Source organism: Osmerus eperlanus, chromosome 13, assembly GCF_963692335.1.
Source record: "Osmerus eperlanus chromosome 13, fOsmEpe2.1, whole genome shotgun sequence".
NCBI lineage: Eukaryota > Metazoa > Chordata > Actinopteri > Osmeriformes > Osmeridae > Osmerus > Osmerus eperlanus.
Window position 1 is genome coordinate 4,089,104 of NC_085030.1, and position 67,687 is coordinate 4,156,790.

Consider the following 67,687-nt stretch of genomic DNA (forward strand, 5'->3'; position numbering starts at 1 on the left):
GGGTATGGGTGTGGGTGTGTTTGTATTGTGTAGGTAGAGTGGTAGAATTTCACACAGGCTACTCATTGTGAGCTGTAGGCTACTGTGAGTGGTAGTACTTTTGACCTTGTGGTTGCAGAGGGAAGCCAAATGTATTTTTTGGGGTTGATAATTATTCAATTCCAACTCACAAGGGACTATTAGGTTTTGGTGAGATTATTGTTTTCCTTCACATTTTTAGTCATGCATTCATTAACAGCACTGCAGGGGGTAAGTATGTTAAGATGTCCCAGTTGTCCTGAGAGAAAGAGAGAGGGAGAGATAAAGAAAGAAAGAGAGAGAGAGGGGGGGGTTCTATATGAGATTCGCGCCATTCAGAGAGACCTCTTGAGGCCATGCCCCTGTGTTGCCATGACCACGGTCCAAGGGGACCCGCGCTGCACCAATGAGCAACACTCGACCGTGTTGGGCGACAACGACAGCGACACCGCCAAACAGCCCTGGGGGAGCCGAATATTACACCTTTGTAGCTGCCACTACACCCATCCTGCGTGGACAGGACAGGCGTAAGCCACTGCAGGACTGCGCCGTCATGGGAGTGACAAAGACGAGCTTTCATGATTTGTTGATGTGGAAAAACACTTTTCATTCGTCTGAAAAGCATTAGTTGTGCGGAAAGAGCTGACTCAAGATGCCAGCGACATAAATACGGAACTCATCCTACAGGCAAGTCTCCCTTAATGTGACTATAGCATATAGTAGCCTTCTAGCTCAGTGTTTTGACGCTTCATTGATAGACGCTCAAAACAGGTGCATGTTGAGTGTGCACACACCCTATCAATTTAGAAGAATCTTACACCGCATATACACAGTGATGATTTGCTGAAATGTATTGTTAGAACAAGGCTTTATTACGCTTCTGTAAAACCTGCGTGACGTAATGTAAAGATCATTTGTTCCCATGCGTTGTTATTGTATAGGACTGCGCGCCGATGGTATATGTTCTGAACGTAGTTGCAGTAACAGTGGTTTGAACGTGTCTCGCGGCATGTGTCCCTATTTTAGCAAAATTAAGGATTTTTTAAAAGTACAATTATGTCCCTTTAGTCATAACGGAGGAAAATCTGGCGCATGCCACCACCTAGGAGCCATATGCACCTGCTAAGCATCATGTGAAGCAGGCTAATTGTTAAAGTAATGTACATTATGTCACCCAGGCTATGGCTACATATTCTATAGTTGGTAAATGACAGACATGGCTTGCGGGCAACATTATTATAAAGAGGTACAGGTCATCTCTGCTACTGACTATGGGTAATGAAATATTGAGAGAATGAATAGATGACTGAGTGAGTGCACCGCTGCTTTCATCTTTGGCTAGTGAATTTTGTCCTGCGCCTTGCTACAACCCCCCCCCCCCCCCCCCCCACAGACACACACCCCAACCCCCATCTCAAGGAGGCAGACTCTCTGGCTCTGGTTAAGGCATGACAGGGTATTTTTAACTTTGTCTGAAGTCATCCCTTCTCAGGGTTTCCTCTGGCATGTTCCCTGAAATTGAAGGGTGGTGGGGGACTTAGGGGCTTAGAGGTGGGTAGGCTGGTGTGGGGAGTGAGGAGGAGAGAGAGAGTGTGGAGAAAGGTGGTGGTGGTGGGGGGGCTGTCTTCTTTTTATGATGTAACATTCCACAACGCGGCCTTAACATGGCTTTACTGTCATGTTCATGTTCACGGCTCCACATGTAAGCCTACCAAACCAAGTGAAGCGTTAAGGGTGGAGTCAGGGATGAAGTTCTTGTCTTCCCTGCCCTCCGCACTTCTAAAATGTGTTTAAGTCATGAAATGGCTCTGTTGTGCAGTAGTTATTAGGCACTTTTTCAATCACCAGTGCGAGCAGAGAAAAAAAGGTGCTGCCACTTTTGGTTGAATGATGTTTTCTGTATGTGGCCAGGTTAAACCTTTACACAACAGATTGGAGAATCATGGCTTATTGTTAATGAATGCTGATGAAATTATGCCATGCCAACACTGGAAGCACCTCATTGAGCTCACTGCAGACTTGCTTGAGCACACATTCTTATCCAGAAACATTGTCTACATAAATAGCAGGTCTTGGAATCCGTTCTTAACTTAACTCCTCAGGGAGGCTAGGAGAGTCTGACTGTCAAGCTGCTGTTTCACCTCAGAGCCTGTGGGCAACAGAGGCTAACCAGCAGCGTCTGGGTGTGTCAGTGCTTCGCTGATCTGTCATTCTTAGTTAGCCCTGCTAGCTGTCATTTCATCATTAGTCAGCCTTGTCGGCCATGGCTAGGCTATCAGTTAGACATGTTTGCTGTCATTATCTGTTAGCCTTAAAAGCTGTGGTTATCAGGTTAGTCCAATTGGCAAATGATAGCCATAATTAGTATTTGACATACTATATGTAGTCTCTTGGGGTCTACTTGCTGTTCTGCTAAAACCTGGGCAGCCCAGACAGCTGCTCTGCTGTCTGGCAGGTGTGTTTCTCCTAGAGGGAGGAGATACTCGGCTCTTTTCTGTGGTTATTACACATGAACATGATTCCTCTACTGGGTGGAAATGGGGGATCGGGGGGCTGTGAGGGTCTGCTCTGTAGATTGCGAGATGGATGTTGTCTGTCTGTTAGGTGTGTGTCCAGATTGTTTTTGTGTCTAGGTGGTGTAAATGTGTCGGTGGTGTGTGTGATTCTACATGGTGGGTGTGTCTAGATAGTGTGTGTGTCTAGATGGTGTGTATGTGTGTCTAGATGGTGTGTGTGTGTGTGTGTCTAGATGGTGTGTGCGTGTCTCGGTGGTGTATGTGTGTCTCGGTGGTGTGTGTCTGTCTAGGTTGTGTGTGTGTGTGTCTAGATGGTGTGTGTGTGTCTAGATGGTGTGTATGTGTCTAGATGGTGTGTGTGTGTCTAGATGGTGTGTGTGTGTGTGTCTAGATGGTGTGTATGTGTCTAGATGGTGTGTGTGTGTCTAGATGGTGTGTGTGTATGTGTCTAGATGGTGTGTGTGTGTCTAGATGGTGTGTGTGTGTCTAGATGGTGTGTGTGTGTCTAGATGGTGTGTGTGTGTCTAGATGGTGTGTGTGTGTCTAGATGGTGTGTGTGTGTCTAGATGGTGTGTGTGTGTCTAGATGGTGTGTGTGTGTCTAGATGGTGTGTGTGTGTCTAGATGGTGTGTGTATGTCTCAGCTGCTCTGTGTCGCCAGCAGTCTGCTGTCCTGTAATCTAATATGATGTTGCGTGACGCTAACACGCCCCAAGGGGGTGGTTTGTGTGTGTGCTGGGGGGGAGGGGGTGGGGGGTGGGGGGTGGGGGGGCACAGGGTGATTAAGGTTAGGGTTATAAAGGGGGTTACACAGCAGTCAGTGATGTGTGTGTGTGTTTGCTGAATCATGGTGAAAGCAAAGTGTCATAGTCAAGTGTTTTATTTCAGGACAGGCTGAAGTCCAGAAACAAAGAGAGATCACCATGGATACAGGTGTGTACACTGTCCTGCCCGCTCAACAACCAACCCTATGACTCCATTCACAGATACACGGAAACACCATAACACACGCACACTTTACCAGCCATGTGCCAGATTGCGGCTGTGGTTATAGTGCAGTTCAGATAAACAATAGCATAATCTAACTTAATCCTCTTAATGTGTCTATGCTTTTGTTTTCACTATGCCTCATTCTAAACCCAAGATGTGTCCCAATTTGCATTGATCAGGAGGTACATGAGTACACACACATGAACACCCCCCCCCACACACACACACACATGAACACACATTCTCATCTCTGCTCTTTTATTGTCTTCAGATGTCTGCCGTTGCTATGGAGTAGCAGAGAGCTTAAGGAATGGAGACGACATCACTTCCTCCCTAGCTGCCAAAGGCTATAGGAGTGTTCGACCCAACCTACAGAGGCCCTCACTCCTGGTTAGCCTCTCTCTTCTCTCTACATCGTTCACACACTCAGGCAACCTGTGTCCATCTAAAAATGAAGTTTTCCTTATCCCAATAGTGTCATACCGTATCAGTCCAGCATTTTGCATTCCCCAACATCTGACCATAGCTTTTTCCCCTCTCTCTCTCTCGCTCTCTCTTGCTCTCGCTCTCTCTCTCTCTCTCTCTCTCTCTCTCTCTCTCTCTCTCTCTCTCTCTCTCTCTCTCTCTCTCTCTTTTGCTCTCTCATTCTGTCTCTGTCCGTTCCTCAGAGTCAAATGAGGTTGAACAGGACAGGAAAGGCTACAGGAAACTCCTTCAGTCACCAGCCTCTTCTGTCCTTCCCTTCCTCCCCCTCCCTCCCCCAAGCCCTGTCCTCCCCTTCCTCCCCCTCCCTCCCTCAGGACCTGCCCCCCCCACCTGGCTCTAGCTTCTCATCCAGCCCCTCACAACAGGATGTGAGGTCAGGTGGGTCGCCCTCTTTCTTACACGTTCAACGGATATCTCTTTTTCTCCTCTCCCTCCTCCCTTTCCCTTGTGCTCTCTCTCTCTCCTGGTTGTCATGGTGAGTTAGCTTGTCAATTCTGATGAAGCCACTCTCATTAAAGACTGTGTGTGTGTGTGTGTTTTTGCGTGTGTATGCTTGTGTTTGTGGCTGTGGGAATGGCAAATGACATTTTTGTGTGTGTGTGCATGGATGCTGTGGATGTGTTTGAACGTGTGTGGATGCACGTGTGCGTGTATGTCTCTGCATGTGTATGTGAGTGTGTGGTTACAGTGTTCAAGTGTGTGTGTGTTGAGGCTTGGATGGTGTGTGCTCCTCGTTTGTGGTCAGTGATCTCTCTAATCCCTGAGGCCAAGTGATGCGGATTAATGCTGTAATCTCAAGGCCAAGAGAAGGAGCACCAGGGATTAACCTGTCTGTCTGTGTCTATGTCTGTCTGTCTGCTTGCTTGTCTGTCAGATTGGAAGAAAATGTCAATTGATTTTAAAGGTATATTTAATTCAAATGTGTGTTCAAAAAAAGCTTTCAAAATTATGTCTGTGTGCATATGTGTCCTTGTGCATGTGTGTGTGTGTGTGTGTGAGGTAGAGAGAGAGAGTTCTAACTCTGCTTTTCTGTCTCTGTCCTTCCCAGAAGTCAGAGGTCACCGGGGTCATGCCCCGAGCCCGGCCCCCTCAAGCCAAGCCCACAACCACAGAAAACCAATGGCAGCAGAGGAGGCCAGAACTCCTCCCACTCACTTCACTGGCATAGGCCCTGTGGACCAATCAGGCATCCCCATTGCTATTCGAACGGTAAGACATCATCTGACATTGCCTACCCCATGGAAGTTGCCCTCCTTGACACAAAACTCTCAGACGCATCAACAGAATCAGATTTTTTTCTTTAAACAGTCAAACATTCTACATACAACTGATATTAACACGGCTCATTGGTCTTCCAGCTGAGGTTGTAACTCATAAGACCCTAAAGCATATTAAAGCGTTCTGATTGGACGGGGGCCAACCGCTCTGTCTTTGGCAGTTGGGTGGGGGCCAGCCAGATAGGAGGGGGAAACAGAATGTGAGCTGGTAGCGATCAAGCTGCTTTACGAGGGTGGTGGAGCCTCCTCCATGCTAGAATCTCCCTCGATAGGACCGCGTTGCCCAGCCCGCTAGCTCCAGCAAGATCACCCAGTGTCTGCATTACTCTGTAACTGAATCCCTCTCTCTCTGATGTGTGGTTCTACTGTGGTGTGTGTGTACCTGTGACAGGCAGTGGAGCGGCCTAAAGACTGGTACAAGAGCATGTTTAAACAGATCCACATGGCCCATAAGGCAGGTAAGAACCACAGACATGGAGATTTGTATCCATAAAGTACGTACGTAATCGTTCCCTGACTGTGGTGTGTTTATGTGTGTTTGTGTATTGAGAGTGTGTGGGTCTGTTCTTGGACAAGGATTTCCAGTGTGAATAAAAAGATTTGCCAGCTAATTTATTTCCGAAAACCTCCCACAATATTTTTGTCAAAATTTTCATTTACATTTATGCATTTAGCAGACGCTTTTATCCAAAGCGACTTCCAAGAGAGAGCTTTACAAAAGTGCATAGGTCACTGAACATAACAACGAGATAACCCCAAACATTGTGGGTAACCAAACATGAAGCATACATTGTGAAAACCAAATAAGTTCATCCTACCATTCAAGATAGGGTAGCGAGTCTAGCAAAGTCATACATCACTCTTTCTCAGAAAGTAAAAGGCTAAATCAGTTTGGCCTGTTCTGACCAGGTTGGTACTGGCGTGACTCAGCAATACCATTCAATCAACAGACTGCAAATGCAAACTGACTGGTGTGCCTCTTCCCCGGACTATTTATCTAATGTCAATATGTATCCACAGCCAGGGAGCCCTTCCTCTGTTGGTGTTAGTGGCATTGAAACATCCAATAAAACAGACAAAGGTCACATATATTTCCCAGCTGCATAAGGCCTTGTTAAGGCCGTTGTTTTTTAAGCGGAAGATGATGGATGGATGGATAAGGCCTTGTTAGCCTACAGATGTCTTGCTGGAGTCTGAATATCTGTGTGGAGGTGTATGCGTGTATGTGTGTGTAAGTGTGTGTGTGTGTGTGTGTGTGTGTGTGTGGGTGTGTGTGTGTGTGTGTGTGTGTGTGTGAGGCAGTTATGTGTGTAGAAGTGTGTCTGACTATGTGTGTGGTGGAAGGTGTTTTCTCACCTTGTTGGTTTGTTCTAACAGAAGCTGAGCCTGAGTTACACAGAGCTGCAGACAACCCTGGTGAGTCACCTCTCTCCTCTTTCTCTCCTCTCTTTCTCTCCTCTTTCTCTCCTGTTTCTCTCCTCTCACTCCTCTCTTCCTCCTGTTTCTTTCCCCTCTCTCTTCTCTCTCTCTTCGCTTTCTCTCCTCTCTTACTCTCCTCTCTTTCACCCTTATTCCCACTCACACTTCATCTCTTCTCTCACTCAGACTCCCCCTTTCATCCTTACCCTTTCACCCCTACTCCATCACTCTCGCTCTCTCTCTTTCTCCGCTTTCCCTCACACTTACAACGATAAGTGCAACGATACTTCTTGTTTTTTGTCGTGTAGATTATTGTTGTTGTTGTTGTAGATGATCATTCTCCGGAAGAACACCCCGCTCCAAGGAGTCATGCCTACCAGCCAATCACCAAGACTGTCTCCGAAAACGACACCACGCGCCCCCTCCGTAAAGCGAATGCCTCTCCCTCCCCCACCCCTTCGCTCAGGTCGATTGCGGGGCGTAGCAGGGCCAGTGAGCCGGAGAGAGACATGTACGACAGCCTCTTCTATTATGGGATAGTTTCTCGGTAGCAGGACATTCCTCTCATGAGTTCTCATTATCTCAGTTCCAACCCTTGACCGTTCTCTGTGCTTGTGTGCTGTGAACAGGAAGTGGGATGCCCCAGAGAGGAAGGTGGACACTCGGCGGTACCGTGCGGAGCCTCGCAGCATTTTTGATTACGAGCCCGGGAGGTCGTCCATCTTGGAGCAAGAGAGACAGGTAGGAGAACTTGACAAGCTGGAGGGAACCTTTTCCTGTGACAACATGGCAGGATGGGTCCAGTTACTACAGACTACAGTGCCCTCTGCTGGTGGAGGTGGAGACCTGCTGGAGTCTTGAGTCCCACACTGAATTCTCAGGGCTCCTCTTTCTCTACATCTGTGTCTTAGTCAGCCCCATCTCACTTGTCTATGTGTCATTGGGCTGCGACTCCTCCCCTCCATTCTTTCTCCTCATCCCTCGCCTCCTGCCCTTCATCTTTCCAGACTAGCCTGGCCCACCCAGTGATAGCTGTTGAGGACGAGCCGTGGTTTAAGTTCTTTGCAGAGCTGGAGTTTGGACGGCCGGTAAGATCAGGCCCACCAAGCTGCTCCTGGTCAGGGGAGGGTCAGAGGCCTCCAGCTACCTCCTCCTCTCCCCTCTCATCTCCTCCCCTCCCCTCCCCTCCCCTCTCCTCTCCTCTCCTCTCCTCTCCTCTCCACTCCTCTGCTTTACTCTACTCTACTCTACTCTACTCTACTCTACTCTATTCTCATGTATGTCGTGTAGATGAGGTAGCATGTTTGTGAGTGAGCATGTATTCATCTTCTGCCTTTTCGGCTTACCAATTCGTCAGCATATCTCTATCCCACATCGCCTTCATCTCTCATTTGCTCGGTTTGGTGTGTGTGTGCAACTAGGCTGAACTGGTTGAACTTCCTTGTCAGTAAAACACTCACCTGCAACATTGAATGGCTGGCTAAGGCAGTGTTTATGGAAAGTAGTTGGTTCGTCGGAGGATCCAAAATCAAACCCTTGAAAGGGAACATGAGGATGGAAGCAATGCTGATTAGTGATGCAGTGACACTTGCAGCATGTGTGTGTCTGTGTGCGTGTGTGTGTGTGTGTGTGCGCACCTGAACGCCTCTTTTTCATTGTGGTTTTGTAATCCACCCCTCTCCCCCTCTCCTTTATCATGTCCTCCTCCATCTCCCTCACCTTTCCTCCCCTTCCTCTACTCTCCTCTTCTCTCCTCTTCCCTCCTCCTCACCTCCTCTCCTAAGCCACCTAAAAAACGCCTGGATTGTCATCCAGAGAGCTCTCCTAGAGGCCACGCCCAGGTAAACAGCTCTGCCCCTCCCACCCTGTTACACCCAATCAAAATACTAAACATAGAATTGAAAACAAACTGAGCTGTGAGTTATGGTTTGTGAAAAGCCCCCCCATATTTACAGATGCACAAACAAGGTGTTTCCCGATGTAGGGGATGTCTGGAGGACAGCACTAGAACAGGTGGACGCTGTGTGAACAAGCCTCGGTACCGCCGCATCCTTGTCATACGTCAATGTTTACGACTCTCAGGCTAGGTCTTTGTTCACTGCCCCTCCTGCCTTTTCTTCCGTCTCTCTCCCCTCCCCTCTTCTCTCCTCCTCCATCCCCCCTCTTAGTATGCGCTCTGCCAGCCCCTTCCAAGGCCTGTCCTATCTTCCTATCAACTGCCGTGTCATGGCACAGGCCGTCGCCGTAGCACATAGCTGACGAAGTGTTGCCATCTGTCCTTGGCAATCGTGGTTTGATGTTCATTTGTTTCCAGTGGGATCATAGATATCATTATTTATTTATTTTGACTTCAGTCCGAAAACTAAGGTTGTCTCTGTCTTCCAAGTTTAAAGGAATAGCGTGTCGTGGTGTGTCGGCTCGAAGACATCAGTGTTTCTGTCTGTGTAAAGAGGACCTCCACAGCCTGTGTGAGGAGCAACATTAGTACTCTCTGTGGGTTATATTTGGAGGCGGTGACAATAGCAGAGTGAAGCCTTTGACTGACACCAGCAGTTACGACCAGTGGGGTGTGGGCTATCTTTATGAACGTCCTGTGAGGTCTTGGTCTTCGCAGGCCAATCATGTGTGTGTTTGCGTGTTGGTGTGTCCTTGTGCATGTATGTGTGCCTGTTTGTGTGTGTGTTCGTGTGTGAATGTGTGTGTCGGTGAGCTAGCCAGGCCAGTATTTATGTTAGCAGGGCACCAGTCCATACCCGGAGAATTTGAGACACTAGCAGCAGAAGAAGCAGCATAGCTCCTTCTACAGGATCCTCCAGTCAGTATAGCCTGGAAAGAACTAGAAGATTCTGTCGAACTAACTTGCACAGAGAGACAGACAGACAGAGCGCAGAGGAACTAGATTCAAAATGATGAGGACCTACTCCAGCCAGGCCTTCAAGGACTTCCCTGCCTTGTTTGACATTGAGACTCTCGTAAGTGGAACGCCCTGCTGAAAGCACACCTGACCAGCAGGATGGTTGGCAGTCTGCAGCAGACCTGGATGGGAGACTGGAACCTTTGTCTTACCAGATGAAAGCGTGAGGTGTGCAGGTGAAGCACAAACATGCTCCCTATGATGTGAGACAGTGGATTCTGCAGGTCTGAGGTCTAGGTTAGGACTATGTTATGGCGGAGGAGTGGTTAGGGTCAAGGTAGGAGTCTGGTTTCCAGACTAGGGTAACATTTTGATTCTCTGGTTGTCCAGAGTGTTGCGCTGTCTTTGTGTGTGTAAGCTGGATACTCAGACGGTGTGTGTTGGGTGTCTTTCAGAATTCTCTTCACCACAGCAAGGCAGACAGACCTACGGACAGGCCCTCAAGGTAATACTCATCTAAGCAGTACATCTCTATGGTTTAGCCATACATCATGAGTTCATCATATTATTATTGTTCATCATTTCTGTTGCCTGACTCAGATGTAATTACTTTGTACTGTCCCTGGTAAATACAAACGGTTCCTACTCTGACCAACAAAATACTGTTTGATAACACACATTAATAAAATGTGTGTGCCCAGCTCCTCTACTGACTACAGGAAGAGGAGGAAGTCTGAGCCTACCTCGGCCTCCCCCCAGCCTGCCGGCAGCCTGACCACCAGTCACAGCTCAGCCAGCAGCATCTCCTCCAATCAGGGCCCTGACACCAGCCTGTTATCCAATCGGGGCCCGGCATGGGTCCCCGACCCTTGCCTGAGTGTCGGCATGAGCAGTCGACCCTCAGCGACAACCCCACGCAGCCCCTCCCCTCTCAAAGCTGTGGTCAGCTCCTCCCCCACCTTACCCACCAGAGCAAGAGGTATGCTTTAGACACACACACACACATCTGTCTTTCTGTCCTTTTGTCCCTTTGTCCTTTTGTGACATCACTCTGTCCAGGCTGAAGCGTGCTTTTGTCATTTCAATCCAAAGATAATTCACTGTTGAGCCGGATTGGCCTAAATGTCATTTCTCTCACTAACAAGCTCTCTTAACTAGCAAAATATTTCTAAAGCTTGTCTCTAATTCCTGTAAGATGGTGTGTGTGTGTGTGTGTGACAGCCTGTCTAAGTCCTGTCCTCTCTCTCTCTGACCATGCTGCTGTGCTGGCTGGATATCTCTCAGGTGGGGAAGGTAGTAACATTGCCTCAGACCATCTCAAATGCTCCACCTCACTCTCACATAACTCACTCTCCCCTTGTCCAAGTGATCAACCTCTGGGATCTGACAGTGCTGTCTCTCTCGACCCCACTGCAACTCTGAGACCCGTAGATTCTATCTGTTTGAATGGCTGGGCAGCTCAGGGCCAGAGTGGGGGTGTATGTGACAAAGGAGAGGGGGAGAACGGGGTAGAGTGTAACAGAGAGGAGGGGGAGAACGGGGTTGTGTGTAGCAGAGAGGAAGGAGAGAACGGGGTTGAGTGTGAGAGAGAGGAGGGGGAGAACGGGGTTGTGTGTGAGAGAGAGGAGGGGGAGAACGGGGTTGAGCATGAGAGAGAGGAGGGGGAGAACGGGGTTGTGTGTAGCAGAGAGGAGGGGGAGAACGGGGTTTTGTGTAACAGAGAGGAGGGGGAGAACGGGGTTGAGTGTGACATTGGGAAGGGAAATAGCAGCCGTGCATCTAGCATAGAGTGTGTGGGGGACGAGCCAATTTCTCCCAAACGAAAGTCCTGGAGCTGTGACAACCTGCTGACGGAGGAAGGGGCGGGACCTCACACCCCCCGGCTGCGCTCCAAGAGCACAAACTTCCTGTCATGTGACTCGAGGGTCGAAGGTGAAGGGGAGGGACGGCAAGGCTCGCCCCACAATGCACCTGGCTTCCTGCGTCTGTATAAGCAGATGCACCACATCAGCCGACAGGCGCTAGTCGGAGGCCACACCCCCACTGTGCGTTTACGAGTTTTGGAATACGAGAGCGAGCTGCAGGCAGAAAGACTACAGACAGAGAGACTGAAGACAGAGAGACTGCAGACAGAGAGACTGCAGAGAGAGGAGATGCAGGACGAGGATCTCCAGAGGGAGAAGCTGCATGGGGATGTGCCTAAAGACGTGGTGACCAATAGGATCACACAGTTTGAGAGCCTCATCCAGAAGTCGCGGTCCATGCCTGACCTGGGGCCCCGCGGGACACGAGGCGGGAGCATCCTCCACAGACGAAACTCCACAGAGTCCAGCCTGGACGACAACCCCCCTGCTAACCCCCCCACCAGGAACCCCCCCGAGGGCCGTCCCTTCTACCCCGGCAGGAACTCCTCCCAGCCCACCTACTATAGCCATTGCCCCCAGCCCCCCTGCCATGCCAATGCCATCCCCTCCCATCTCCCTTTCTCCTCAACCCACCAGCCCCCCCACCAAAGGCCCCCACCTCCTCTCTACTCATCCCCCCAGCCCCCTGTTCAGTGTCCCCCCCTTCCTCCCTCCACCCTCCAGCAGGAATTCTGGGACAGCGAGCCGGAGGGTGTGGCCTCGGACCTCAGTGACATCATCCACCTGGGAGGGTCCTCCCCCTGCAGCGAGAGCGACTTTGATCGCAGATCTCACACCTCCTCCGACAGCCCCCGCAGCCCTGCCCATCCTCATCTTCATCACCATTTTCATCAGTGGCAGCTGGTTGGCAAATGTAAGGGCCCCTGTCCCGCCTCTTCCACCCGCTTTACCACCCTGCGCAGACATGACAGATCCAGACCTCCCCCAGCCCCAAAACCCCCTGCCCATTACCCAGCTCCAGCCCACCCAGCCCCAACCCTCTGCCCAGCCCCTGCCCCCTCCCGGCTGGCCTCCTTGGTAAGCCCTGTCCCCTTCAACCGGAGGCGGAGCAACTCAGTGTACCAAGCTCTGGACGAGGCACTGACTGACATCTACCTCTACCTACTGGAGGAGAGGAGCGGGGAGGAGTATGAGAGGAGGACCAGGGACGACGAGAGGAGGAGGAGCATGGAGGAGGAGAGTTGGAGGAACAACTTGTCTGGTAGCAGCCTCCTCCATAGGCTGATTGCAGAGCTTCTTCCAGACACGCCCCAGAGAAGTTCCTCCCTGCAGGCTGTGGGCCACCCTAGGCAGGGAGATGGGATGGGGTACAGACCCCGCCGCCTGCACCAGATATACCCCCCACTGCCAGATGGAATGGCCAGCCCCGTGTGCCACCAGCTTCTCTCCCCCAGCCCCGCCCAGAAACAAACCAGCCACCAGGACTGGAATGAACTCTGCCAAGGTGGAGGGCCGCATCCTTCCCAAAGTACCTCACCACCCCCCACCCCCTAGCTTTCTTCTTCTTTCCTTCTCTCTCTCTCTCCCTCTTCCCTCTCTCCCTCTTGTTCCTAATTTCTTTCTCTCTCTATGTTCATCCTCTTTCCTGCATGTTCTGTATGTGTCTGTCGTCTACTGTAGTGTGCATGTGTACGTTTTCAGTGACGTGGGGTCAATGAGTTCATGTGCTTCATGTTGTAGTTGTTTTCTGTGATGTTTGATTTACCGTAGTAGAATACCTACATCATGTACACGGTGTGTGTGCATATGATTGTTGTGTTTATGCACACACATATCTTTTTGTATGTTAGTTTGTTCACCCATAGTATTGTGTTAGTTGCCCCAATTTATTCCAGTTTCTTTTTCAGGTTCCAGTTTCTTTTTGCTCTACCACGTGCAAACTCTTATAGCTTTTCTTTTAAGATGCCTAAGTCTGGTCCATTAGATAAATTTGGTTTTGTCTAGTACCTGTGCCAACGACCCTTCCCTTGCATGTGAACTATCTCTACTTGCTGTCTCTCTGTGATTGTGGCTCTTTGTCCCTCCCCTTCAGACCAGGACTTCAGTAGGAACCAATCGTATGTTGACATTGGCCGCCATGCAACTCCCGTCCAATCTTATGCTGACCTGGGTCGCACTGCCCCTCCCAGCAGGAAGCACATCCCTGATATTCAGGAAGTAAGTGAGCCACAGTCATCTACTGTCCAATACCCAACTGTATTGATGGCACGCAGGGATGATTGTCTATATTGAGGAAATGGTACATTATTTTGTTCCCAACAGAAACAGGCAGCCAGAGCAGTATACAACTTCAAAGCTCAGACCGTCAAGTAAGCATCCCTCCAACGCTAAACATCTGTCTTACTGAACCAAAACTATTGTGTTGTGTAATACCATTGAGTAGACAGCATGTTATGTCTAACATGTTAACTGTGGTATTGCATGCTAACTGTAGTGTTGTGTGGTCCCAAGTAACTGACATCATGCTAACATGCTAACTTGGTGTTGTGTCATCCCAGGGAGCTGGCTCTGAGGAAAGGGGAGATTGTTTACATCCTCAAGCAGATTGATAATAACTGGTATGAGGGAGAGAGCCATGGACAGGTGGGGATCTTCCCCATCTCTTATGTGGAGGTAAGTCCTCTCCTCTCCTTCTTTTCTCCCCTCTTCTCTTCTCTCCTCTCCTCTCCATCTTTTCTTCCTCTCCTGTCTTTTCTACACTCCTGTGTGCCTCTAGCTGTCTTTTCTTCCCTCCTTAATTCACCTCCCTTCTCTCTCTTCTCCATTAACACTGATTCCAGTAAGCTTATCCGTGACCTTATCTGTCTCTCTTCATCTGTCTCTCTCTTTGTAGAAGATAAGTCCCTCTCAGAAGCCCCAGCCAATCAGACCCCCACCCCCGGTCCAGGCCAGAGAGCTGGGGCAGGCTGTGGCTCGCTACAACTTCACAGCTGACACCTCTGTCGAGCTGTCTCTGAAGAAGGCAAGACCCTCCTATCCACCACCACCGTCTCTCTGTCCATCCTTCCCTCAAGCTCTTCATTCCTCCAGCCCTGCCTCTTCTCAAGCTCTAATCCTCCAATTCTCCTATCACTTCATCTCTCTCTCTTTCCCTCCACCTCTGTCTCCATGCCTCGGTTTCTCTATCCCTCCATCTAACACAGCCCTGTGTGCTTTAGGGGGAGCCTGTGCTGCTGTTGAGACAGGTGGATCAGAACTGGTTTGAGGGGAAACTTCCGGAGTCTGGACGTCAGGGCATTTTCCCGGTCTCCTACGTGGACGTGACCCAGAAGACCCACTACCCACAATCCTCACTGCCACAGAATGTCCCCAATGACAGACTCCACCCCTTGGGCTCAGCTAAGGTATGCGATGGCATTGTCACCTTTTCTCTCTCTATGTCATTTGGGTGACAGTAGTGACAGTAGTGTCGGCTTTCATATCTTCTCGTGTCTCCTGCCATTTTCTCTTGGTTTTTCAGTTCTCTCTCTTACTTTCTTTCTCTCCATCCTTCAGCCTTCATCCACACTCCCTAGCTACAGCTCCTCCCCCTCCCCTAGGCCAGGCCCATCCCCCCAGAAAGCCAAACTGCAGGCCATCACAAACGATTGGCTATCCCTCACCCTGGGGCTCTCCCCCTCCCTCATCCCTGCCATTATGCCTCCCCCTTACCCCTCCCTCACCCCTGCCCCAACCCCTCCCCCTTACCCCTCCTTTACCCCTCCTGCCCAGCCCCGCAGAACCCCCTCGCTCACCCCTTCTCTCACCCCCTCCCTCACCCCCGGCCCCACCCCTCCCCCCTATCCCCATGGCCTGCTGGCCGACCTGGAGGAGCTGGACTCTCTGGTGTCCTCCTCACCCGTCTCCCGCCAAGGCTCTTCCTACTCCTACTCCCCCTCCCTCTCCCTAACTCCGTCCTTCAGACAGGGGCACTTCATCCCTATAACCTCCCCTAGGACCTTCCCCTCCTCCCCTGAGCCCAGCCCCTCCCCCCTCCCCTCTCTCCCCACGACGGGAACCTCCATCACTTCCTCCCCTATTTCCCCCTCCTTTGACACCCACCCTCAGTATGGCAGTGTGGTTGACCTGTCACAGGCCAGTGCTAGATCCTTCATGGATTGTCCAGCTGAGTCAGAGGCTAGTTCCAGTCCTGTGGACCTTGTTGTGTATGAACCCAGCGACCAACCAGCTTTCAGCCTGGCTGACAACCAACCAGTTTTCAGCCTGGCTGACAACCAACCAGTTTTCAGCCTGGCTGACAACCAACCAGCTTTCAGCCTGGCTGACAACCAACCAGCTTTCAGCCTGGCTGACAACCAACTAGCTTTCAGCCTGGCTGACAACCAACCAGCTTTCAACCTGGCTGACAACCAAACAGCTTTCAGCCTGGCCAGAAACCAACCATCTCACACCTTGACCAGCAAACAATCAGCTCCTAGAGAGGACTCGCCGTCCAGAGAGCAGGAAGACGACTTGTGTGAGGAGCTGGTGTCCATCATACAGCGCAGCAAATCACAGAGCTTGTTTTCCCAGGGGGAGGGGTTTCACAGGCAGGCAGCAGATGAAGGCAAAGGGCTTCCCAAGCTGTTCATAGATGAAGACGAGCTTGATGAAGTCAGGCCTCTCCCTGACAAACAAACATCTGTCACACCTGTGGAGGAGAGACCCGAGTACCAACGAGAACATCTTGTGGAACATCTGATCAAATGTGAGGTAGAACATGAGGTGGAGCATCTAATGGAACGTCAAGCAGAACTTCAGTTAGAAATCAAGATGGAGTGTCCAGTGGAACATCTAGTGGAACTCCAACCAGAGAATCCAGGCGAGCGTCAGGTAGAGAGGGGTGTGCTGTGTGTTTTTCCTACCGTTGCCGTGGATACGTGCCTGCAGACTAACCCTTGATCAAGCTATAAACTTGTAACTTCTCCATCTTTCCGACACAGGCTGGTCAATCCCAGGGTGCACCAGTGTGCCAGCCCTCTCCTCCTCTCGAACATTCGATTCTTTCTTCCCCTCCCTTGCATCTTTCTCCCTGTGCCACTCCTCCCCACTCCCCCCTTCCCTACCCCAAACCTTCCTCCACCCCGCCTCACTCCCCCCCTCCCTACCCCAAGCCCTCCTCCACCCCCCCTCCCTACCCCAAGCCCTCCTCCACCCCGCCTCACTCCCCCCCTCCCTACCCCAAGCCCTCCTCCCCCTCTTCCTTCTCCACCCCTCCCCCTTCCCCTCCTCCCTACACAAAGTCCCGACCAGAAATGCGCTCCCCTAAGCCCAAGGTAACCATGGCAGCTGTGTGAAAATGGTGTGACCTCTAACCTCAGAAACAGGACTTAGAAGATTAACATTTTTATTTTAGCTTACCAATCGTGGTTGGTGATATTTGTTTACTGTTCTGCATGGAAGGAGTTCACCCAAAACAAACATTGATATAGCTGCCTGTCTTTTAGTTTAAATGAACACTGTCAGGGCTGTCTAAATATACCATCGCCTTAGGCCCTAAACATAGCCAGCTGGATGTTACAAATACCAGGTCAGATAGATATAGATATAAATATGGGCTCTATGGGCTCTCAGTCTAGTTCACAGACTAGATGCCTGCTGTTTTTTAGGTTGTGTGTGTGTCTCTACTCTGACTGTGTGTCCTGGTCCCTGCAGCCATTAAAGCGTGAGGTAGTGGTTGTGGGTAAGCCCCCTCGTAGTCCTGTGATGTCACGGCGTTCCTGCGGCTCACCCAGTAGAGGCCACACCCACTCACCAGCTCCTAGGGTACGCACATCTCCCACAGTGCACCTTGAGCTGCATCAGTGAGAGGTGACCAGTCCTAGAGACCCTCCAGGCAGACCATGTTTGTCAGAGTGTGCTGCCCACATAGCATGGTCTGCGAGGGTAGTTCTGCATGGTGAAAATGGTCTCTGTCCAGCCTGTCTTGCCGGGCCGAGACAGAACCAGGGTCTGCTGGTGACCTGCTTGACTGGAGTTCGGGTAGTTGTTTTTGAGTCTCCTTGTGTTTATTTGCCACAGGGATTTTGGAGTATGTCGTTATGCTGGTCTAGAACAGTTGTATGGAGTCTGAAACTGTTGTGGAAGGTTTGACTTGAGGATTGTGTGGATTGATGGTGTTGTCTCGGCAATTTATACTGTGGGAAGGTTCACTGCGCTTCGTAGGCTCTTTAGCATAAAGATTTAGACATGGCTGACATCTCTTTTCTCCTTCTCTCCTTTTCTCTCCAGCGCCCAGCCTTCACCCAGGAAGGACTGCAGTGTGGTGGAGAGCCGTGAGTAGCTCCCATGTCCCAAATCTTCTACTCCTCTACTCCATCTCCCATGTTCCAAATCTTTTCCTCGACTCCATCTCCCATGTTCCAAATCTTCTCTACTCCACCTTTTCTGCTTATCCCCTCATTCCTGAGTCTTATTTAGCTGGCTGTCATTCAAGCTGTGTGTGTATGTTCTAGAACTTAGAATCTGGGTCTGAACAGTAAATGTGAGTCTGATGCGACAACCTGTCCCAAACTGATGATGTCATGCAGGTTCCAGGTGCTGTATAACTACGCCCCTCGCAACGAGGATGAGCTGGAGCTGAGGGAGGGTGAGGTGGTCGATGTCATGGAGAGATGTGACGACGGGTGGTTCGTAGGTGAATCCAACCTCTACATCCACCCATCTATCCATGACCTGCAGCATGTAGATATCAAGATACCACCTCAAGCTAGTTCTTACGCTGGTGTGTTTTTCTCAATGTCCAGGCACATCCAGAAGAAGCAAATTCTTTGGAACGTTTCCTGGGAACTATGTGAAGAGGCTTTAATCTGGTCTGACAGTACTGAAGTTGTGCCAGGATAGTGGCTGAACTGGTCCAAACTGCTCATTTTACACGGAACAATGACTTCGCATGTGAACAGCTACAACTAGCCATCCTCATGTCAGACAGATCCAGAGATGGCCCCGCCAGAGCAGTAGGCTCTTCCTTTTCTGAGGAAATTACATCGTCATCCCCATGGTGACCAGAAGGAAGTAAAAAGGAAAAATAGTTGTTTGATTGAACAATGAAGGGCTGTGATTCTGAAGATGGGAATACTCCCAGTGAAGACTGCCTTGTACACTTATAGATCTCACAATAACAAAGTAACCAAGTGCCCTATTTACCATATATTTATTTTATTCATATATACAGTATACATAATTCTTTAAGATTGATTTTTGCTATTTTACACTAGGAATGTACTTGAATGTGTGGAGAGGGGCTGTCCTATTTTGATAGAACCATCAGACAGTTCTAAAACCAGCTCTGGGCTCTAGAAACATCACACAGTTCAAGAACCATCTGGAAGGTCTAGAACTGAGTTCTATTCGAGAACACTCCAGCAGACAGGTCTAGATTGTGGTTGTGTCTGACTCTGTAGGCTGAGTATTATGGTAGTCAGCCTAGTGGACTCTCATCCTTCAGCTGCTCTACACACATTCCTACAGACTTAATAAAGGAAAGATGACAATTTTCAGATTTGCAGCGTTCTCTCTGTCCAGTGAGGGACCCACAGCTGCCCACTGCTGGCGAGGACACTGCATGACAGCTCGTTATCCAACACCAGGCCAGTCTGTGGACTATTCTTAAGCACAGGACTCCTGAGATAATGCTGTAAACTGTTCTTAGACTACCATTCTAACACATATGGTATATATGCTCATGCATGGTTTATTAGAAGGTCCTGTACTTCAAGGATGCTGTCAGGTGACTTGAGGTATAGTTTACACGTAATTATTGTAAAACGCTAAGTCCGGCGAAAGTATTTCTCTTTTACTGATGTGATGTGTGACAGATGTCCTTAATAATGAGTTTTGGGTCTTCCAGACACCACATGAGTCTGCACAAAGATGTTTGTTTGCCGAATACTTCTCTACTTGTTGCAGCTGAGGTTAACCAATGCCTCTTCTACTATTATGTGTTTTGTATTTCTTTAATGATAATAACCCGTTGTACAAATTGTATAAGCCATCGTCATTGATTGTGCATCATCTGTTCGTCTGTCCATTTCGCTGTCTGTTTATGTCCAATAAACTGCCTGATATGCAGTTTTTGCACTGAACTGCCCTTATGTCCCAAAGGAAACGTTTCTGGTTGTTATCGTCTAAAGACAGTCCATAATGAATAGTACATATACAGTAAAGACAATACTTCACGTGGAATGATCTCCTTAGCAATGACGCTAAGGAATTCATAGTGTATGAATGGCTTGTGGGCAAAAAAAATGTAAAATTATTTGCTGGAAGATGGAGGCAACACAGTCCTCGTGAAATGTAGTCTAGACATCCTAGTTGGAACTACAACATCCAGGGTCACCATTGGAGCTTGTACAATTAGAAGGCCATAACAGAGGGAATGGATGATGTGTAGTTGGCTGAGTGCACCGCCCTGTGAAAAAAGAGGCACAAACATGCCGCTCATGGATTAGAGAGCAGCACATTGCTGGTCTCACCTGTAGTGTTCTCACAGTTTCTCAGGAATTCCCAGTAGTGATCTGACTGTATCTCTCTAGGACATACTGTAGGCATCTAACTGTCTGGGCTTAACTGTTTTGTTCTGACCGTCTCTCTCTGGTCTTACTTGTTGACGTTGAGGCTGATGATGCTCTTGACAGGGGTGCTCTTGGGTCCCGGTGTGGGGTGGAAGATCTTGCCCTCCTTATTTGTTGAGACAGACTTGGAGCGGCGTGTGACATAGGGGTCGGCAGAGTGGGTGGGGTAGGTGTCAAACGTACCTGCTTTCATCCCGCCAATCTGCCTCACAAAAGACCACACCCCTTAGACCGAACCCCCACAGACAACATCCTGTCTCGCACCTCTAAGGACAATTGTCAGGGGTCTGACTCACCTGCTTGTTAGGGGAGGAGGGTTTGAAGGGAACTGGGAAACGTTCCCTCTCCTCTGACCTCTTAGGCGGGGGCAGGGGCCTGTCCAGACGAAATGGGTTGCCATAGAAATAGTCTTTGGGATGAAGGTTGAGTTTGAATGGGCCTCCCTTCAGTCTGGATCTGTGGTTGACTAGTTCCCTCTGGAACACAGACACACATATACACAGCTTAGGGGCAGCATCAAACATTTTACCACTCAGCGTACAAACTGGATGCTGGTCTGACCTTGAGGACGTCCTTGGCACGGTCAAATGGGTCAGACGAGAATGGCTCCAACTTAGACAGCGTGACGTTAGGGTAGCTGTCACAAAATGACATATATGGTCACTCAATATATGGAACTGCAGATAGACACACACATTTACATCACAAAAGCTGTGCATTCCTGCAGTTACTGTATGTATGTATGTCTGTCTGTGTGTCTACCTGTAGCCACTGCCCCTCTTGGGCGGGCTGGTGAGAATGTTCCTGCCAGGAGAAGGGTGCTGCTTCCTGGGTAGTCTCTGAGCGCTCATGGCCTGGACAGGACCAGCCAGAGTCCCATAATAGCTGCCTGACCCTGACCTGAAATGCCCATACACAAACATCTAGAAACTTCCTTCAGTGTGAACCACAATACATTTAGTAGCAGCATTCTTCCTTACGGCTTCTTCTCCCCGTTGCTAGGGAGGAAGGCCTTGCCGATGTTTCTCTTGGCTTGTTGGTTGCGGTACTGCCGGGCCAGCTTCGCTGGGTCCGACAGGGCCTCCCGCTCAAAAATCCTCTTGAAATGAGAATCGAAATAGCCTGCCTGCAGGCTGGACCGGCTCTTAGGACCTCCTGTCATCATCTGCTTGTTCTTCTGGGCAGACTCATTAAAAGGACCTGACAGGATCGATGGAAGTATAAGACCGGATCATGGGAACCTTCTTACTCTGTTGTAGGGTTAATGTCAGGGTTAGCATTTTTTCTAAAAAGCTAAAACTTCAAACTTCTAGCTGAAAGGTTTTAAGAACCTTTAAAGGGTAACCAAAACTCGCCAATTTCACCCTTGTCCTGCCCCTTCATATAAAAAAGAAAAGAAGAAATGACATGTCCAGTTAGGCTTACGTTAATAATGCTTCAATGTAAGAAAGCATTTAGGCCCAATAGTTATCAATGCACTCGAGTCCCCTGTATGTATAGGTTAGCCTAGAGGTCTTGCCACATTTCAGGGAAGGATCCTTCAGACAATTAGCCGTCCCGGATATGTTATCCGAGTACCAAGAAAAGGCCCTACAGTACGGTATATCACATAATTACTTCAAGAGATTCTTCAAAATGTAACCACTAGGGGCAAAAGTCCAGTCGTCGGAATCAAGAGCAGAGTTGATGATTAAACATACGACTTTTTTGTTTAGAAAAGCACATATTCAAACGAGTTATCTAAAATAAACCCGTAGAAATAGTAGATTAGTAAACTCTAACTCCTGATCATTTAATAGCCTATTTAATCATTTCTGTGGACTCACGGTATGTGAACGGGGTGTACTTGTCTCCGATGGAAATGTAGCCCATCTCCTTGAAGAGACCGACCCGGTCCATGTCCGACTTCCCCTCACCGGCTGGCATCTTCACTTTGGTCAGGTTCAGCGCGCACTGGTCAAGTCAGCCTACCTGCTATTAACATTTTAGACGATCAAAATAAGGCCTCTCTGGCCTATATATTTGTCTCAACACAGCCTTATTGTAAATGGGTAGGGTTGGATTTTAAAATAATTTACAGAGATGGCATATTGCTGAGTAAAGATGCAATTAGTAATATGGTCAATATTACTAAAATACAAGTTGTATGCCTATATTAAACCCGTAGACGTAGCCTTTGCAAAAATCTAAACAAACAAACATAGGTCTAACTCTATAACTCACTGTCAAGCAAATGACTGAAGTTTGGTAGTTTTAAGAATTTGTATTAATTTATTAAAACCTACCGCTCTGGCCAGTGATCTCAGTCAGAAATATTTAACCGGCTCCTGTGTCTGTGTACACGGTATGTTACCTTGGAGCCCGCACGCTGCTCCGCTAAGAGGAGGGAGGTTGTTGCTTAACCCTTGTGTTATCTTCGGGTCATTCTGACCCATCAGTCATTGTGACCCACCGTCGTATTGCGATAGATTTACCGCATACAAAGACAAAGTGAAGCATTTTCTTTTAACAGCTAGGCTGTCTCAGACCCCCCACATTGCAAAGGTTAAAAGAAAATTATTTTAATTTGTTTTTGTATTGGGTAAAATTGGGTAAACACAACGATGGTTCGTTATGAACCTTTGGGTCATGTGACCCGAAGGCAGCACGAGGGTTAATCTGTCAGGTTAACAACCTTCTCCATTCACTGCGCAGTTGAAGAATGTCGATTTTAGACATTTCTGCCCATCCACATGGATTGAAAAGAACATTTGAATAAAGGCCTCGATTTTTAATTCAAATTTTTTGTTCGTCTATTCGGGATTTTTATGCCTTTATCTGCCATGACATAGATACACACACACACTCAGGTACTTCGCACAAGGTACTTCCGTACCTTTATGGTTTTAATAATTTATTGAAATGTGTTTATGGTTCTAATTAAATAGGCTCGTTCATACCAGCAACAGCAAACATATAATAATTCTGATTCTAATCAATCCTAGCACAGTTAGGTAATTTACAAAGTTTATGATATCAATTAAACAATACTGCGCTCTACCGGGCCTTGGGGGACGTGGGACACACGTAATCACCACGATACCAGAGAATGTGTAATATGGGGAGAACCATAGAACTGCAACGGTTAGGCTCTCCCTGTCAATACACATGCTAGAAAGAGTTTTGGCTTGCTAATGTTGTTGCTAATGTTGCTAATGCTCTGACATTATGGTTCCGCTTCGGATACCATCAAGCGGGATCTCTGGTCGTAGTCAGTCCTTCACTTACCAATCAGCATTCATTAGCAGAATGCTAGCGTGTTATGGGCAACAACGACTCGCCCTGTAAGAGATCGAAAGGAAATAAGTACTCGTTCATTCAACTTTCGACCTATAATCCATGTTGAACATGCAAAAAGTACAATCAAATCTGAGATTTCTCAACGACAATCAGGCGAAAGAGCCAAATGTAGCCGTTTAGCTCCATAGACTCCCATTCATTTTGCACTGGACCGCGATCACTCCCAGTGGAACTCTGGTGTAACTGCAACAAAATTCGGTACAATGGGGCTTGGGGAGTGAACAGGCTCTCCTTTAGACAGGCTCTGACGATACCCGCACTGTCACTTACTGACCTCTATTGGCTAGAAATCCACCAATAGGCAACTGACAAGGCTTAGCAGGGAAGTAGTGACAGTCAGTAGGGAAGTACAGTAGGATGGAAATGTTTACAAAACTTTTGTATTCTCTTTTTCTGGTGCTAATATGCAATGGCGTGCCTTCAGTTGGACAGAAGAAAAGGGAGGTATGTTATCCTGCCAGGGTTTGTTAATCTTACCGGATGAAAATTGCACAATGAAGGTTTTCAATCGGTGTGTTCCAAGCTAAGCTAATGTTAGTGAATGTAGCTTGCTAGCTCAGTGGCTATCTACAGTACTAGCTAAGGTACTTCCACGAATGAGATGCCATAAAATATATAAATATATTGACATCATTAATATACACTGTAAAACGCCATCCTGCACAGTGTCTGTGTAACCTCACTGACGGTGGCACATACTGTATTTTCCCCAACGTGGTGGTTTTAGCTTAGTGTGATAAGGACGCAGCTTGTAAACTAAGATGTAAGCTAGCTAGCCAATGCCGAGTTAGCTACTAAACCACGTTACACTATGATCTCTGCTTTGCTTTAGATTTACCAAACTTAGCAGCGAATACACTGTAACTGTAAGGAGTTAACCCATGCACTGTCCTATAACTTCTGCCCTTCGCCCAGACCCTGCTCTCTGAGAAGGTGAGCCAGATGATGGACTGGGCCAGTAAACGTTCTGTCATTCGGATGAACGGGGACAAGTTCCGTCGGTTTGTCAAAGCTCCTCCTCGAAACTACTCCGTCATCATTATGTTCACAGCCCTGCAGCCACAGAGGCAGTGTGGAGTCTGCAAGTGAGTGTGTGTTTATGTGTGTTTGATTTACATTTACATTTATTCATTTAGCAGACGCTTTTATCCAAAGCGACTTCCAAGAGAGAGCTTTACAAAGTGCATAGGTCACTGATCATAACAACAAGATAGCCACAAAAGCATTGCGAGTAGCCAAAACATGAAGCACACATTGTGAACAACCAAAGTAAGTGCCAAAGGGAAGAACCACAAGAGCATGTAGTTAAACAAGTTACAATTAAACAACATGAACCGCTATAAGTGCAAGTGTACCCGTGGAAAAAACAATATATCACAGCGAGTACAAAACCACAAGAGCAACAAGTTTCTAAGCAAGAGTCATTGTGATCCTTGAGGAAACTAACATCGGGTCAAGCGAACCATTCCTAAGTACCGTTGTACTCCCGGAACAAGTGCGTCTTGAGCCTTTTTAGTTACAGCGCATGTGTAAGTGTTTGTGTGTTTGCAGGCAGGCCGATGAAGAGTACCAGGTTCTTGCTAACTCCTGGCGTTACTCCAATGCCTTCACCAACAAGGTCTTCTTTGCAACGGTGGATTTTGATGAAGGTTCCGACGTCTTCCAGATGGTAAATAGCTGAAGTTTTACCTCCTACTGCCCTGAAGTAACATCCTTATTCAGGATCTAGCTTCAGACCTGGGTCAGTTTGCATTTCAAATACTTGGGAGAACTTGTCTCTTCAACTGCAATACAAACACAGTATGTTAAGTCAAATAGCCTAGCTTGCATGCACAGTACCAGTGATTTTGGTTGGGTTTCAGCTCAACATGAACTCCGCTCCGACCTTCATCAACTTCCCAGCCAAGGGCAAGCCCAAGCGCAGCGACACGTATGAGCTGCAGGTCCGAGGCTTCGCCGCAGAGCAGCTGGCTCGCTGGGTCGCAGACCGCACCGACGTCCACGTAAGATAACTGTTGTTCTGAATATTCAATTTTTGTCTTTTGACGCAGCTGGAACAGTGTCATTCAAATGAAGTGCTACTCTACTCTCTACTCTAAATAATATGATTTGAGTGTATGGTGTGTTGATGCAGTTCTAGAAAGTATGGCGGATCAAAGCAAGAACTGGGGGGAACGGAAATCAGTGTTAGGTTACACTTCTTACCTGTGATTGTGTGTGTTAGGTAAGGGTGATCCGACCTCCTAACTACGCAGGGCCTCTGATGCTGGGATTCCTGCTGGCAGTAATAGGAGGGCTGGCCTACCTCCGACGCAACAACTTAGAGTTCCTGTTCAACAAGAATGTCTGGGCCTTTTCTGCTCTGGTAACCCTCCCCCTCTTGACTCTTGACCCCAACCAATCACTTCTGTGACAATGTTCTAACTTGACCCTTGACCCTAAACCATTATTGCCAGAACAACCCAAAATTATTTTAAAATATTACTTGATGGATTTTTTTTTTTTTTGCCTCTTGATCTCAGTTACAGGTTAGATGAATATATTTTCAGTGTAAGATAAAACTGATTCTGGTTCTGTGTTTTAGTGCTTCGTTCTGATCATGACGTCAGGACAGATGTGGAACCACATCCGTGGCCCCCCTTACGCCCACAAGAACCCCAACACCGGACAAGTGGTGAGCCCTTGTGTGTGTGTGCGTGTGTGTGTTTATGCGTTGTGTGTTTGGGTCCTAAGTCTCTTGTTTCTTGTTCTAGAGCTACATCCATGGAAGCAGCCAGGCCCAGTTTGTGGCTGAAACCCACATCGTTCTTCTGTTCAGTATCCTTTCATAGGCCTCAACACAGACGCACACACACACACGTACACACTAATTTAACACACCTTAACCTTTGCCTCAGACTCTGCAGTAACCATGGGGATGGTGTTGTTGCATGAAGCCGCTACATCTGATCTTGATATCGGCAAGAGGAAGAGTATGTACACAAATCAAATCAAATTAAACTTTATTTGTATAGTCCTTTTAACCCTTGTGTTATCTTCGGGTCATTCTGACCCATCAGCCGTGTGACCCACCGTCGTATTGCGACAAATTTACCTCATACAAAAACAAAGTGAAGCATTTTCTTTTAACCGTTGGGCTGTCTCAGACCCCCCACATTGCAAAGGTTAAAAGAAAATTATTTTTATTAGTTTTTGTATTGGGTAAAACTGGGTAAACACAATGATGGTTCGTTATGAACCTTTGGGTCATGTGACCCGAAGGCAGCACAAGGGTTAACAAGTAATGTCACCAAAGGTCTTTACGTTTTAGATCAACACCGTGCACATTCACTCACACACAGCTGATGACTTTCATGTCCTTACCTCTGGTTGGCTAATGGACTTATTTAAATCCCTTCTCTTGTCCAGTCATGTGTGTCGCAGGGATTGGCCTGGTCATGCTCTTCTTCAGTTGGCTGCTGTCCATCTTCAGAGCCAAGTACCATGGATACCCCTACAGGTAACTATGGATACTGTTAAACAAAGCTGGAGATTCCTCTACAGGCATCCATAACCTCTCCCAAGTAACCACTGATGACTCCTACAGGTAACCATAGAAACTACTCTCAAGTCACCATACCAATCTCTGTCTGTGTTGCAGTTTCCTGATGAGTTAGGAGACATCGGCCAATAGGAGCTGGAGGACATCGGCCAATAGGAGCCGGAGGACCTTGGCCAATAGGAGCTGAAGGAAAACCACCACAGAGGAGTAGTTTGTCCAATCAGGAAGTGCCTTGATGTTCAAACAGTCATGTCTCAGCCCACAAATTGGTAGCTCCCAGTTTTTTTTTTTTTTTTTTTTTTTGCATCTTGACATTAAACCCCTTTTTATAAACTTGCCATTTCCACCAGTCGGGTCAAGCCAGTGTGCCTTTTAGATGTGGTCTGTTGCTCTGTCAGGTGGCGGTGTGGACTCACCACTCACACTCGCTGTTCCAAGCTACTTGTCAACGGCGTGAAGGCGAGGAGAAACTTTACTGGACTGTGATGGGTTCTACCTCAGTAAATATTTCCCTCCCCCTGGCCCACCCGCCCTCCCTCCCTCGTCCATCTCTTCACTTCCACTCAGTACCCACCCCCATGGTGACAAAGCTCTGTTAGTGTCCAGATCAGCACTCACGTGTCATTGCTATGATAGTGTCTGCAGCACCGACATGCTACCGTTATCGGGATGGGATTTCCTTGTACATCAGGCCTGCGTCTCAGGTGATGCGTTCTGTTATTAAAGTGCCTTAACAACTTCCGATGTGGATCGTCACCTCTGTGATTCTGTTGCTGCGCTGCAATTATCCCCGACACCACCAGCTGCCACCAACAGGTGGCAGCATTTTCCAAATACTGCTCATCCTACAGCAGCTTGTTCTGGGTGTGGAGGGAGGGGTTCTAGAGCTGTCGTAAGGTATGGAGAAGGGTTATGAAACTGTATTGAAAAGTTTCAGGGCTGTGTTGGGGTATAAACAGCCTTTAGAGGGGCAGAGAAAAGGTCTAGAAAAGTCAGGATGTGGAGAAGGGTTCTACAATTAGTATTGTGTGGCAATGGGTTGTAGAGAGGTGGGATAGAGCTCAACAGCCTGGAGGTACAAAAAAGGGTTCTAGAGTTAAGGATATGAATGTTCTAGAACTGCCTGAGGGTGTGGATAATGTTAAAGAGCAATGTGCAGAATAATGCCATTAGGAACTAGCCATTAGGCTTTGTTCTGACTGCTACTTTACAAGGGTTTACCATTCACTCCATGGCCACATCACCTGGAGGAAGATCATTGTAAAAGAGTGTGTGTTTGTGTTCCTGTGTGTCATACAGGTTAATGGCATGTTTGTGGTGTATCTGTCTGAACAGGTGTGTGCTGATGGGCAGGGGAGAATCAGAACTCCCCACTCTGAACCCAGCCCAGCCAATCACTCTAAGAGCTGTCTGTATTACCATATAAGGCCATGCAGGCTGAGAGGAAAGGTGTGTCCCGGCTGAGGGACTGCATTGTTTCCCTCAGGAGAGGGTGCCCTCCGGGATTCAGCCAAAGACCACTACCTAGCCCTAGACACACACACATTTCACAATTCATTTTGTGTCTGAAAGGGTCAGTGTACCAGGTATGTTACAGAGAGCTGTGATAACACACACTAGATCATCCATGAAATCCTTCAAAAGATTAGGAAGATGCTCAGTGAGGTATGTCTAAGTTGTATTCATGAAACAGGTCTTGCCGTCCACTGTTGATGTGACCTGATATGAGTAGAATTGTTTCAATCCAGGGTGTTTCTCTGGTGGTCAACACACAACCAAGCTTGAAAACTCCTCCTTTCTCCTGGGCAAGCATACTTCTGTAAGCCTGTATAATGGTGTGTGTGTATGTGAGAGAGAGAAGAGTTCGAGGCATTCAGTTGATTTTGCCAAATGAACATTTATGTGTGAGTATATTGAGTCTGGTTGAGTGTTTGGGGGGGTAAACACGAAGGGCAGTGTGAGTCAGAGGACCATGTGTTTAATGCATTTAACTTATCCTATCGGGTTGCAACAATGGACACACACACACCCACTCTTGACAACCCGCCAACTCTGTTGAAAAGATTTGGTCATCCAGCTGATCACATTCCTTAGCTCTAACCCAGGGTGAAGAAACAGCTGTAGAGAGCAATTCCCATCGTTCCCAACATTTCACAAAAACAGCTAACAAATCAGCTAGTTTTATGTTGCCTGTAGAGACCCATTCCTGTACCGGACAGGATGGGATGTTGGTGAAATGATGAGGGCTGTCGTGTCATATAAGGAAAAGGTATTTATTGTTTGACATGAATGAACACATTGAGGTATGAGGAAGAAAGGAATGCCTGGTGCACAGACATGTGAGGACAGGCAGCAGAATCTACCGTGAGTTCAGAATCATCTCACAAGTTTGTGAGTTGGTGTGGCTATTCAAGAGAGGGAGAAGATATCTAAGTGGAGTACAGTAATGTGGGTGTGCAACAGTCAGCCCACTCTGTCACAAGACGTTTTCATCTGCCTCCCCCCACTCACCACCACCACTACCAACTATAATTTTTCCAGGTAGGTGTATTGACATGACAGTTATATTGAGGTATACATAGGGTATACATACATGTTAGTTTCAGGTAAGGTTAAAGTTACTGATTGTTTTTAGGTTTAGGATAATGGTATATGGTCCAGGTCTAGCATCAGCAGTAAAGTTATGCCAGGTGCATCTCTGGTTTCGGGTGGAGAACCGTAGTTTCTGACGGGGCACAGTAGGGAGGGGTGGGGCGGGGCGTCATCCTGCAGGAGGAGGAATTGGGAATGTGAGGCTCCAGGACACTGGTGGGGCTGAGAACTACAGAATCAAGTCCACAGGATACTACAATTCCTCTACGGATGTTCTGCTATACACGCCACTTGAGCTCGGTAGGACTGTGACAACGCGCTGCAATATTAGCCTACATTAATGGCAATTAATAATTGTTTTCTGGATTTGAGTGTGGTCGTATACATAGACTAAATCAATGTGTGATATCGGAGAGAATAAAACCGTCAGATTATCTAACGATGTGTAATCTAATAACAATGACACCGATATGCGCACTTCCCAGTCGACGTTATTCTGTGTTTGTGTGTACAAAGTATTTTTTCGCTTTTTAAAAATGAGCTGTCTTCCTAGAAAACGATTTAATTTTAAATAAGAAATGTCTAAAAACGTGTTTTTGCACAAATTGTAGCTAATTGAGACAATGAAGTTAGCCCGTTGCGTCTCCCGTGTTCTGTCCTAATATTTCTACTGTCTGGGAATTGACAAGGTTGTGTACTGAACTGAACCGCCTGGGGCTTGTGAGGAACTGAGATGTACCCGAGACTCACAATCACAAGCTGTAATGTGATTTAGTAGAGGCGTTTTTTGTCTTAGCTGCAGCTGCGGGACGGGTTGTGCTGAGGGTGGATGACGTACTGTACAGTACGGTCTGATGTGGACCATGCGGTCCCCTAACCAATCCATCATCGAGTGCGGAACTGCCTGACTTGTAACATCAGTCATGTGATAAGACACGCTACATTAATTGCCATCATGATCAGTGCCGATCCTTCACAGCCAACAGACAGAGGCTACCAGAATCATTTACCACGTTATGCTGTATAATTATGCTGCTGATGGGTGTGGTCGGCGGAGGTTTCGCAGGACGGAGCAGCTTGCTCTTAGTTGATTTTTTTGGTCAAGATGCATAGACACTGCTGTTCTTTGAGATGAGAGGAGATAGCTGGCAGGTGGTTAAATGTCTACTTTCCACGCTCTGCAGGGCTGTTGCATCTAAAGAAAAGAGATGGCAAACAAGATATCTGGAGAAGAGATGGAGGAGTTGAAGGAGGCTTTCCGGAAAGTAGGTGAGTGTGTGTGTGAGAGGCTTGAGTTCAGTTCACATTCCCTATTAGTGCTTTTCACTTACAAAGTATGTCCTATCCTAGAGATGACTAAACGGTAAGCTTGAGTAACTCTAGGCAATACACTTCTAGGTTCTGTTTTGACAAGTCTTCCTTGTTTTTACATTTTTTATTAAGTAGGCCTTTCGATAGGCCTTCAATATCTTTCCAATCTGTGTCCAGCCTTATTACAGGAACTGAGCATATCTTGCCTCTTTGATTTCCCCATCAATCTCTCTCTCTCTCTCTCTCTCTCTCTCTCTCTCTCTCTCTCTCTCTCTCTCTCTCTCTCTCTCTCTCTCTCATCCACATTTACATTTACGCATTTATCCACCCTTCCTCTCTTGTATCCTCTCCACAGATATTGACAATAATGGCTTCATCTGTGACTCTGAGCTCACTGAGCTCTTTAAAGAAGCCAATTTACCGTTGCCAGGTTACAAAGTCCGAGAGATCATCCAGAAGCTTGACCGCAACAAAGACAACCAGATCAACTTTGATGAGTTTATTTCTGTGAGGGGCTTCAACCGGTCTCCAACCACACTCTTATGTTACAGAATCTCCAGTCAACTGACCATGTTGTACTGAGCCCTTCTTAAAATAATCTGACCACACTCTGACCCTAGTAAGTGTGTATTCTTTGCAGATCTTCCATGAGCTTAAGGGTGATAACATTGCGAAGACCTTCCGTAAGGCCATCAACAGGAAAGAAGGCATCCTGGCCATCGGAGGCACCAGCGAGCTGTCCAGTGTGGGGACGCAGCACTCCTTCTCAGGTGTGTGTGCTTGTACAGTATCTGTGTCTGTGGGGGGGGGGGGGGGGGTTACACGGATGCAAAGAAGATTCAAAACTTCCTCCCTGCCTGACCACCTCTCCTCCCTCTCTATCTAAGTGATGACTGTCACGACAACTAAATACAATGAAAATTCAGGGAACTACTGTTAAGTCTTAAGTCTGTCTGCCTCGCTGGCTGCGTGTCAGGGGGGTCAGATGGCTGAGCGGTTAAGGAGTCGGGCTATTAATCAGAAGGTTGTTGGTTCGATTCCCGGCCGTGCCAAATGACGTTGTGTCCTTGGGCAATGCACTTCACCCTACTTGCCCCGGGGAGAATGTCCCTCCCTGTACTTACTGTAAGTCGCTCTGGATAAGAGCGTCTGCTAAATGACTAAATGTAATGTAAGTCAGCAGTGGTGAGGAGTGAGCTGAACAGGTGATGCTAGTATGTTCAGTGTAGGCTACTTAGCAGAGTGCTACACCATATCCACTACGGCTAACATTCCACTTTGTTAAATGGTCACCCTGCTGTCTTGGCTACACTTCCTGTCCTGCAGGAAGTGGCATCACACTTCTTGGTGATGGTGATAATGACTGTTTATTTCTCTATTCTCTTCCTGGCAGACTCCAATTCCTTTCAGAACACGTACAACACACAATGCCATGTGGGGCATTTCGGGGGCACTTACTCGATGGAATTGTTATTAAAACAAATAATGAATTCAACATTTGGAAAAAAAAGGGGGGTATTTTTGTGTTCCTGTGATGAGTATTTGTGTGCCCAAATAAGTGTGCTGTGTGAGACCAACCCTTGTCTCAAGGGGCACATACGTGTGTTAGAGGAGGCATCATCTTCACAGCCCTCAGCTGCAGTCTTGGGGGTGTGTGTTGCTGTATGACGGTGTACAGTATGTTTGTCTCTGTGTTAGATGTTTATGTGTCGTTTGGTGTTGTGTATTCCAGAGGAGGAGCGCTATGCGTTTGCTAACTGGATCAGCTCGGCTCTGGAGAAGGACCCTGACTGCAAACATGTGCTGCCCATCAACCCCAGCACCGGTGCCCTTTTCACAGCTGTGGGCGATGGCATCGTGCTGTGGTGAGGCTCACACCTCCGCCTCCTCCTCGTGCTAAATCTTCCTCCTCTCACTTGTCACCTTTTCCCCCCTTCATTCATCTCCTTCTCCTCTTCCCCTGTCTCCTCCTCCTTCGGGGCTCTCATCTGCACGCTGTTCTGCCCTCTTTAACTGGTCTCGCTTCCTCACACTGTTCACCCCTGTATGACTTGTGTCCCCTCTGAAGTCGATCTCTCCCCTCTTCTCTCTCCTCTGGTTGCTAGTCTCTGACTCTGCGCCCCCCCCCCCCCCCCCCCCGTTGTGTTTTCCTGCAGTAAAATGATCAACCTGTCCGTCCCAGACACCATAGACGAGAGAACCATCAACAAGAAGAAACTGACACCCTTCACCATCCAGGTGCGTTGGTTAGCTTAGCTGCACCACATGGGTTTGTTGGCCACGCGGGTTAGTCAATGGACGAGTTAGCTACTGGTTTGGTGGAAGTGAGCCGCGACGCTGTCATTCCTCTCTGCAGGAGAATCTGAACCTGGCTCTGAACTCTGCGTCGGCCATCGGGTGTCATGTGGTGAACATTGGAGCGCTGGACCTGAAGGAGGGCAAACCTCACCTGGTTCTGGGTCTGCTCTGGCAGATCATCAAGATAGGCCTGTTCGCCGACATAGAGCTCAGCAAGAACGAAGGTAGATACAGTAGAAGCATCTTCACACACACTCACTCACTCACTTTCTCTCTCAAAAAAAGGTGTGACATAGTGTGTGTGTGTGTGTGTGTGTGTGTAGCTCTAGCAGCGTTGCTGAGGGAGGGAGAAAGTCTGGCAGACCTGATGAAACTGTCTCCAGAGGAGCTGCTGCTGCGCTGGGCCAACTTCCACCTGCAGAATGCCGGCCTCAACCCCATCAACAACTTCAGCTCTGACATCAAGGTCTGTCTGCCTCGCTGGCTGCGTGTCTGTCTGTCTGTCTGTCTGTCGTGTCTACTAACCTGTCTCTGTATGTATGTTTGTTTGCCTAGCTGGCTGTGTGCCTGCCTGTCTGTCTGCCTACTTGCCTATCTGAGTTTGTCTGTCTGTCTAGCTGTCTGTCTGTCTACTTGCCTGTCTGACTGAATGTCAATCAACCTAATTGGCTGGCTGGCTGTGTGCCTGTCAGTCAGTCTGTCTGTCTTGGTCTATCTACCTAGCTGTCTGTTTGTTGACTGTCTTCATCCATAGCTCTGTTTGTCTGTCTGTCTGTGTATGTTGTTGATGGTCTGTCTACCATTTCTCTCTTTTTCCCTCCCTCTCTCTGTCTCTTTCTCTCTTTGTCTGTCTTACGTCATGCTTCAGTTAGGAGACTTCTCAAACTCAATCAAGGTACCGGTTCACACTGACTAGGAGCTGTCTTCTGATTGCATGTTTTCCCCTCCCCCTCAGTGTTCCAGTTGTTTGTGTTTGTTCACCAGTGTTTTGTCATGTATGTATAGTTTGGATTAAATTACTTGAGTGCTAATCCCTCTTCCCCAAATGGGTGTGTAGCTCTATTGTTCCTTAAAGAGTAATTGTGTGCGTGTGTGTGTTATCCAGGACTCCAGATCCTACTTCCACCTGCTCAACCAGATCGCTCCTGATGGGAGCAAGGAGGACAGAGCCGCCATCAGCATCAGCCTGGCAGGCCTCAGCGTGAGTATCTGACCTCACCGTCCCTTAAAGACCTGTCTCCCTGATGGAGAAGAATCCGGAGCTGGCTAGAATGATGGGGGATGCCAGGCTGCACAGATGTCTGTAAGACTGTGTGTGGCATCTAGCATCCTGAGGTAGAATTTGACCCAAACTGCATTAGACACAGCATGGCACTGAATGGCCATGATGCTTCGTGATCCTCTCAAACTAATTCATGTCCTTTAAATGACTTTCTCCTAAATGACCTTCTCCTAAATGACCTTCTCCTAAATGACCTTATTCTACTTGATGAAGTAATGGGATAATGGTGACAAAGAAGTCAGTGACTTAGAGGTTAATGGGGCAGGTGACCGTGATGACAGAGAGGTGGATAATGGTAATGACCATGATGATAACGATTGTGTGTCTACAGGAGAAGGACGATCTGAAGAGAGCCGAGAGCATGCTGCAGCAAGCTGATAGGCTGGGCTGCCGCCAGTTTGTCACCCCTGCCGACGTCGTCAGCGGCAACCCCAAACTCAACCTGGCCTTCGTGGCCAACCTGTTTAACAAGCATCCCTCTCTCACCAAGCCCGAAAACCAGGATCTGGACTGGGGCCGGCTGGAGGGTGGGTATGCGCACACACACACACACTGCCTTTCCATATACAGTCTGTACACTCACTATACCCACATACATTCTCTCTTTGTCTTTCTAATATGTACTCTCTCTTTACACACACACAAACACACACACACACTCAGCAGAATGAGATCAGATACAAATAAGACTCTTCTTATTCAAGGTTAAATGCATAACTGAACACATTGTCCATGATTGTCAAACAAAAACACTCACGCACACTCTATTTCCAATCAATGTTTACACTGTAAACACACACACTGACTCATACACACTCCCATTAGATTCATATCAGACACAAAGCGGATTGCGTATTTGACAACAATGAATAACTCAACCATTTGGTCAGATTGGAAATACTCAGACCTCTCAGTCACCATGAAGGCCTTAGTGAACAACTTTTCTGAATGACTTGTCAGTGCAGGTTTATGTAGAGCCTTGGGCTTTGTCTCCACTTGTTGGCCACCGGCGGTACTACTCCTCATGTGTTTCTCACCAACCCTTAGGTGAGACGAGGGAGGAAAGAACTTTCCGGAATTGGATGAATTCTCTGGGAGTCAACCCTCATGTCAACCACATCTACGGGTAACTTGTCTTTCATGACTTAGCTAGTTTAGCCTAACAATAACCCTGTCTGCTAGTACTCCAGCATCTACACTGTTAACAATATTACAGAAGTATTATCTTTATATATATTTACATACATTCTATATGGTAATACATATTTATACTTTAAGCTGGATGAAAGTGTTTTTATTATTCACTTACATATGCGTATATACGTATTTATACGTGTGTTATATATTCAAAGGTGAAACTGTGTGTGTCTGTGTTCCAGAGATCTCCTGGATGCTCTAGTGATCCTGCAGCTCTATGAGAGGATCAAGGTTCACGTGGACTGGAACAACAAAGTGAACCGACCTCCATACCCCAAGTTAGGAGCCAACATGAAGAAGGTACACACATACTACACAACAGAAAGTTGCAAAAATAATTTTTCCCTGAGGGGATTATTTCATTTCTTGCTAGTTTACTTACATGTAAAGAAATACACAAGTTAGTCTAACTGTAATGACTGGAAATGATTACGGACTTGTGATTTGGGCCAACACCTTCAACATCTCACCCTATTGATGTGATCACAAATCTGAGAATGGGCGTGGGCTGATTTCTTGCTTTGTGTTTGTGTGTTCAGCTGGAGAACTGTAACTACGCCGTTGAGCTGGGAAAGAAGAAGGCCAAGTTCTCTCTGGTGGGCATCGGGGGGCAGGACCTGAACGAAGGGAACACCACCCTCACTCTGGCACTGGTGTGGCAACTTATGAGGAGGTAGGAGAGGAGGGTAGAGGGAGGGAAAGACAGAGAGGCTGATCTGTACTCAGAATATCAGACCTGACAAGCCGCGGACCTATCCTCAGAATATCACACCTGACTAACCAATCACATTATCCTCAGAATATCACACCTGACCAATTGGTGAACTATCCTCAGAATATTAGACCTGACAAGCCGCGGACCTATACCCAGAATATCACACCTGACTAACCACTCACATATCCTCGGAATATCGGACCTGACTAATCGCTGACCTCCCCTCAGAATATCAGACCTGACTATTCGCTGACCTATTTTCAGGTATACTCTCAATGTGCTAGAAGACCTTGGAGACGGAGAGGCAGCAGGAGATGAACTGATCATAAAATGGGTCAACAAGACTCTGACAGAAGCCGGAAAGACTTCTAAGATCTCTGGTTTCAAGGTAAGTCACACCACAGGTGGACAGGTTTGGTTAGGTGAGTGTGTGTGTGTGTGTGTGTGCGTGCGTGCAAGTGTGTCTGTGTGTGTGTGCACTTAGGCCCCAGGCTCTCTCCTCCATAGTTCTTAATGGGCCATATAGTCAAGAGTGGCTATTGGAGAAGATATATAGATAACCTGAAGATGATTTACAATATTATGAGTAGAAACAAAAAGCTTGAGGAGATCTGACAAGACACCACCATTCTCGAGGCACGGGGAGTTTTGAGGATCAGAATAAAAGTAACATCTCAGAGGACGTGTAGGAGGAGAGAGACAAAGACACAAATTTGAAACTGCTTTGTGTGTGTGATTACAGGACAAAGAGATCAGCAGTAGTCTTCCTGTGCTGGACCTGATTGACTCCATCCAGCCACACAGTATTAACTATGACCTGGTGAAGAAAGGAAGTCTCTCTGATGACGATAAACTGGACAATGCCAAGTGAGTGTCTCTGCCTTAGCCAGGGGTTCTCATACTGTTTCAGCCAAGCCCCCCTTTGAAAAGAAAATATTTCTTGCCTCACATCCTCTCTCTATAGCAAAGTACGGAATCTCCTTCCTACACACTTGTCCCACACTAGAACCACTTACCCATTTCTAACTAACCCTAACCCCAATGCCCAATATTCTGTCTTTATAGAGTAGATAAGCTAGTAGTTAGTCTACAAAACAATGCGCGAAAGCTATGCTAAACTAATGCTAACCAACCCTAAAGCCAAGTTAGTTCTTTTTTTATCTAGTGGGGAGGTTGAGTTCACGTTCCTTTATTGTGAAGTGGATCCTAATTCTGACCTCGGACCCCAGGTACGCGGTTTCCATGGCGAGAAAGATCGGGGCCCGTGTGTATGCGCTGCCGGAAGACCTGGTGGAGGTGAACCCGAAGATGGTGATGACTGTTTTCGCCTGTCTCATGGGCAGGGGCATGAAGAGGGCATAAACAAACACACACACAGGCACACACGGGCACACACACAACACTTCACACACACACACACACACATTGTTCTCTTTCTCAGCAGCATCCCTGTGCCTCAACTCTGAATACTGTTGAACCGCCTTCCTTTCTGGATGTCGCTTGACTTCCTGGTGAAACCATTCCACCAGCCAATCACGTTGCAGCCTTGATTTAGTCTTAGTCAATGTTGGGAGGTGACAGCGAAGGTCCAATCTCAGGCTGGACCCCAACCTGTGTGCTGCGGTCGCCAGTCAGTCACATGACCCAGAAGTCAATAACAGCCAATGAAAAGCTCAGTTAGCTACTAACAACTCAGTTAGCAAATAACTATTCAGCATTTATGAATAATGATGTATCTGCCAATGAACGTGGAGTTAAGCCATCGTCATCATGAATGGTAATCTTTGTGCTTTTGTTCACTGGTGATTAGAGAGCTGGTTTGTGCTTCTGTTCGCCTCACTGTGATTAACGTTGAGAGGGAGAGTGGGCAGAGAAGGAGGAAGAGGGAGAGAGCAAGTGGAAGGGTGGAGGGAGAGAGAACGTGGAAAGGGCGCTGAACTCAATACGATGTTGCCTTGCTGCAGATTCAACCCAATAACCTCCATCCAGGTAACATTCCATCATCTCAGTAGAAAATAGAAAAACATACTTTTTTATCATCTCAGTCGGAAAATATTAAAGACATGTCCCGAACACTGTTGAATTTTGGGTCAAATTCATCCTCGATCAAAAAAACACTAAGCGTGATATGCAAATATTTTTGTTTATTCCTTTATGCGAGTTTCCTTATAGTGGATGAGTGAAACGTTGAATATTGTGTGTGAGGGTGTGATCAGGATATATATCTGTTGTTACTGGGAGAGAAACTGGACCAGTCCACTCTCAGACCACATAGCGTCAGACCAAGTGCGGACATGTGGACTCGCTCTATGTGGCAAAATGTTGGACCTGTCGCACGTATAATGATGTCAGTGGCAAACTGCTTAAGAGAAATAAAACTGTGCCTAGTATTGAGTCACCTTGTTTCTGTTTAAGTATATAATGTGTGTGTGTGTGTACATGCCTGTGGGTGATGCAGGTGGATGTCCCCTAAACAGGATATCAAATGTAGTGTCCCAACTCATGGATCAAAACAGACAAACACTTTTGTACGATTTCACGCACGCAGTCCACCCACACTCACACCACTTCACCAACACTGCCAGGCCACTTCAAACGAGCTTCCTGAATAACAATGAGCCCACTTGTACAAAGGATTGGCTCACACGCACACGCGCACTCACACACATCCAGATGGGGATGAGAAAGGCAGAGTGGCTGTAGTTGAGCTTTGCAGATTGAGGGGTGAGATGTTGCCACACATGAATTGTGTGTGTGTGTGTGTGTAGGGGCGGGGGGTGCATGTAATCATTTTCTCCTTTCATCTTTCCACCTTTACTCCTCTCAACGCTCATCCCTCGTTTTCCTACAGACATCCTGTTGTCCTAGATAGACCCACAGGCAGATAGACTGACAGGCAGATAGACTGACAGGCAGGAAGACAGGAACGTGGACTCACAGGTAGATAAGACGGGCAGACAGACAGACAGGCGGGCAGACAGACAGACAGGCGGGCAAACGGGCAGACAGACAGGCAGGCAGGCAGACAGACAAGAAGGCGGTGGACAGACACGCAACAAACATTCAACAAGCAGAAACAGAAAGCAGCCAAGTACCTCAACGGAAGGTCATCGTCGATCAGGTTGGTGCCAAAAATCTCTTGAACTAGACACACACACGGTAACTTTCAGCACCACTGGTATCGGGAAATGGAAATGTTTCCTCTGCTTCCCCTCTTCTCTCGCTCTCTCTCTCCTCTCTTTAGCAAATTAAATGTTGCCATGCCTACCATACAGGTAGTTGCTGCACTGGGTTGTCCTTGATAATTGACTGATGATACAATGTAACAACACACACTGTCAGATGAAAATGTTTTCTCTGGATCCACAAAGTTAAAACACACTGCACCACCACTTAATTCATGTGTATGTGTGTTGCATGTTTTAACGTGTGTGTGTGTGTGTGTATAGAATGACAGGGCAAGCGTTGGGAGAGAGTACAGATTTGACATCGCACAGATTATCTGTGAAAACCTGGATTGAGGAAGAGGGAGAGAGAGCTGACAGTATCAGAAGCCGGTAAGAAATGTAAACACACACAAGCACGCTGAACAAACAAGGAGGAGTTTTTGTCAAACTGCTCACAGCCGATCTGTATGTTTGTTTGTTTGTGTATGGATAGAGGACAATCGATGTGTGATGACACGTCCTCAGAATTACAGAGGATGGCAACTATTGATCGCAGGGGCCTCAACTCCCAGAATTCATACCGGGGTAGAGGAGCCTTGTCCAGGTGAGGAAGATAAATGTCCTCTTCCCTCTTCCTCTGCCTTTCTCTGGCTTCATTCCTCATGTCTTCTCTCCCACTCTCTGTCTTCCTGACTCCCCTTCAAGCCCTTTCTTTGCTCAATCAGTCGGTATTGACTCCTCTCCCCAGATTGGTCAGTATGGTATTGACTCCTCTTCGCAGATTGGTCAGTATGGTATTGACTCCTCTTCCCAGATTGGTCAGTATGGTATTGACTCCTCTCCCCAGATTGGTCAGTATGGTATTGACCCCCTCTCCCCAGATTGGTCAGTATGGTATTGACCCCCTCTACCCAGATTGGTCAGTATGGTATTGACCCCCTCTACCCAGATTGGTCAGTATGGTATTGACCCCCTCTACCCAGATTGGTCAGTATGGTATTGACCCCCTCTACCCAGATTGGTAAGTAAGGTGTTGAGTCCTCCCTTCCCCAGATTGGTCAGCATGGTGGTGACTCTGAGAGAGTGGGCCCACAAGAGTCTCTTGGAGGAGGAGGAGCGTCCAGATTCCTTCCTGGAACGCTTCAGAGGGCCTGAGCTGCAGGCCCCGCCCAGTCGCATCAGCCACACCCACCCCGACGCCTCTGACGCTGACCACGCAAGGCCCACGTATGGCTACCACACGCACACCTGGAGACAAGCGCAACACACATACAGTATATGAGCTCAAAACACACAACCATCAAGGGACACAATATACTGTATATTTATATATATAGATGTACTCTACATTGACATAGGTATAGTTAGCTAGTAATGATGTTTAATGTTGAGTCAATGTGTCTGTGTGTGGGCTTGGGTGTGTGTGGGCGTGTGTGCGTGTAGTCGGAAGTCAGATGTCTTGGTCCTAGCTCCAGCTGATGACGTTTATTATCACTGGCTGATCATTATAGCCACTGCTGTACTCTACAACTGGTGCCTCCTGGTGGCCAGGTAAGGTATTGCAGCTCTCAGTCTCCAACCTTGCAACCCAAAACACATCAGTGACACAAACAGTCAGTGCTTACTGTACCTTTGTAAACGCGTGTGTGTGTGCAGGGCCTGTTTTGATGAGTTGCAGACTCGAGGTGCGGTGGTGTGGCTGGTTCTAGATTACCTGTGCGACAGCCTTTACATCCTGGACATGGTAGTCAGACTGAGAACAGGTAACACAGCACCTAATATAATAAACCTTATTATAATTGAGCTTATCATAGAAGTAATCGAATTTAAAACTGAATACTTATATGTTCTGTTATGCCAGGTTGCTTTGCGTTGTCTTGTCCCAAGAATTTCAGTGCCCAGTCTGACCTTGCGTCGTTCTGTGCATCAGACAATAAAAGAGTTGAACTTGAACTTGAACCTAATCGAACCCTAATCCGACCACAACCTAACCTGGTTACATCCTATCGTAAATGTACGTGTGTCTCAGGCTACCTGGAGCAAGGGCTGCTGGTGAAGGAACTGACCAAGCTGAGAGACAGCTACCTGCGCACGCTCCAGTTCAAACTAGACGTGGTGTCCATCCTTCCCACCGACCTCCTCTACCTCACCCTGGGCATCCACACCCCCCTGCTCCGCTTCAACCGCCTGCTCCGCTTCAACCGCATGTTCGAGTTCTTCGACCGCACCGAGACGCGCACCAACTACCCCAACGCCTTCCGTATCTGCAACCTGGTTCTGTACATCCTGGTTATCATCCACTGGAACGCCTGCATCTACTATAGCTTCTCCAAGGCCCTGGGCCTGGGCTCCGACTCCTGGGTCTACCCCAACTCGTCCGAGCCAGGCTTTGGCACCTTGACTCGGGGGTACGTCTACTGCCTCTACTGGTCCACCCTCACATTGACCACCATCGGAGAGACCCCGCCCCCGGTCAGAGACGAGGAGTTCCTGTTTGTGGTCTTCGACTTCCTGGTCGGGGTTTTGATCTTCGCCTCCATCGTGGGGAACGTGGGCGCCATGATCTCCAACATGAACGCCACACGCACCGAGTTTCAGAGTCGCATGGATGCCATCAAGCACTATATGCAGTTTCGCCATGTCAGCAAAGACCTGGAGGCTCGCGTCATTCGCTGGTTCGACTACCTTTGGACCAATCAGAAGGCTGTGGACGAACAGGAAGTGCTAAAGAGCCTCCCTAATAAGCTGAAAGCAGAGATAGCCATAAATGTCCATCTAGAGACATTGAAAAAGGTATGGCATACAAACCCAAGTGTATACATTTCACATCATTCTCTTGCGCTTGTATGTTGCTATTGTGTCTGTCTTCCTTTATGTGATGCTGCGTATCCCACCCCTCTTCACCCCCCCTGATTCTGACTCCCCCTCCCCTCCCACCCCCTACCCCCTCACCCCCAGGTCCGTATCTTCCAGGACTGCGAGGCAGGGCTACTGGTAGAGCTGGTGCTGAAACTGCGCCCCCAGGTGTTCAGTCCGGGCGACTACATCTGCCGCAAGGGCGACATCGGCAAGGAGATGTACATCATCAAAGATGGCCACTTGGCGGTGGTCGGCGAGGACGGCGCCACCCAGCTGGCCGTCCTGACGGCGGGAAGCTGCTTCGGAGAGATCAGCATCCTCAACATCCGCGGCAGCAAGATGGGCAACAGACGCACGGCCAACATCCGCAGTCTGGGATACTCAGACCTCTTCTGCCTGTCCAAGCGCGACCTGATGGAGGCGCTCACCGAGTTTCCCCACGCTCGGCTGCAGCTGGAGCAGAGGGGGCGGGACATCCTTCAGAAGGAGGGGCTCCTGGAGGAAGGGGGCGTGTCCGGCCTGGGGGCGGAGGAGCTGGAGCAGAAAGTGGAGAGGCTGGAGGCGTGTCTGGACCGCCTGCAGACCCGCCTGGCCCGCCTGCAGAGCGAGTACGCGGCAACGCAGCTCCGACTCAAACAGCGAATCACGGGGCTGGAACGCAGCGTAAATATGGCGGCCACCGGAAGTGGTTTCCTGTCTGACGTTGATGGAAGCGAGAGTGTCTGGGGAGATGGAATACGCAGCGAGATCAACATTCAGCTCTGAGAAGCTGTTGCCATGTACTTTCTATAGGATCTTCATGAAATCCTTTTCTTAGTACTGTATGCTAATAATAATTTATATATTGCTACTATATGTTGTTGCCCATGTCGATATTGATAATGCTATAATGGGAACTCTTTATTTGTTTCGATAAACGTTGTCTAGAAGGGCTTACTTTTACAAACACCGTAGGCCAATATTACCTGGGCACAATAAGACCAAAAAAGGTTTTGTCATGTATTACAATGTTTAACTGGTATTGGCAGCTAGCTACATGTGGTGTTAGGTCAGTTTAAGTTAAATACATTTGTATATCTGTTAATGCAGTGGATGTTTGATATCCTGTATGATTATGTAATATATCATATAGGTAATAAAGTACAGTCTACTGTTACTGTTCCTGTATCTGTTTCTTAGTTTCTATTGCAACATATTGCACACAGTAGCTATAGGTTGGTGTCCTGTCTACCAGATCACTTTGTAGCTCCTCAGTAATGCTTCCAACCTTACCTGCAAATCTACTGGCTTGGATCTCAGTCCTGAGTCAACTATTAAAAACCTCCTAAAATATTGCTTTGCCAGTTAAGCTGGTGGGTTTAACTGTTAACGTTGAAGTTATTTTGCTGTGACTCATCAAATCTTTAACCAAGGACATGATGATTTTAATGCCTGCATTAGTTATCTGTATCTGAACACAATAGTCAATCTGAATCAACCATCAGGTCAGGGCTACCAATGTTCAAGTCAGCATAGTGGGGCAAAGCTCCTTTGTTGCCATGGAGACGACAAACTTAGGGTCAAAGTCCAGAATGACCAGGACTTTCAGTAAAGCTGTGCTGGTGTGTCAAAGCCTTGCGGTAACAAAAGACCTCACAAGGTAAACCCAATGTGTTTGTATATTTGTATCTATGTGTGTGAGAGAGTTTTGTTAATGGATAAACTGCTAGGCATGTTCAAATACTAGAACTGTTTGGATATCTTCAGAGTCTGCACCGTACTTAATCTTGTACTTAAACCTGGTTTTGGTTCCTGTTTTCCCGTGTCAGAGATGCTAATGCTGGCCTGTTTGCTGGTGGCCTGTGTGTTTCACCAGTCATCGTGGTGCTCCACTGAGGCCCAGGTCAGTTCTGCTGTCAGTTCCTAAGGGTACCTCTGTCATCAACCCTGCCAGGCTGGCTTTCACAAGTCTTCGTCTTCCATGTTTGTGTCAATGGATCATGACTCTCCCCACTCCCCCTCCTCTCCTCACGACAGAGTTCCTACATCTCTCCTCCTGTCCCAGAGAGAGCTCATTTTGCTGAGTCGTTTGACTCTGGTCCTCTGGACAGGTGCGTCTCGTCAGCATTTATATCTTTACTTTTACCTTTAGTCATTTAGCAGACGCTCTTATCCAGAGCGACATACAATAAGTACAGGGACATTCCCCCCGAGGCAAGTAGGGTGAAGTGCCTTGCCCAAGGACACAACGTCAATTGGCAGAGCCGGGGATCGAACCAGCAACCTTCTGATTACTAGCCCGCTTCCCTAACCGCTCAGCCACCTGACTTATATCCAGCTGAAGTTTGCGTAGAAAGGTTAACTAAATCACAGAACAAACAGACCTTTAGTAACAACATTGTATGTACATGGGAGTTGGTTTGTCATAAACAGTATGAAGCAGTGTTAGCAGTATAGGCTATTACGTATAAGAAGGCACAGTATGGGGAAGGGCTGTAAGGGGTAAGTGGATGTTGTAAGGAGGCAATACAAGGTGATGTTACCAAAAGAAAAGCAATGTTAACATCCACTTACCCCTGGAAAGCTTTACCTCACCATACCAAGTGTCATTTTTTAATAACTGCAAGTGTAACTACACAGCAGTCCCTGTGTAACAACAATGTTGTAACTGTAGGTATTGCGATGTAGTTGCATGTTACTTCATGGAAAGTGTTGCCGAAACTACTAGTATATCTATACAGTGTTATTGATTTGCCATTCTTAGCAGTAAACCATATTAGGCAAATGTATCTTGCCTGTGTTTGTCATGGTAGCTACAGCCTATGACTAATCTGCTGTGTGTGTGTGTGTGTGTTTGTGTAGGAGGTGGGTTCGTTCCCAGACTGTCAGAGAGGAGGATACCGTCTCTCTCTTATATGATGGTAGGTAAGCAGGAAGAGACGGGAAGTGGTCAGGGTTCAGGGATCAAAGTTTAGAGGAAGTGATTTCAGAGGGTATTATGAAAAATAGAGCAGGTAGGAGTGTTTACCAATGTAATATCTGCATTCCATAGAAAATCAATGCAGACAATGACAGCTTTTTAATCTGGGAGATGATGACTACGGTTTTATACTTTGTCATAGTTTTTTTTTGTTTAGAGTTATGTGATAGCTTCTTGATGAAAGGGTTTTTCCTTGACTCATCAGGGGAGTGGGCCATAGAGGAGCGAGAGGCAGAAATGCACCCTGGGAACAAAGCTCTGGTGATGAAGTCATCTGGGAGACACCACGCTGTTGCTGCCTACTTACACACACCCTTCCACTTCAGAAACTCACCACTCTGCCTGCAGTATGTCTCTCACTCTCGCGTACACCCCCCCCACACACACACCCGCACACACACAGACACACAAACCATGCAGATGAAACATGTCCACATGTTGTGTGTGCGCAGGTACGAGGTGATGTTTATGGAAGGGGTAGAGTGTAGTGGAGCATACATCAAACTGCTGTCTCTCTCTGATCAACTCAGACTGGTGAGTTCCTCTGTGTAATAAACCATCAATCATCCATCACACAGTGTTATAATATATCATAAAGCGACCCTCAATATAACAATTCACTATTGCTTAATCTGGACTCAAGAATCAACAGGAAACAATAAATCGTGAATAAATGTGTGCATTACTGATTAAGTATTTCCAGTCTTATCTGACACAGCCCACTGTGGTTGAATACTTCTCATGTCAGAGCTACCGTGTTGACATGTACGGTACGTGTGTTTGTGCGTATCCTTTACAGAGCCAGTTCAGTGATGTCACTCCCTATTCTGTCATGTTTGGACCTGACATGTGTGGCGGCAACCACAAAATGCACCTCATTGTCACGGTAACAGATCCTCATACGGGCCAACGGCAGCAGAGACACGCCCCTCAGCCCGACGGCGACCTGAAGGGCTATTTCACGGATCGCAAATCCCACCTCTACACTCTCCGTTAGTTACATCTCTATCCTCTGGTCTATATGGCTTCACACTACATTAGTCTATACTTCCACAGTTAGTTTATACCATGGTATATGTGTTTGTCTATAACCCTATAGCTTCCGTTAGTTTATACTTATTTGCCAAATATGAGTCTGTTTTTCTGTTCTATTCTTCTGTAAGTCAGTCTCTACCTCTTCACCAGTGTGTGTGTGTGTATGTGTGTGTGTGTGTGTGTGTGTTTGTGTATCTAGGTCTCTTCCCAGATGGCAAATATGAGATTCTCATTGACCTGTCACTTATCAGTGAGGGCATCCTTCAAACAGACATGGACCACTCCTCAGAATTTCCTCAAAGCCAGTCAATACCCAACATTAAGCCACCCAGCCAATCAGAGGGTCTGGGCCTTGGTTCTGTGGAGGCACTGGGTCTGGAGCTATGGTCTCTGAGGGGGCAAGTGATGTTTGACAACATCCTGTTGTGCAACGATTTGGAGTTAGCTCAACAATGGACTCAGGACACTTGGGAAAAAAGATATATGGTCAGTATTTCTGTCCTTTCTTTTTTTGTTCTTCAGTACTTCAGTACTACTTATTTTCCTCTCACTTCCCTCTTTATTTCTTCCATTTTCCTCCCCCTCCCTGTATCTGTAATTGGGGATGTGAAAATTTGCGTTGCTGCCTTGGATACATTGAGCCACAGGGAGTTTGTTGTGTATTGTGTGTATTACTCATGTGTTGCCTATGTGTTGTGCTTGGGTTGAGTATGTGTTGCGTGTGTGTTGTGTGTGTTGCATATGTGTTGTGTGTATTACTGGTGTATTGCGTGTGTGTTGAGTATGTTGCATGTGTGTGTGTTGCGTGTGTTACGTGTGTGTTGGGAGTGTGTTGTGCAGTGTTGTGCCTGAACGCGTTCATTGAACGAAAGTTCATGAACTCGTTCATAATTTTGGTGAACGTGAACTGAACGTACTGTATTACTGCCTGATGAACGATACTGTGAACGCGTTCATTCTGGTGTCTGTGAACGGCACGTTCACTCTTTTTAATTTTGTTCAATAAGGTGCCAGATTTCTAGAGACTTCCAAGCGAAAAACACACCGTTGACAGTACTGTATCCAGGGTTGCCCAACCAGTCAATCGCTGCGTGTGCTTTCTTCTACTGTCTATGCCTGGCAAGTGTGAGAGCGCCGAAGTTGCGTAGAGGCCGAGAGCGGTATTGCAGACAGATAGAGATTTCAATCTGGCAACGGCAGCCACCAGTGTCGCACCGCAGCACCGTCTGTGGTTCTATATGGGCTGTGGAAATAATTTAGAAAAATTATAGCCCTCAACATATTGACAAAAAGAACTGAACTAGTTCATTTTTTGGAGCTGTGAACTTAGTTCAAAATTTTGAATTATGAACTATGAACTGAACTAGTTCATGTAGAAAGTGAACTTTCCCAACACTGGTGTTGTGTGCGTTGTGTGTGTGTGTTCTCTCTCAGCCCAGTCTCCTGGAGCGTCTCCTGTTGGCCACGGCCGCGCGGCCATGGCTCTGGGGCGTCTACGTCTTCACGGTCGGCCTTCCCACCATCCTCTTCATCAGCTTCATGTGGCCCGACAAGGTGTGACCTTTGACCCCCACAGCACCATGACACACCGTGACCCACTTCACCTTTCTAAGTGTGTGTGGTCTTCTTTAACTACCCTTGTGCAGATTAGAAGTCCTCACAAGGGTAGTAAACTAAGAATAAACCCACCTTGTGGGGAATTCTTTCTGGTCTCCAAAACTTCAAAATGCTATTTCTTGGAGGTGTTAGTGGTGTTACGATTAGGGTTAGGGTTAAGGTTAGGGATAAAATGATTTAGAATGGTTTTGAATTGTCGGTCCTCACTAGGCTAGTAAAACTAACCTGCCTGTGTGTGTGTGTTTGTGTGTGTGTGCACTGGGCAGAGATTTGGCCCCCCTGACCAGGACTACTACTATAAGAAGTCAGATGAGCTGCAACCAGATGATCCCCAAGACTCTGAACTACCCAGAAGCCCTCAGGAATATGGTGAGATGACCATGATCCCATGACAACACGAACACACACCACGATCCCATGACAACACATCAGACACACCACAAGCACAATCTGTTTATTGTTGTACCTAAAGTCTGTATGTGTGTGTATAGGGTCAGTGAGAGGAGCAGTAGCCAGGAAGAGAGATTCTCAGAGGGCTCAGAAAAAATCTGACCTGGAGCTAAAAGTGAGTACGCTACTTTTGGCCAGTGTACAGACAATATTGAAATCTTGTCAGTGATTTGTTTGTGTATGTCTGTGCGTGTGTGTGTGCGTGCTCTTTTGTAGGCTCGGTAAGCAGACCAAGTAATCTCCAAGTAATTCAAGCGGTGACTTCCAAGCTGCACTGTTATTTAAAAGCTGGGATAAAGTATGTGTGTGTATATACTGTATGTTTAAAGAGATGAGTCAAATTCTTTGTTTTTATCATTAAAATCCTTGATACATACAATTGCAATAACAATCCAGTTATTAAGTTGTTATCCTAAAAACTCTCTAAACATCCTAAATCTGGAGTTTGTTCATGGGTACCACCCAAACAATCATGTATGTAAATTACTCCTAAATTCCAAGAAACATTTTGATAAGGAATGCTTTATTATTGGTTGGCTTATCCGACAACATGTTTACAGTTAGAGACTTATGGTTTAACTGGATGTGAAGTGTGTCAACATGCACTTCGATGTCCTTTGCACGTTAATTGGTGTTATTCACTTGATTATGGCGAGCATGGCAACTTTTTGATTGACATTGTACAGTCTAACAATCTATGTAAAATAACTTCCCATTCGGAGCAGCCAATGGGAGAATGCATACTGTATTTTAAGCATATCAATCTGAATAGCTGACTAAATCCTGTCACTCTCAGTGCTCTATAATGGAGCTGATCACGGAACTGTGTTGGACTCAAAGCCGGCCGGGCGTATCTTCATGACGACAGACTTAAGGGAGTACCACCAGCCGTGCCAGGTGTACCACACCATTCCATCGTCCGTCATCGCGCTGTAGGCCCCTCGGTGGTACACACCGTTCAGATTAGCAGAGTGACACCTAGTGGACAGGAGACAGAAAAGTCTGAATCAGGACCGGATGAAAACCACACACCTTCGCAAAGTAGTACGCTACAGTGGGGGTCAAATGTGCAAACACACAACCAGTTTAAACTAAATTGTACAATTTGGCAGTTGTAAATGAGTAGTTTGGCCAGCTGAGACCAGTGCAGTTCTAACCTGTTAAACCACCAGCCAGATTTGTCTTCTTGCGCGCAGTTGCCATTGTAGCGGTCGTTGTCCCTGTCGTAGGTGCTGAAATTCATGCCCTGGTGGCTGGCCCACCACTGCACCTCCGGGTGGTAGCTCCCTGACAGGGAGTCTCCTGCCGTCCCAGAGTACGCTCCGAACTGCAGCTGATAGTGATGCTACGGAGAAACAGCATATATTTGTGCATCAACATATAATGTAGGCTATCTGGCATATGTTGGCTACTTTCAAACTAGTGTTATATAGTCTTCGTTAAGTACAAGTGGATGAATGCTAGGCAGTCACAGACACTTGACAGGTAAACTGTCCTTAAACTACTTCCTTTCTGTCGATTTGCGACAACTGGAAAGGGATAGGGTTAGTGCACTTTTGATGTTTTGTTTACTGATAGTTAACAGCCCAACCACAGCCCATACATATGCAGTACAACCGGAAAGTGTCTAGAGAACATAAGTCCTAGACAAGTTCTGAATTTGTGTCTGCAATAAGGTTGACCATATAAGGTTCTCACACATTCAGTATTGTAAGGAGAAACACCTCTTCATCTGCTACTTTGATGCTGCTGTATTCTGCAAAGCGCCGAGATCTCTCAAAGTCCTCCATGTTGACCCTCAGACTGTATTCACCTGGGGGGAGAAGTGGAGGCTGACATCACTGGCATCAGTCTCATGTCCTCAATCTCACACATATCTTTCTGTCTAAAGAAAGGGTTCCACATTTTGTCAAATTATGTATGGGCTGTACTTTTTTACAAAAACTTTTTGACCTTGTGATGTGAGATAGTGCAGATTATCGTTCCCCAGCCAGAACTCCCCCTTGCCCGACTGAAAGTCCCCAAACCCCTGCTTATAGTCAGCCCAAGGCCTATGAAGCAAACAAAGATGATGAGTTAAACTTTGTCATAAGGTGTGTATTACCAGACCAAACGTTTGCTAGATGAGGTCCAATGTGAGGTGTGTGTAAGGTATGTTTTGAGATGAGGTGTGTGTGAGACATAATGTGGTGCGTATTATATAAAGGATATTAAATATACAGTACATTGGTATGGATATCCAGTATAAGGGTCTGTATTAGCCACTGTGTGTGGCAGGGTGTGTGTTACCTGTTGAAAGACTGACTCCCATCAGTGCGGCGCTGGATGACGGTCCATCCTCCTCCCTCTGCCATGTCACAGAACACTGTCACCTGGGCGGGGCTTCCCACTGGCTGGACCATGTACATTCCACTCTCCTTGGACCCATTGTTGTAGATGTGGGCACAGTCTGGACAGGACAAGAAGTCCAAATATGGTTAACATCCTGGTGTCCGGGCAGGACAAGAAGTCTAAATATGCTTGATATCTAGCTGGTTGGACACTACAAGGTCCAAATATGGTTAACATCCTGGTTTTTAGACGGGACTAGGTCCGAATATAGTTAATATCCTGGTGTCCTGACAGGAGAAGTTCCAAACAGGATCTCGTGTGGCCTTGTGTGGTGACGTTTAAGCCTTTGCAGGTAGGTAATGGTTCTACTAGGTGGATGTGAGGGTTCTGAGGGGGCTGACCTCTGTAGAGGTGCCCTGGCAGCAGGTGGAGCTGGCCCAGGTCCTCAGACTCGGCCTGGTTCTGCTTCTGGAGATTCTGGATGAGCTGCTGCTGCTGCAGGACCCGAGCCTCCAGCGTCCGCAGCTGGAGCCTCAGACGAGCCGTCTCCTGCTCACACTCAGATGAGGCCTAAACACACACATCCATGCATGGACGAACACATCCAAGCATAGACGCACACATCCAGACATGGACGCACACACATACACACACACAACTGTAGGGATGATATCCACGAGGATTAATGTCACTGTGCACATGATGTTGTTGAATACTTACACACACACAGCAACCTTGGATGACTAATACCCCGATGAGAAGCAGCTTCGAGGTTTCCATCTTGTTTGGTCTGACCTGGTCCAGACAGAAAAGCAGAACGGAACGTGGGTCCCACCAGACAGATGGACAGAACCGTACAGGATCCGAGTAGACAGGGAGAACAGTACCAGATGGATTGTTCTAGGGTAGAAGATTTGAGCATATTTTCAAAAACCGTCTCATCCTGCAAGTCTTCTGTGGAATGTGGGCAGGACTCTGAGGAAACCGACGCTGTGAACAACAATCTTGGGGGCTGAGTTACAGAGGTTTTGTGTTGGGTAGATATTCGCTAAACATCTTAAACCAATCACACTCAAATATTCAAAGCTGAAGCCGTCTGCCCGCCCTACTGTTTAGAGACAAAACAGTTCATTTTAAATGTTTCCAGGGTAATCAGTATGTCCTGAGGCACACACACAGATACACACGTGTACACAAGCGCACACAGACGAGTGTGTGTGTGTGTGTGTGTGGGGGGGGGGGGGGGTGGTGGGTGGGTGGGGGGATGCCTGATTTGCTACAGATATAAAGTAATGGACAAAATATGTGTGGCGCATCTTCTGAAGGTGATATCCTACGGCTGAACTGGGACTGAAAGATGAACAACACACAATGTTTAGAGTTAGCTTCCAAATATGTTCTCATATATACTTGAGGTGAGTTCATATCTGATGAAACCAACACTATTTTTTCACGAGGATGTGAGCACTGTCATTAGAGAGTCATGTTTTCCCCTGACTGAAGCCTGTAACATCCTGGTGATTCAGGGTCAAACTCAATCGCATTTGATTATAAGTTTGAGTTAGATAAAACTGTGGTTCAGGAGAAGCAAGATCACATATAACTCTCCCATTTCAGGCCCCAAACACCCCCCCCCCCCCAACACACACACACAGTGATTTGCTGCTCCTGCCTGATTCTGGAGATTTCCTTAAACTGTAGTATTTTACACATCTTGTTAGTTGTTCAGTAGGAGGTAGGATTTTTCGAGAACTTAAACAAAAACAGTGACTATGTATTAAAAGGCTTAGTACAACATGTGATACATAGAAATTGTTGTTTTATTTGAATTTTCTATGAGTTTAGGCTTTTTATTTATTTATTTTACAGTTGGGCAGAAGTAGCCTACAGACATACAAAACCAATATGGATAATGCACTGTATTTAATTACTTAATACAATTAAATGTGCAGTTATATTTTTTTGCAAATAACCCCATACACCAACATAAACAGATGTTGTTGTATTTCTTTTTACATATACATAGAATAAAATGCATAATTTCCACATACATATGTTAAGTCAAATGTATTCAACCTCAATGTCCAAGCTGTATCCCAGTATAAATGGTTTCTTCCGCATTTGGCTTGTCTATCTTCCTTCCAGACCGTTCCTGCACCTGAATCTGTCCATACTGCACCTCCTCCGGCTCTACTCTCACGTTGTCCTCATCATACTGCACCTCCTCCTTCTCCTTTCTGTGCCGCTCTGCTATCTTTGAAACATCGATACTTGCATAGGCAATGTCTTGATTCTCTACAGTGTCTGCGGAGATGAGAGCAGTAGTTACTGTGATTGAAAAATATATTACATGTTCGGCTTACGTATGATAAAACATTAATTGATAACTCCACAAAGTTGCTTTCCTTTTGCTCAAAATATTTTGTGCTCGAAATATTTTGTTGGAAAAGGGAACAAAAACAAACAAACTAAAAATGTCTAGACTAGAAACTGTTACCTGGTGCCGGCTGCTGCCTCCTCCGCCTCAGAAAATAGTACCCAAGCACAGCCATCAGAACCACAGCTGCTAGAGAGCTGATGACAACCAGCCAAGAGAGCCCACCTGCACAAGGTGATCAAGAACAGCAACATAACTTTCCTTCATGTTGTATTCCGTCACAACAGCACACAGACATACAGTTACCACTTGCATGTTTTAATTGGGGTTCATTCAAACATTTGACAAATATTTGTATGTGATACATTGGGTGTATGCTTTGGTTATAATATCAAGAGAATGTAATGTGTTTGTGTGTGTTTCCATAAGCAGCAGTTATGATAACAAATCTCCTACCTCCAACAAGCAGCTGTATTTTTTGGTATTTCACACATGTACCATTTGTATCATGAACAGTCAAGTTATAATCCCCATAATCAGTCTGCACTGTGCCAGTTATCTTCAGTATCCCGTTGTTGACATAGAAGTGTGACCGATCTTTCCAGGTTCCATTGAAAGTCACATTCTGTCTTTTACTTTTAAGTATGTTATCACCAGTTTCATATTTACTCTGTTTAAATTCTACCTCTAATTCGTTTGCATCAGACACTAGCAGACACCACATTGTTCCTCCCAGAGGTGTGTAACAGCGAGTTACACCCTGTGTGGCATCACAGCAGCTCTCCAAGCCTGAGAACATAGAATAGTGTGGTTGAGGAATATTGACTGGAGTAAAATTCTGTTTTATTTTAAACTATAATTGATCTGTCATAATCCACCTAACAGATCTGTTCACGAGGTAATCTGTTTTGATCCTGCATGATGAATACATAGCCTGCAGTATATCTATCATATCATGTAGAGTATAGTGAACTAGATGTAGATCAAAATGGATGACGATAGGCCCCCCACATAAAAGCACATATACACAAACAATAAATAAAAACATGAATCTATACAGGAGAAATACAGAAATATCTTACCATGACACAATGCAGGGAAGATCATCAAGAGTCCCAGTCGAACCATCATATTTCCTTGACAACGACCCCCTGACATGCTTGACAAGAATGCATCTATTCACAGTAGCCTATCCCCAGTCACTGATGACCCTGTCACAGCAGAACTCTTCATGTCTGTTGAAAATTTGCTTCGTAGCACAAAGTGACGTGTGTCTACAGGAAAGATTCTAACTTCTTCATTTTTCTCTGTAATATATGTTCCATGACTAAGATGTATACGTGATCTGATACCCAATTGAAAAACAAGCTTTGAATGAGGCTATAGGAGCAAGGAAAACATTTGAAACTAGAGTTAGTTTGCCAGATGTTAAGTAGCCTACATAACGGTCACCATTCATGTGTGTAAAATTGTGAGACTTGTAATTAATACATTTTAACTTTTTACTTCTTAAAAAATACAAACTCCTGACCAGAAAATGGTCTTTTATTGAATTACAGAAATTAGAGCAAGTCATTGAAACAAAAGATATGTAATTTTTTCTCTGTCTTGTAATGTTTATGTAATTTTTTATGAGGATGTTAGCACTTTCATAGATAGTCATGTGACTGAAGCCTGTAACATCCTGGTGATTCAGGGTCAAACTCAGTCACATCTGATTATAAGTTTGAGTTCGATATAACTGAGGTTCAGGAGAAGCAAGATCACACTATAACTCCTCTCCCATTTCATACACACAAATACCCCCCCCCCCCCCCCAACACACACACACACAGTGCTGTGCTGCTACTGCCTGATTCTGGAGAGTTCCTCAGACTGTAGTATTTTAACACATCCTGTTTTTGTCAGTAGGAAGTAGGATTTTTAGAGAACTTAAACAAACACAGTGGACAAAACCCAGATGAATAATGCACTTTATTTAATAACGTTTCATCTAATAAAATGTAATGTGTAATGAAATTGTTTTCACATAGAACAATATGAAACCAACATATGGTAAGAGGCCCATATACCCTGACACTGCATCGGAATAACCCATGTCCCATGAGTCCAAAGAATACATTTCCGAGTAATGTCAAATTTGAGTAATGTGGTTGTGATCTTGTATGACTAAACAGAAGTTTGTAGGGAATTTCATCAATAAATGAGCATCTTCTTCATAGTTCATCATGCATGAGCAGGCTCATGCAAAGTTTGTTCTAAACCCATAGGTGTGGTTCCGTTACTGTTAACGTTTTACTTCATTTCTGAAAATGGTCTGCCTTGTCCACCTGACTCAGACCCTTTCTCTCATGACAACCTACGTAATGCGGTGACCTTTGCTGTCAAACATTCAATCCACTTGCAGTAAAAAAATGACAAAATAATACAGGTGAAAATGAATGCAAATACCTTTAATTCATACAGCATTTTATTTGAATAAATCAACAAATACCATTACTCAAACATATGCATGTCTAATTACAGGAATACTGTATGTGAATGTAAGTCTCATTTATTTAATACTCCCTACTGCAAGGCACGCATCATAACCGGAACGATATCTCACACTCATATTCACGCTCACACTAAAGGATCAACAGTGTATTCAACCATGTCTAAAAACTCTCAACGTTTACTTGAATGACAGCAGCAGTTTCCTGTTTCACTATGTCTAAAAAAGACATCCCTGAGGTGATATATCTTACCATCAACACTATAAGTAACTAATGTGATGGTTCAGGTGGAATACTGGGTGCGTTGGCACCCTCTCCTGGGAGGTAGGCCCAAGGACACCTAATGTAGCTACATGATTAAGTAACGGGAAGAAGTAACCAGGTGAAATGCATGACCCTGATTGTGTTTTCTTACAAAGGCCCGGTTGGGTGAACACAGGGAAAAATGTGAAGGAGAACAGCGGAGCATGGAGAGGAGCCGGGCTACTCGTGCTAACGGCGTCTGAGGGACTGCCTGTAGTGTCTGTGTTTTGTGTTAAGGTTTTGCTTTGACGTAAACAGTGTTTTTATTTTATATTTTTGAACTCCTAGTACGGCAGTGTGCCTACTAGGTTCTGTCGTCCCTGAAAGAAGAAATACAACCAATACGTTACCGGCAATTTACCAGTATTACCAACTAGTGAACAGCCACACTAAGCACATTATACAGTGTGGAAGGGCTTTACAAAACATTTGTCAATCTTTGGAAGAGTTTGTCCTATATTGTGGGGTGGAGTAAGGAGGAAGTGCATGGCTGTCTAATCCTCCCATCCTACATTGATTTGGCTTTGGAGAAACCATGGTTTTTTTGACTTCCTTTTGTATTGCCAAAAACTCTCACAAAGCGTACACTTTAGTCAAAATTCTCTGGCAGGGAATAGGTTGTCTGTCAATATTATGTTCTCTGATGGCACACTCTCATTGATTCATGATTTCATTTACTGTAATATGTCATGTAGAAGCAGAGCTGGTGAGTATGTAACTTGCTCTGAGACACTACCAACACACCCACAGTTGATTAAGTTGATTTGTCTCTCTGAGGGTTGTTGAATTATTTTCTCCCCAAATTGGCTGTTCCCACATTTGTAGTTCATCACATCTTACTCTTCTTTCATCATGTCATCATAATTTCACATTCTGTCCCATCATCTTTGGGGTCGGGGTTGGGTTCTTCGCCTAAAGCTGTAAGAATAGGATGAGTCCAAGTAGTGATTGAGTTAGTGGGATGCAGGCCACAACCAACAAATGCTATTTGGGTCACAAACTGAACTGCCATCTTAATGTATTAACTTATGACAGCAACTTTGAAAGCTAGCAGTTTAGAACTCAAAGTGAATTTTGAAGTATTCTAGATTATTGTTAGGGATGAGAATTGCTGTCAGAACTGGGATGTGTATAATGTTTCAGTCAATGTTAGGGTTGTGTGTACATTTCTTTGTGTTACTGTTTGTATTAGTGTATGTTATGCCAAGAGATTAGTGTTTTGGGATCTCACCTGGTCCTCATACTTTCCTCCTCTTTATGTACACCACCACCATTACCACTGTCAGGATCACAACCAGGACTGTAATGGACCCATAACATACAACAGTTTTCAAGATGTCCCCATGTAGTCCACTATCATCTACCAAAGAGAAGATATTGTCACTGAAGTACCACATATAGAAGAATAACACAAGGTTCACACAGTCATACAGTCATACACCTTCAATAGTGCAGACTTTAGGTTTACATTAATATCCATGGAGCTTCACGTGTACCATCTAGATTTGCAGAACTGAAACGGAAGCAGAACCTCTGACCAGATCTATGGCTGCCAGCCAACAGTAACCCACAAAGAGGACAGAAACTGTTGTAAGCCCAGAAAATACCAGTTAACCACTTCCTTCTTTGAACACGTATGTGCTGCAAGTAAATTCATGTCAGTGGTTGTTAAGATGCGCTCGGGCGCTCGGACCTCCTGGGGGACTTCAATGCTCATGTGGGCAATGACAGTGAGACCTGGAGGGGCGTGATTGGGAGGAACGGCCCCCCCAATCTGAACCCGAGCGGTGTTTTGTTGTTGGACTTCTGTGCTAGACACGGCTTGTCCATAACGAACACCATGTTCAAGCATAAGGGTGTTCATATGTGCACTTGGCACCAGGACACCCGAGGTCTCAGTTCGATGATAGACTTTGTTCGTGTCGTCGGATCTGAGGCCGAATGTCTTGGACACTCGGGTGAGGAGAAGGGCGGAGCTGTCAACTGATCACCACCTGGTGGTGAGTTGGCTACGATGGTGGGGGAAGACGCCGGTCAGGCCTGGCAGGCCCAAACGTAATGTGAGGGTCTGCTGGGAACGGCTGGCAGAATCCCCTGTCAGAAGGAGCTTCAACTCCCACCTCCGGGAGAGCTTCGACCATGTCTCGGGGGAGGCCGGGGACATTGAGTCCGAATGGGCCATGTTCCGGGCCTCCATTGTTGAGGCGGCTGACCGGAGCTGCGGACGCAAGGCGGTCGGTGCATGTCGCGGCGGTAACCCTCGGACTCGGTGGTGGACGCCGGAGGTGAGGGAAGCCGTCAAGCTGAAGAAGGAGGCCTATCGGACTTTGTTGGCTGGTAGGACTCCAGAGGCAGCTGATGTGTACCGGCAGGCCAAGCGGAATGCGGCTTTGGCGGTCGCGGAGGCAAAAACCCGGGCGTGGGAGGAGTTCGGCGAGGCCATGGAGAATGACTTCCGAACGGCTTCGAAAAAGTTCTGGACCACCATCCGGCGACTCAGGAGGGGGAAGCAGTGCACTGTCAACGCTGTATATGGTGGGGATGGTGCGCTGCTGACCTCGATGGGGGACGTCCTGGATCGGTGGAAGGAATACTTTGAAGACCTCCTTAATCCCACCAACACGCGTTCCGACGTGGAGGCAGAGTCTGGGGACATTGGGGGGGGGCCCTTCTATCTCTGGGGCTGAGGTCGCCGAGGTGGTTGAAAAGCTCCGCGGTGGCAAGGCCCCTGGGGTGGATGAGGTCCGCCCGGAGTTCCTTAAGGCTCTGGATGTTGTAGGGCTGTCTTGGTTGGCACGACTCTGCAACATCGCGTGGACATCAGGGACAGTGCCTCTGGACTGGCAGACCGGGGTGGTGGTTCCCCTCTTTAAAAAGGGGGACCGGAGGGTGTGCTCCAACTTTAGGGGGATCACACTCCTCAGCCTCCCTGGGAAAGTCTATTCAGGGGTGCTGGAGAGGAGGGTCCGTCGGATTGTCGAACCTTGGATTCTGGAGGAGCAATGTGGTTTTCGTCCTGGCCGTGGAACTGTGGACCAGCTCTATACCCTCGGCAGGGTTCTGGAGGGTGCATGGGAGTTCGCCCAACCAGTCTACACATGTTTTGTGGATTTGGAAAAGGCGTTCGACCGTGTCCCTCGGGGGCTCATGTGGGGGGTGCTCCGGGAGTACGGGGTACCGGACTCCCTGATCGGGGCTGTTCGGTCCCTGTACGACCAGTGCCAGAGTTTGGTCCGCATTGCCGGTAGTAAGTCGAACTTGTTCCCGGTGAGGGTTGGACTCCGCCAGGGCTGCCCTTTGTCACCGATTCTGTTCATAACTTATATGGACAGAATTTCTAGGCGCAGCCAGGGCGTACAGTTATATAGTCACTTACCTTCAAAATCGAGTTCAATCCTCCTGTCCCGTAATGCCAACCCATTGCTGTCATAATATAAAAAAATGTATACACCCAGATCGGTGCTTGACACGTTGGTCAGCATGAAAGTGCGGAAATGAAGGAGTGAGATCTTCCTTTAGCGGTTCCCTGCATGTTTACGAGGTCTCGTTTCATGCTCAACACCTCTGTGGGGTCAGTGGAGAGGTAGCGTAAACTTTGTCATATGTTTGTTTAAAGGTGTGTATTACCAGACCAAAAGTTTGCTAGATGAGGTCTAATGTGAGGTGTGTGTAAGATATGTTTTGAGATGAGGTGTGTGTGAGAACCGTACAGGATCCGAGTAGACAGGGAGAACAGTACCCGATGGATTGTTCTATGGGAGAAGATTTGAGCATATTTTCAAAAAACGTCTCATCCTGCAAGTCTCCTGTGGAATGTGGGCAGGACTCTGAAGAAACCGAGGCTGTGAACAACAATCTTGGGGGGCTGAGTTACAGAGGTGTTGTGTTGGGTAGATATTCGCTAAACATCTTAAAGGGGTCATTGATTGCAAAACCGATTTTACCTCATAGTTGAATAACAACAGTTCGGTGGGTAAAATGGACATACAGTGAACCTCAAAGTCCATTGACACCTCTTTCCTATCTAAATCTCACAACTTGAAACTGCACCTGTAAAACTATCAGTTTCGAAAAAGCTGAATTTGCAACGTCACAAATTCCGCATCACCTTTGTCACGCCCCAACATTTACATACAGACCAGCCCTCTGGTGTTCTGGCCCAGGATCTCAGACACTAGTTTAGCTGCGCGCTGCTCTGTGTACTTCCACGCAAACAACAAAGGAGAAAGATTGAAAGTTTTTAAAGTATATTGAAAATGGACCATCGTAAATGCAGTGTTCCAGGCTGTACTGGGAATGCTGACACTTTTCATAATCTTCCCAAGGAACCAGACACTCGACGGGCATGGCTGATGTTTTTCTATGAGAAGATCCCTGTGAAGTTCGACACTCATTTATTCATTTGCTCTAACCATTTCACCAAAGACAGTTTTGAATGAAAACCTTGGACAATTTAATGAAGGATTTTCTAAGCCGCTGTTGCTGAAAAGAGATGCAGTTAGCCTATTAGCAATGCTAATGTCTCCTGTATCTAGCATAGGTAGATGCTAAATACATTTCTAAACACATCAACATACCTTACTTAGCAAATGACTCTAGCTAGACTAGCTGTAGTCAGCATAAGAAGGGAAAAAGAATGCCTGATTTGCTACAGATATAAAGTAATGGACAAAATATGTGTGACGCATCTTCTGAAGGTGACATCTTATGGCTGAACTGGGACTGAAAGATGAACAACACACAATGTTTAGAGTTAGCTTCCAAATATGTTCTCATATATACTTGAGGTGAGTTAATATCTGTGTTGTTGCCTACGGCCGAACACCACCCGTGGGAATATTCCTTACCAACCCCACTCACACGTACTATATTGCTGAAATATTCAATCAATGGTGTGATTACTGAACTTGTGAACTGTTAGTTGTTCAGTAGGATGTAGGATTTTTTGAGAACTTAAACAAAAACATTGACTGTATTAAAAGGCTTAGTACAACATGTGATGCATAGAAATGTCTGTTTTATTTGAATTCTCAATGAGTTTAGGCTTTTTATTGATTTATTTTACAGTTCGGCAGAAGTAGCCAACAGATATACAAAACCAATATAGAATATAGCTGCAAGCAGCGATGCGGGTTCCTCCGCAAAATGGCAAAATATTATAAACATGTACACTGTAGAAGATCGAGACTTGGACAACAAGAGAGCAAAACTACTTCATGTTTGGCCAACAATAATAGGCTGAACGGGGATTTGAACTCATGAGCATAAGGTTACTAGTCAGTCTCTCTAGCCTCTCTGCTACACACCAACTGCTGAGATTTTATGATTAGTAAGGGCTGATTATTAACTTTTTATGGGATACTGAAACTCTTCTTGAGTTGATCTCCTTCCAGACTCTTAGTCAATGCACAACAAACAATAGTCATGTGGGCAACTGGGCTAGGGCAGCACTCATATTCAGCTCCTTGCGAGAATAGCCTGTAACAGTACAGCAGCCGACTCTCTGGTCCCATTAAACTACACAACATGCACAATCAGGGTGACCAACAAGATTATATTAACTAACAAACAATAACATTACAAACATCTAACTGAACGAACACAACAACTGAAATCCCTTGCACGGCTGTTGTAACCAACTATTTTCCACAAGTCTTTGCGTTTTTTGATATGCCGCACTGCATGCTGGGTACCCAAGGGTGCTGACGCTGATTATCTAGCTGTGCTCCGACTGCGTGATATGAGTATTAGTTTTTGGTCAGCTTTGGGACAAAGGTTAAGAAACGGTTGACATTTCAAGGTGAAATTGCGCATGGTATTTCAGAATGATGTCTGCCTGTTTAACTAAACAAGTAATCAAAATTATGACAGGCCAAAAGACCGTGCCTCGAAACGAACCTGTGGCCTTATGCTTTGCAGTACAACGCTTCAACCCATTGAGCTACCCGCAAGGCTGAGAAATTCTGATCAGTTTCTGTCCCCCGAAAAAAAGATGGATATCCTGTAGCATGGCTTGTTCGATTCGGCCAAAGCTTAAACAGCTGTAATTCAATGATATTTTGACATATCAAGGTGAAATTGCGCATGGTACTTTAGAACGATGTCATCCTGTTTAACTAAACATGTATTCAAATTAAGATAGACTCAGTGTTGCTGGATTTGAACCTACGACCTTGTACTTTGCAGGTCACCGTTCCAGCTCGTTGAGCTATTCTCAGTGTTGAGTATTGGCATGTTCAGTTACTCTACAAAAAAAAGCTGTTTCTCCAATGGCGAGCATTGTCAGATTTGGTCCAAGTTAAAACAGCTGTAATTCAGTCATATTTTGACATATCAAGGTGAAATTGTTTATGGTACTTCATGGGCGTGTCACCTTAAAGCCTATTAGGTTTGAAAACCCATCATTCAAAATGAACTTTGATTTAGTGACACAAACATATTGAGGTAATGTGGAAATTTACATAAATACACCCCTTTCAGCTATTTAGTATTTTATTCAATTGCTATAAGTAACGTTTTTAAATACGTCAATGATACATATCTGTACAAAATCTCAAGTTAATTAGACCTTTGGTTCAAGAGAAGAGGAATTTTGAAGTTTTTCCCAAATTATCACTCTACAGGAAAATCGATCAGGCGGACCTTATGGGTCCTTGAGGCTTTTTTGTTCGCCATGAGAAATAAGGCATGCACACCAAGTTTCAGAAGAATTTGAGCAATGGGGTGGAAATGCTATCACTTTGAAAATCGGACATTTGGGCGTCGCCTGTGGCGCCCCCTATGATCTGATGTGGGCCAGTCTGTGTTTGGGCCGTAGTTGTGGCATGTTGTATCAATATGCCAAATTTCAAAACTTTTTACCAATGTGTTCATGAGATAAATTACTAGAATAATAATAATAAATATAGCTGCAAGCAGCGATGCGGGTTCCTCCGCAAAATGGCAAAATATTATAAACATGTACACTGTAGAAGATCGAGAGTTGGACAACAAGGGAGCAAAACTACTTCATGTTTGGCCAACAACAGGCTGAATGGGGATTTGAACTCATGAGCATAAAGGTTACAAGTCAGTCTCTCTATCCTCTCTGCTACACACCAACTGTTGAGATTGTATGAATAGAGTGGGCAGAGTATTAGCTTTGGTCAGCTTTGGGACAAAGGTTAAGAAACGGTTGACATTTCAAGGTAAAATTGCATGAAATTGTGCATGGTATTTCAGAATGATGTCATCCTGTTTAACTAAACAGATACTCAAAATGATGACAGGCCAAAAGATAATGGCTGGATTCCAACCAACTACCTTATACTTTACAGGTCACCATGCCAGCCCACTGAGCTATTCTCAGTGTTGAATATTGTCATGTTCAGTTACTGTATAAAAAAGTAAGGTGTTTCTCCTAAGCGTTAGATTCAGCCAAAGTTGAAACTGCTTGTACATTTGCTATAAAGACGGGACAACAGGATGACTGGGCTGCTGCTGTAAAGAATAACTTACTCATAGTTTTTTTTAAAGGTTGTTTGGAGTGCCGTATCTTGTCATGGAAGGGAATTTCAAATCATGCCTAGCATCAGTTGGGATGTGTCCTGGCTTAGGTTACTGAAATGAATTTGTGCAACAGGCAAGGGATCCACCTGAACAATCAATTTACTTAATTAGAGATAACCATTAGAGTTATCTCTACCATGCGTAGACTACAAGTAGCTAGCTACTGTGGTGAACCTGGCTTGTTTTGCAGTGGTTTACACAGTCTCGCTAAACAGATGATCGGAGTGTTGTGATGGGCTCAAATAAACACGCATTGCTATGTTTTACAACCGGAGGATTGATCGGAAGACTAGAAACCGTTTTGTCAGAATAAAAAATAAAAACTACGCCTCTGACTGGTTTTGAACCTACAACCCTTTGCTTACCAGCACAACATCTCAGCCAATTGAGCCATTCCCAGACATGGATTACACGAAGTTCAGCAACTGGATAATAAAAAAAGCAGTTTCTCCAATGGCAAGCATTGTCAGATTTGGTCCAAGTTCAAACAGCTGTAATTCAATCATATTTCGACATATCAAAGTGAAACTTTGCATGGTACTTCAGGGGCATCTCACCTTAAAGCCTATTAAGTTTGAACCATCCTTCAAAAATACATTTGATTTAGTGACACAAACATATTGAGGCAATGTGTACATTTACATAAATACACCCATTTCAGCCATTTTGTACTTGATTCAATTTCCTTAAGTAACGTTTTTAAATACGTCAATGATACATATCTGTACCAAATTTCAAGTCAATTTCACCTTTGGTTCAAGAGAAGAGGAATTTTGAAGGTTTTCCCAAATTATCACAATACAGGAAAATCCATCATGGCGGACCTTATGGGTCCTTGAGGCTTTTTTGTTCCTCATGAAAAATGAGGCATGCACACCAAGTTTCAGAAGAATTGGAGCAATGGGGTGGAAATGCCATCCCTTTGAAAATCGGACTTTTGGGCGTGGCCTGTGGCGCCCCCTATGATCCGATGTGGCCCATATTTGGTGTGGTGGTACCCACTTGGATGTAGTATCAATGTGCCGAATTAGAAAATTTATGACAAGGGACTTTTTGAGATATTGGGGCGCAAGGAGAAGAAAAATAATAATAAGAATACCAACAATAACAATAGGTTCCCTCCTACCGGAGGAACCTAATAATACCAACAAACACAATAGGGTCCTCCTGACGGAGGAACCCTAATAATGCACTGTATTTAATTACTAAATTAAATGTGCAATTTTATTTTTTTCGCAAAGAACCCCATAAAACCAACATAAACAAATGTTATTAGATTTTTTTTTTACATATACATAGAATAAAATGCATAATTTCCACATATGTGAAGTCAAATGTATTCAACCTCACAGTCCAAGCTGTATTCCAGCATAAATGGTTTCTTCCACATTTGGCTTGTCTATCTTCCTTCCAGACCGTTCCTGCACCTGAATCTGTCCATACTGCACCTCCTCCAGCTGGACCCTCACGTTGTCCTCATCATACTGCACCTCCTCCTTCTCCTTTCTGTGCCGCCCTGCTGTCTTTGAAACATCAATACTTGCATGATAAATGTCTTAATTCTCTACAGTGTCTGCGGAGATGAGAGCAGTAGTTACTGTGATTGAAAAATATATTACATGTTCGGCTTATGTATTATAAAACATTAATTGATAACTCCCCAAAGTTGCTTTCCTTTTCCAGGAGGAGTGCTCAAAATATTTTGTTGGAAAAGGGAACAAAAACAAACAAACAAAAAACGTCTGCACTTCACACCTTTTTGACAATGCTGACTCAAAAGAAGTTAGCTGAGTGCTGATGTTTGAATACGGCTGTGATGCACCTTGTCATCATCATCAGAAAGGGCATACATTTTGTGCCTCTAAGGACACAACACACACTTTTGTATATGTATATATATTTCTGGGGCCTTTCTGCTTTTATAATTTTTTATCCACAGTGTAGAGGGGCCAGGAATGTAGGGGAGAGAGAGGGGATGACATGCAGCAAAAGGCCTGACCGGATTCAAACCCAGGGCACTCTGATAAGGCCTTGGCTTATCTGGTGAGCTACCAGGGCACTCCAATGCACTCCCTGCCCTATTTTACAAATAGACACAATGTGTCTGCATTATTGGAAAAGGAATGACACTGTGGGGAGATAGTGTTAGTAACATAAGTCTGTTGAAACTTATGAAATATGATGAGGAAATATTTTCTTAGCACTTTGTTAGGCTTCCACAGTTAACTCATGTGGTTTTAGACTTATTGGCAGTAGAGGGCACTCCAACCCTACACATGGAAAAGTACCATACCATCCATTTTCACTCTAACCCAGATTTTAAACGCCTAATTCTGACAATTATCTGGTTTTACAAGAGGAATTAGACTAGTAACAACTGGGGTCAGGGTGAAAGCATACCTGAATGCAGCTATGCAGCAATAGGGTTTGAGAGCCCTGGATTAGTAGCTCCCAGGGAGAAACAGTTACCTGGTGCCGGCTGCTGCCTCCTCCGCCTCAGAAAATAGTACCCAAGCACAGCCATCAGAACCACAGCTGCTAGAGAGCTGATGACAACCAGCCGAGAGAGCCCACCTGCACAAGGTGATCAAGAACAGCAACATAACTTTCCTTCATGTTGTATTCCGTCACAACAGCACACAGACATACAGTTAACACTTGCATATTTTAATTGGGGTTCATTCAAACATTTGACAAATATTTGTATGTGATACATTGGGTGTATGCTTTGGTTATAATATCAAGAGAATGTAATGTGTTTGTGTGTGTTTCCATAAGCAGCAGTTATGATAACAAATCTCCTACCTCCAACAAGCAGCTGTATTTTTTGGTATTTCACAAATGTACCATTTGTATCATGAACAGTCAAGTTATAATCCCCATAATCAGTCTGCACTGTGCCAGTTATCTTCAGTGTCCCGTTGTTGACATAGAAGTGTGACCGATCTTTCCAGGTTCCATTGAAAGTCACATTCTGTCTATTACTTTTAAATATGTTATCACCAGTTTCATATTTACTATGTTTAAATTCTACCTCTAATTCGTTTGCATCAGACACTAGCAGACACCACATTGTTCCTCCCAGAGGTGTGTAACAGCGAGTTACACCCTGTGTGGCATCACAGCAGCTCTCCAAGCCTGAGAACATAGAATAGTGTGGTTGAGGAATATTGACTGGAGTAAAATTCTGTTTTATTTTAAACTATAATTGATCTGTCATAATCCACCTAACAGATCTGTTCACGAGGTAATCTGTTTTGATCCTGCATGATGAATACATAGCCTGCAGTATATCTATCATATCATGTAGAGTATAGTGAACTAGATGTAGATCAAAATGGATGACGATAGGCCCCCCACATAAAAGCACATATACACAAACAATAAATAAAAACATGAATCTATACAGGAGAAATACAGAAATATCTTACCATGACACAATGCAGGGAAGATCATCAAGAGTCCCAGTCGAACCATCATATTTCCTTGACAACGACTCCCTGACATGCTTGACAAGAATGCATCTATTCACAGTAGCCTATCCCCAGTCACTGATGACCCTGTCACAGCAGAACTCTTCATGTCTGTTGAAAATTTGCTTCGTAGCACAAAGTGACGTGTGTCTACAGGAAAGATTCTAACTTCTTCATTTTGCTCTACTGTAATATTTTTTACTTGACTAAGATGTATACATAGGTGATCTGATACCCAATTGAAAAACAAGCTTTGAATGAGGCTATAAGAGCAAGGAAAATGTTTGAAACTAGAGTTAGTTTGCCAGCTGTTCAATAGCCTACATAACGGTCACCATTCATGTGTGTACAATTGTGAGACTTGCAATGAATAAACAAAACCCAGATGAATAATACACTTCATTTATTAACGTTTCATCCAATAAATGTGTCATGTGTAATGAAATTGTTTTCACATAGAACAATATAAAACCAATATATGGTAAGAGGCCCATATATCCTGACACTGCATCAGAATACCCCATGTCCCATGAGTAAATATATTTCAGTTTTTTGAACTTCTGCCTTGCCTCTCGCCTTGAGTTTTTGTCCTCCTCCTGCACTCACCCAAGACAGTTTCTCATCATCACCTAAAAGAGAAACAAAGCTCAAACTCCTATGGTGGATTCTCATGCATGGCTAAAGTAATCAATCCTGGTCTTGATTCCAACAAATTGATGAATTGTGTTACCCTTGAAATGCAATTAACAGCTTTTGTTTATT

At 46.1% G+C, this 67,687-nt stretch overlaps 8 protein-coding genes across 10 annotated transcripts; 5 read left to right on the forward strand and 3 right to left on the reverse strand.

Annotated features, from left to right (window-relative positions):
* Positions 1-233: 233 nt before the first annotated feature.
* LOC134032838 (sorbin and SH3 domain-containing protein 2-like) lies at positions 234-19,534 on the forward strand. Its single transcript, XM_062476896.1, has 26 exons — positions 234-705; positions 3,422-3,466; positions 3,795-3,913; positions 4,192-4,387; positions 5,058-5,218; positions 5,678-5,744; positions 6,664-6,702; positions 7,036-7,216; positions 7,335-7,446; positions 7,713-7,793; positions 8,490-8,546; positions 10,015-10,064; positions 10,261-10,538; positions 10,844-11,067; positions 11,236-12,928; positions 13,517-13,641; positions 13,747-13,793; positions 13,983-14,097; positions 14,318-14,446; positions 14,643-14,828; positions 14,980-16,296; positions 16,407-16,739; positions 17,119-17,229; positions 17,695-17,738; positions 17,994-18,100; positions 18,210-19,534. The coding sequence occupies exons 2-26, from the start codon at positions 3,457-3,459 to the stop codon at positions 18,269-18,271; spliced, it is 5,844 nt and encodes a 1,947-aa protein (XP_062332880.1). The 5' UTR covers positions 234-705; positions 3,422-3,456; the 3' UTR covers positions 18,272-19,534.
* A 105-nt stretch (positions 19,535-19,639) lies between these two features.
* Positions 19,640-22,438, reverse strand: cfap96 (cilia and flagella associated protein 96). Its single transcript, XM_062476229.1, has 8 exons — positions 22,322-22,438; positions 21,863-22,010; positions 21,017-21,236; positions 20,799-20,936; positions 20,598-20,673; positions 20,333-20,512; positions 20,066-20,238; positions 19,640-19,873 (listed from the first exon to the last, which is right to left on the reverse strand). The coding sequence occupies exons 2-8, from the start codon at positions 21,960-21,962 to the stop codon at positions 19,819-19,821; spliced, it is 942 nt and encodes a 313-aa protein (XP_062332213.1). The 5' UTR covers positions 21,963-22,010; positions 22,322-22,438; the 3' UTR covers positions 19,640-19,818.
* Positions 22,439-23,655: 1,217 nt separating this feature from the next.
* On the forward strand, positions 23,656-27,654 carry LOC134032718 (magnesium transporter protein 1). The gene is made up of 10 exons (XM_062476746.1): positions 23,656-23,819; positions 24,291-24,460; positions 24,927-25,044; positions 25,238-25,378; positions 25,600-25,740; positions 25,960-26,049; positions 26,129-26,192; positions 26,273-26,347; positions 26,784-26,874; positions 27,016-27,654. Exons 1-10 carry the CDS (start codon positions 23,733-23,735, stop codon positions 27,029-27,031), a joined length of 993 nt encoding a protein of 330 aa, XP_062332730.1. The 5' UTR covers positions 23,656-23,732; the 3' UTR covers positions 27,032-27,654.
* A 1,651-nt stretch (positions 27,655-29,305) lies between these two features.
* LOC134032118 (plastin-3-like) lies at positions 29,306-38,701 on the forward strand. 3 transcript variants are annotated; one of them, XM_062475952.1, is made up of 17 exons: positions 29,306-29,457; positions 30,693-30,777; positions 31,175-31,326; positions 31,460-31,589; positions 32,552-32,684; positions 32,976-33,057; positions 33,176-33,341; positions 33,441-33,583; positions 33,986-34,012; positions 34,223-34,318; positions 34,731-34,926; positions 35,447-35,525; positions 35,779-35,896; positions 36,136-36,269; positions 36,576-36,699; positions 37,054-37,178; positions 37,541-38,701. In XM_062475952.1, exons 2-17 carry the CDS (start codon positions 30,717-30,719, stop codon positions 37,671-37,673), a joined length of 1,899 nt encoding a protein of 632 aa, XP_062331936.1. In that variant the 5' UTR covers positions 29,306-29,457; positions 30,693-30,716; the 3' UTR covers positions 37,674-38,701. The 3 variants fall into 3 exon arrangements, with proteins under 3 accessions (XP_062331936.1, XP_062331935.1, XP_062331937.1); XM_062475951.1 differs by lacking the exon at positions 29,306-29,457 and adding an exon at positions 29,655-29,808; XM_062475953.1 differs by lacking the exons at positions 29,306-29,457; positions 33,986-34,012 and adding an exon at positions 29,655-29,808.
* A 124-nt stretch (positions 38,702-38,825) lies between these two features.
* LOC134032117 (cyclic nucleotide-gated cation channel-like) lies at positions 38,826-43,463 on the forward strand. The gene is made up of 8 exons (XM_062475950.1): positions 38,826-39,432; positions 39,761-39,868; positions 39,972-40,082; positions 40,532-40,705; positions 40,922-41,029; positions 41,135-41,241; positions 41,508-42,271; positions 42,437-43,463. The coding sequence occupies exons 2-8, from the start codon at positions 39,762-39,764 to the stop codon at positions 43,100-43,102; spliced, it is 2,037 nt and encodes a 678-aa protein (XP_062331934.1). The 5' UTR covers positions 38,826-39,432; position 39,761; the 3' UTR covers positions 43,103-43,463.
* Positions 43,464-43,908: 445 nt separating this feature from the next.
* Positions 43,909-48,730, forward strand: si:ch211-274f20.2 (calmegin). The gene is made up of 12 exons (XM_062476522.1): positions 43,909-43,976; positions 44,146-44,219; positions 44,354-44,427; positions 45,179-45,237; positions 45,502-45,643; positions 45,749-45,830; positions 46,096-46,288; positions 46,531-46,817; positions 47,766-47,885; positions 48,215-48,317; positions 48,440-48,513; positions 48,615-48,730. Exons 2-12 carry the CDS (start codon positions 44,148-44,150, stop codon positions 48,621-48,623), a joined length of 1,215 nt encoding a protein of 404 aa, XP_062332506.1. The 5' UTR covers positions 43,909-43,976; positions 44,146-44,147; the 3' UTR covers positions 48,624-48,730.
* A 172-nt stretch (positions 48,731-48,902) lies between these two features.
* fgl1 (fibrinogen-like 1) lies at positions 48,903-51,728 on the reverse strand. The gene is made up of 7 exons (XM_062476986.1): positions 51,450-51,728; positions 51,131-51,299; positions 50,688-50,847; positions 50,352-50,449; positions 50,123-50,211; positions 49,556-49,743; positions 48,903-49,376 (listed from the first exon to the last, which is right to left on the reverse strand). The coding sequence occupies exons 1-7, from the start codon at positions 51,507-51,509 to the stop codon at positions 49,214-49,216; spliced, it is 927 nt and encodes a 308-aa protein (XP_062332970.1). The 5' UTR covers positions 51,510-51,728; the 3' UTR covers positions 48,903-49,213.
* An 833-nt stretch (positions 51,729-52,561) lies between these two features.
* On the reverse strand, positions 52,562-54,326 carry LOC134032453 (uncharacterized). Its single transcript, XM_062476422.1, has 4 exons — positions 54,189-54,326; positions 53,563-53,895; positions 53,227-53,331; positions 52,562-53,033 (listed from the first exon to the last, which is right to left on the reverse strand). Exons 1-4 carry the CDS (start codon positions 54,262-54,264, stop codon positions 52,807-52,809), a joined length of 741 nt encoding a protein of 246 aa, XP_062332406.1. The 5' UTR covers positions 54,265-54,326; the 3' UTR covers positions 52,562-52,806.
* Positions 54,327-67,687: the final 13,361 nt, after the last annotated feature.

Coding starts and splice junctions, on each gene's coding strand:
- LOC134032838 (XM_062476896.1), top strand. Junction 10,065..10,260: donor CCTACGGACAGGCCCTCAAG/GTAATACTCATC, acceptor GTGTGTGCCCAG/CTCCTCTACTGACTACAGGA. Junction 17,230..17,694: donor CCCACTCACCAGCTCCTAGG/GTACGCACATCT, acceptor TTTTCTCTCCAG/CGCCCAGCCTTCACCCAGGA.
- cfap96 (XM_062476229.1), bottom strand. CDS start 21,962: ATGCCAGCCGGTGAGGGGAAGTCGGACATGGACCGGGTCGGTCTCTTC. Junction 20,674..20,798: donor AAGAGGGGCAGTGGCTACAG/GTAGACACACAG, acceptor ATTTTGTGACAG/CTACCCTAACGTCACGCTGT. Junction 20,513..20,597: donor GTGCCAAGGACGTCCTCAAG/GTCAGACCAGCA, acceptor TCTGTGTTCCAG/AGGGAACTAGTCAACCACAG.
- LOC134032718 (XM_062476746.1), top strand. CDS start 23,733: ATGGAAATGTTTACAAAACTTTTGTATTCTCTTTTTCTGGTGCTAATA. Junction 25,379..25,599: donor CAGACCGCACCGACGTCCAC/GTAAGATAACTG, acceptor TGTGTGTGTTAG/GTAAGGGTGATCCGACCTCC. Junction 26,193..26,272: donor CCACATCGTTCTTCTGTTCA/GTATCCTTTCAT, acceptor CCTTTGCCTCAG/ACTCTGCAGTAACCATGGGG.
- LOC134032118 (XM_062475952.1), top strand. CDS start 30,717: ATGGCAAACAAGATATCTGGAGAAGAGATGGAGGAGTTGAAGGAGGCT. Junction 35,897..36,135: donor TAGGAGCCAACATGAAGAAG/GTACACACATAC, acceptor TTGTGTGTTCAG/CTGGAGAACTGTAACTACGC. Junction 37,179..37,540: donor GATAAACTGGACAATGCCAA/GTGAGTGTCTCT, acceptor CTCGGACCCCAG/GTACGCGGTTTCCATGGCGA.
- LOC134032117 (XM_062475950.1), top strand. CDS start 39,762: ATGACAGGGCAAGCGTTGGGAGAGAGTACAGATTTGACATCGCACAGA. Junction 40,083..40,531: donor GGTAGAGGAGCCTTGTCCAG/GTGAGGAAGATA, acceptor TCCCTTCCCCAG/ATTGGTCAGCATGGTGGTGA. Junction 41,242..41,507: donor GGTAGTCAGACTGAGAACAG/GTAACACAGCAC, acceptor CGTGTGTCTCAG/GCTACCTGGAGCAAGGGCTG.
- si:ch211-274f20.2 (XM_062476522.1), top strand. CDS start 44,148: ATGCTAATGCTGGCCTGTTTGCTGGTGGCCTGTGTGTTTCACCAGTCA. Junction 46,289..46,530: donor ATCCCACCTCTACACTCTCC/GTTAGTTACATC, acceptor TTGTGTATCTAG/GTCTCTTCCCAGATGGCAAA. Junction 46,818..47,765: donor CTTGGGAAAAAAGATATATG/GTCAGTATTTCT, acceptor GTTCTCTCTCAG/CCCAGTCTCCTGGAGCGTCT.
- fgl1 (XM_062476986.1), bottom strand. CDS start 51,509: ATGGAAACCTCGAAGCTGCTTCTCATCGGGGTATTAGTCATCCAAGGT. Junction 50,450..50,687: donor GGGAGTCAGTCTTTCAACAG/GTAACACACACC, acceptor TTTGCTTCATAG/GCCTTGGGCTGACTATAAGC. Junction 49,744..50,122: donor TCAAAGTAGCAGATGAAGAG/GTGTTTCTCCTT, acceptor GTTTCTCCGTAG/CATCACTATCAGCTGCAGTT.
- LOC134032453 (XM_062476422.1), bottom strand. CDS start 54,264: ATGTCAGGGGGTCGTTGTCAAGGAAATATGATGGTTCGACTGGGACTC. Junction 53,896..54,188: donor CTTCCCTGCATTGTGTCATG/GTAAGATATTTC, acceptor CTATGTTCTCAG/GCTTGGAGAGCTGCTGTGAT. Junction 53,332..53,562: donor AATACAGCTGCTTGTTGGAG/GTAGGAGATTTG, acceptor CACCTTGTGCAG/GTGGGCTCTCTTGGCTGGTT.